At 40.9% G+C, this 72,089-nt stretch overlaps 1 protein-coding gene across 1 annotated transcript; it reads left to right on the top strand.

The window, feature by feature from the left end:
• The first annotated feature begins 11,176 nt into the window (after window positions 1-11,176).
• Window positions 11,177-58,206, top strand: LOC140481636 (insulin receptor substrate 2-like). The gene is made up of 2 exons (XM_072578147.1): window positions 11,177-14,523; window positions 56,278-58,206. Exons 1-2 carry the CDS (start codon window positions 11,334-11,336, stop codon window positions 56,280-56,282), a joined length of 3,195 nt encoding a protein of 1,064 aa, XP_072434248.1. The 5' UTR covers window positions 11,177-11,333; the 3' UTR covers window positions 56,283-58,206.
• Window positions 58,207-72,089: the final 13,883 nt, after the last annotated feature.

Raw genomic sequence — 72,089 nt, forward strand, 5'->3', positions numbered from 1 at the left:
CACTGTGATATCCACGGCTTCCAGAATACACAGCAAAATTCAAAGCCATTTATAAAAGTCATGCAATAAGCTCTGCCACGATTAACTTTTTTTAATGTTCATTGTCTCCATGTGGAGATAGTAAGGGCTGCAGACACTGGAAAGTCAGAGTTGGTAACGTGTGGGGCTGGAAAAAGCACAGCAGGTCAAATAGCATCAGAGAAGCAGGAGATTGGGACCTTTCCTCATCTCCATGTACCCATTCCTTAAAAAAAAAGACATAGATCTCTCTTAAATTCAGTGAACTCAGATCCTAACAAGAGCCACCTTGTTGTGATCCCAACTCATGCTCCTACTCAATAAGTCAGATCCCAGGCCTACAACCTCAGATGTGGTGGGGGGTGGGGGGAGAGGGGGAAGGGATGTAATGACTTGAACCAAGTGGATCTCATTGACTACGAGGTCTTTGATTGGGTTTGTTAATCCAGCCAATCAGGGAACCCTTTTGACCAATATAACGAGGAGATTGGGCACAGTGGGGTGTAGAGTGTTTTATTTCCCCCTCTGACTCTATTTTGATTTAATCCCTGCCTTTCCTCTCACTTTTTCGATCACTTTGTTGAGCAGGGCACTGCTTGTCACTGGCCACTTGGCTACTGTTTCTTTTCTTCCTGGTGGTGGAATATAAATAAAGATTTACACACTTGCTCTTCACTGTGTCCTACACCTGCACACACACACTTGGGTGCTGGGGAAAAATAAGCACTACCGCTATTTGACGGTAGTGTGAAGGCTATTAAAAAATAGGAAATTGGAATCTCCTCAGTTGAGGACTGATTCCAGTATAAATAGGTGATGTTACCTGAAGAACATTATCTTCTGCTTTTGGTTGCATGTCAGACCCACGCTCCTGATCTTTGGGCAGCCGGTGCAGAGGGGGGAGGTAGGTCAGAGGGTCTCCTGGTGGGTCTGCTTCTGGGCCTGTTCAGGCTGGCCATAAACAGGTCTAGGCAGCAGCCTGTGGTCATTATGGCCGATTGCCTGACCCTCTTCCGCGGCTATGTCTGAGCCCGGGTGTCCCCAGAGAAGGACCACACGTTGTCCACCAACACCCTGAAAGTTTTCAGGGAGAGGTGGGCACCATGGGACATGGAGTGCTTTATTTCGTCCTTCCAATTCTATGCAACTAATTTAAAATTCAAATTGTTAAACAATCAACATCTATAAATCACACACCTTTCACCACATTGAAATTTTAAATTTCTGTCAGATTTAATGAGAATAGCCATTTCTATATTTATATATCCCGTTTGATATATAAAGACATTTTGTATTACAAATAATTCACCATTGAAATTAAAGACTAAACTGACAATCACACAAAATCAGAATCAATCACACAACATTGTTTAAGATTAAATTATTTCTCTGGCAAGAGTTCAACTGTTGAAATGTGCAAACTGTGTTATGAAGAACTTGGAATGCGCATCTGAGTTGCATGTTTCAAAATTAAGTATCTTGTACAATCATCAAATTATGGATGTGTTTTGTAGCTTAACACATTTCTAAAAGTTTTCTTCATTATCGATGGATTGTGAGGGTATAGAAATATATGAAAGAAAATGTTCATGAGAATTTAAATAATATTCATACAAAGAGAACAAATGTCATAGAGTCATAGAGATGTACAGCATGGAAACAGACCCTTTGCCAGCACCCGGCCCATATCCCTCCAAACCCTTCCTATTCATATACCCATCCAATTGCCTCTTAAATGTTGCAATTGTACCAGCCTCCACCACATCTTCTGGCAGCTCATTCCATACACGTACCACCCTCTGTGTAAAAACGTTGCCCCTTAGGTCTCTTTTATATCTTTCCCCTCTCACCCTAAACCTATGCCCTCTAGTTCTGGAAGGTGTAGCATACCTGAGTGCAATGCATACATGTCTGTTTAGTAAACATTATTTTTGGGGATTTTAGGGATCTTACTGTACTGCTTTCTCTGTTGAAAATCAAGTCCAATGACTTGGGTTGATAAACAGTACACCAAATTCTGTTAGCATCGTATGGTATTTCAGGATTTTCAGTTGTGTTTTGGGATTTGAATTATGTGGCTCTGAACATTTTTTCTGTGAAACCCACAAATAAATATTTTTCATTCTAAACTATCAGTCTGAATAAAATAGATCAAAAGCAACCACCTGGGGGCAGTATTCACAGCTCTACGTCAGATTACTCTGATCATTCCCTTTGTACATATTTTCTAACCAACCTGTTTGGTGATGTCATTACACATCTCTGGAACAGGTGGGACTTGAACCCAGACCTCCTGGCTCAGAGATAGGCACATTTACGTCTGTACCATAAGAGTCACACAAACAACACCCTTATTTACACACAACCAATCACACAGCGATCAGCCATCGTTCCTTTTTTAAGAATGTAAGAAATCCAATTTCATGCTCAATTTCAGAACTCATGCATCTTTTATAAAATGTAGATGGCAACACAACGAATCTAGTAGACCTTTTTGAAAGGATAGTTGCCTCAATGGCTTAAGGGATAAGTAAAATATCGTCTTAAGTGCTCGAAAGTTTTCACATTTACACAAGCTGTTAACTGGCACAATGTGATGGATTATAATGCAGTTACTACAGAGTGGAGAATAATCCACTTATATTTGTGATAACACAAATACCAGAACTCTTCAGATAAAGGATGGAAAGTCCCACTATTGAAATTTGGCCTTGGAGCTGAAGCCAACTTATAAACCGAATCAATTTGTGTTTGTCCACTCAGCCAAAGATGCTTTCAGTCTCACCTTTGAACAATGAAGTTTCTATAAACCAAATGCATTATTAATAAAATAAAACTTTCTGCACTAAATTAAAATTATGGATTTTTGTAATGTAGAAAATGTAGAACATGGAGATGACTATTGGTTTAAAATAAGAAAAATAATGTTTATGACATAGTTTAAGAATGTTGCATTGGACTCTTAAAGCTTTTAGAGTTTTCATTGCTATAATATTCGGTTGTATTACCGAATTACAAACAATCCATACTGTGTTATTTCATCAGTTTGCTCATCATCACTTGACCTCATCTTACCAACACCCTCAGAGCTTGCAACAAGAACAAAACTAATAAGAATAGATTTGATAAAAAAAACACGCTAGTTCTTCCAAGAGAAAACTTCAGTCTTGAGATCTTGTCTGTATGAGATTTGTGGTACAGAAGTCCATGCTGTATTATTGGCATCTGTCTTGCAGCTATCTACAGTAGATATGTTTACTTATCTCAGCAGCACACTGTCTATCGATTTGTCTGCACTGAGAGATACAAGCATTGTCAGAGCAAGTCTATGCTTCAACAGACTTTGAACATCATTCTGGGAATGAAGAGCAGTAAGTCTATCTACCAAACTGAACATCCATACAACAATAGCCCAGTCCAGGTAAAAACAATGACTGCAGATGCTGGAAACCAGATTCTGGAGTAGAGTGGTGCTGGAAAAGCAGAGCAGTTCAGGCAGCATCCGGAGAGCAGGAAAATCAACTTTTCGGACAAAAACCCTTCATCAGGAATAGTCCAGTCTACTCTGTTTCATATATGACAGTCTTGGACTGCATGCCACAAAGATTAACCTCTTTCACCTCATATAGCAGAACAGAACATCAGGACTGAGGTGCTTTGTCAAACTGAGATGTCACACTTCTGGTCCAAATTGAGACAGTCACAAGTGAACTAGGCTGGTCAGGTAACCTCAACATCTGATACTTGTTTAACAAAGCAAAGCTTCAGTGGAAAGACTGAGTGAGGGATGCAGTAAAAAGACAGCTTCAAGAATTCACTCGTTTTGATTTTGCTTGTCCAGGATCATTGCATCTGGCACACCCAAAAAAATTAAAATGGTGCAGTTTCCTTCAAAACGAGAGAGAAAATGTAAGAAGAAAATCCAGAGCTGAAAACATACTCTAAACTCAATCAGCTGCAGGGTCCTATCCTACTTGCAGCAGGACATTCTGACAGCAAATTGGCTGTAGCGTAACCACCAAAACACCAAACACTCCAGATGATAAGCAGATCCATCTTCAGCCTGAAGAATGAATAGGGCAGGATGTGAAAAACAATTAGTGTGCTGGAAATCTGGAAATTCGTTAGTTCTATGATTTGATATTTGGGCCTAACAATGAATTAAATTAATTTTAACTCAATTTGAAGCTATGTATTTATTCACAACATGGTCCATGACCTTAAACCATCAGAACTTGCAAAGCAGAGTCTTTTCTAATGTAGAGTCAAGATTAGATTGGAGTAGTGCTGGAAAAGCATAGCAGGTCAGGCAGCATCGGAGGAGCAGGGAAATTGATGTTTTGGGCCAAAGCCCTTTATCAGGAAGGGCTGATGAAGAGCTTTGGCCCGAAACATCGATTTTCCTGCTCTTCGGATGCTGCCTGACTTGCTGTGCTTTTCCAGCGCTATTCCAATCTTGACTCTAATATCCAGCATCTGCAGTCCCCACTTTTGCCTCATTTCTAACGTAGTTGGTCACCAAATAAATGAATGACAGAGCTGTTAGAGAGTACAGGAAGGCCAATCAGCCCATCATGCCTGCCTTGACTGTCCAAATCAGAGTTATTACTGTCATTTTCCTGCCTTTTCCCTGTGACCCTGAGAATTGTTTGTATTCAAATGACATTTCAGTATCCTCTTGATGCCTGAATTAAACCTATCTCCACCATACTTCTTCAAGGCACGGTATTTCAGACCCTAACTACTTGTTGTGTGAGAAAGCATTTTCCCACCTCACTTTTGCTTACTTTATAAATTACTTGGAATCTCTGCGTACTTGTTCTTGGTCATTTTAAGAAATGGGAACAGTTCCTTCTTGTCTATTCTGTCCACACCATGCACGATGTTGAAAATATCTCTTCTTAGCCAACTTCTTTCCAAGAAAAAAAACACCCCAATTGCTCCCAACTGTCATATTAACCGAAGTTTCTCATCCCTGGAGCTATTCTCATAACCCTTTTCTGCACTCTCTCCAATGTGTTCAAATTTGTATTGAAATTGTAATGCCCTAACTGGATGTAATGTCCCTGCTGGGGTCTGACTAATGTCCGAGACTGGTTTAGCATTACATCCATCCACCTTGATTAAAAAAATGATAAAACTGCCAATGTTGGAAATCAGAAACAAGAACAGAAATTGCTGGAAAAGCCCTGCAGGTCTGGCAGCATCTGAGAAAAGAAATCAATGTTAATGTTTCAGGTCCAGTGAGGACGGGTCTGAAGAAAGGTCACTGGATCTGAAACGTTAACTCTGATTTCTCTCAACAGATGCTGCCAGACCTGCTGAGCTTTTCCAGCAATTTCTGTTTTTGTTTGGATGGGATAAATAGACAAAGTATTTTCCTGGGGTCAGGGAGTCCAAAACTAGAGAGCATAGTTTAGGGTGAGAGGGGAAAGATATAAAAGAGTTTTCACACAGAGGGTGGTACGTGTATGGAATGAGCTGCCAGGGGATGTGGTGGAGGCTGGTACATTTGCAACATTTAAGAGGCATTTGGTTGGGTATATGAATAGGAAGGGTTTGGAGGGATATGGGCCGGCTGCTGGCAGGTGGGACTCGATTAGGTTGGGATATCTGGTCAGCATGGACAGGTTGGACCGAAGGGTCTGTTTCCATGCTGTACATTTCTATGACTCTATGACTCTTGAACTGTTTGGCTCTACCAATAAAGTCCAAGATAATGAGCCTGTTCTCCGATCTTTAATGACCTCTACACATCTACACCTAGTTCTCTCTGCTCCTGCACAACCCCATCGCCTCACACTGAACTTCATCTGTCTCCTCCCTGCCCATCCCTTCAGCTTGACCATGCCCTTTTGGAGTTTTGCACTTTGCTCCAAACCTGACAGCTCTGACTTTGCTCAAGAATCTATTGTGGGGCAAATTATCAAGTAACCTTCACAGGTCGATGGCCACCATGTGAACGGCATATTGTTGAAATTGTAGCAATGTCGGTGTCAATCCTTAAAACAATCTGGAGAAAACAATGACATTTCATAATGGAAAAGAATCAGTATTGGAACAACTGATCAGTTATTTAAAAAAACACAAACGAAGCATGTAAACAAAATATTATTCTAGAGATGTTAATTGACTTATCACCTGAAACAATTGTTATTCATATTGTGGATTTGACCATTTACATGTGTGATATAATTAACTAGAAAGGATGATCTGTTATTTGTAATTCAGTTAAGACTTGTGTGTTTCAGCAATCTTCAGAACGGAACTGAAGGTTATAACAAAAATAGCGAACGCTTGTTAACATAATGCTGTTTTAAGGTCATGCACACTGACCCCAAATCTCACCCAGTGAAGCAAAGAACGATTAGCTACGTAAGAAATTCGAAAAAAAAGTGCATCCGCAATCGCTCTGAAGACTTAATTCAATTTAAACCTGAAATCACGAAACCGGCAATGGAAAAATACAGTAATGAATCACTCGGTTTTGCTGAGGTCTGTGCAGATTAGCATTAAACGCGTACGCCAGAGTTTTCACACAAAACACTAGCAGTAAACATGGATAAGGAAAGTATCAAATAATTGTTTTCAATTTCTCTTTGAAATCGGGCCGTTCAATTACAAATTAACCATGCTCTCTGTGAGTCTAACTAGATAGAGGATTGCGATAATAGTTCTGGTCTGGGGACAGGAATCTGCTCCAAGCTAAAAGCTTGCCAGCTGGTAAACAACCTGCAAAACCACTCGCTTCCCAAAGTCAACGGCGTCAATAACTTTACTCCAACGCCTCAGAGCTGAGGTGAACTCCTCCCCCTCTCCACGTTTGAAACAACAAGCCCCTGTCTTTAGCTCATGCGAGGGGGCGGTCATGTCTTATACCGTGATTTAATCACCATTATATAATTTATTCAGTGTGTAGGCAGGTATAACAACAACAAAACACAATAAAAAAATAAGCCCTCTATGGAATATGTGAACAACTCGAATATGAAATGCTGCTGTTTCCTTGCTGCAGAGTCGTGTTGCCAGTGAGTCAGCGGCTGACTGAGTTGACCCCAGTGAGCTACAAAACTGCAGCTTCCAATGTGGGAGCTGCTGAGCATCATAGCTACCTGTCACGGGGTTCACACACACACACACACACAGACGTATAATCTTCACAATTACACAGACAGGTATACGCGCACACATATACTAAAATGTGGGGCAAATGATCAAATAACCTTCACAGGTCGCTGGCCACCATGTGAACGGCATATTGTTGAAATTATTGCAATGTCGGTGTCAATCCTTAAAACAATCTGGAGAAAACAATGACATTCCATAATGGAAAAGAATCAATAATTGAACAATTAATCAGTAATTTTTAAGAATAAACGAAGCATGTATATAAAATACTATTCTAGGGGAGATGTTAATTGACTCACACATACACACGGCACATTATATCTCTACACACACACATTGATTTTCGAGAATAGGCAAGTTGTAACTGCGTTCCCAGTTTCACTCCAGGAGGTTTACTCGGGCTGAGATGAAAGTGTACCGCCAGCGTCCTGCTCTGCGCTTGCAGCTATGGTAACGCTATTGATCGTCAGCTCAGCCTGACGCATTGGTGATAAACAAGGAACTCCCTGTCTCCCAAAGGCAGCTCACTTTAAAGGCGGTCCACCTTCCCCTGCCAGGCCGGCCAACTCTCTCACTCAGCCACCTTGATAGCCCTGCCTTCACGCAGAGCCCGAAGACTAAAACATACCGAAAGAAATTGAACTGGCGACTGGATTTTGGGGGACACGGAAATATTTATCTGTTGTTAAATAATTGAATGATGTTCTTTAGTGAATTTGTTCGTTGAAATGAACTGGTTATATGAACAAAAATAAACAACTGGGGACTTTTACCAGCTCCAGGTGGAGGACATGGCTAACTCCAGGATCTCACTGGGATGCTGCTGACTGATCTCGCACTGGGGACTTTAGTCCCATTCCGCCGACACTCCTCCTTCCCCAATCTTGCTTTCCTTTCGCCTTTTCTCGTCTACCGCACTTTCAAGACTCCCCCCTCGCCAGCGAACCCCCCCCCCCCCCCCCCCCACCACTTAATCTCAGGTCCATGGTGATACTTGTTTTTCTTTCCTAACGTTTCTACAAAAGTGGAAGGTTCACCTGAAGTGGCAGCCTCCTATCTCAAGGCTGATGTACGCCATGGTGATCAACTCTATAAAGCTCAGAAACCCCACTGTAACACAGCAGGGTCTGCTGCATTTCGGACCCAGGCAGACAGCGGCCTAACTACTCAATCTACTGATGTTCTTCTGCAGTTTGGTTCCCTTTAAAATTTGCCCTTGGCGGGTGAACATTCGCTTTTGAGAAGAAAATTGTCAAGACTCACTGCCCCATAGACCTCAATTCCCTTTCAAGCTGGTAAAAACAATGACTGCAGATGCTGGAAACCAGATTCTGGATTAGTGGTGTCTTCCAGCACCACTACTCCAGAATCTCAATTCCCTTCAAGTTAATCAATATTTATAAATATTGTTCCTATAATTTCTAAATCGGAGTTAGCCTGTTGTTCGCTTTTAGCCGTGCGTTCTTGTGTGGGAGGTGATCAGTTCAGCCTGAGGTTTCTTGAGAAGTCACACCCACATCCCTAAAGACTCATTTATAGTTCAAAAGACACACCGGTGACAATGACTGTGTACATCCCTTCCCCCCTCTACATTATACTTTTTTACATCTTGGAATAATCCCACATCCTGGGCTCATGAGCAGCTCATTAACATATTAAGGTGTTTTTGGTTTATCGGTATTATCAAATTGGTGGCTGCATTTTGCAGTAATGAATGGGATTAGTATTTCCAAGGAATGTGGTTACACATACTGGAACTTGCAGCTTGTTAGTTTGTAAATACTGTTTATGTAAATACTTCAAATGGGACATAAATGGCTGGGACAAATTTAACTGGATAGATGCATACCTATCATGTGGCCTGATTGGCTCAAAGCCTCTTGACTAGTTTTTCAAGTCACTTCACTATCTTTGTGTTTCATTTCTTGTTTCTTCAAGTTCAGATCCAAAGACATGTGGGTAGCCAAATATGGTCAATTTCTGACAATTGCTTCTTACAAACAGCAATCCTATTCACCTTCTTAAATACCTTTTGGAAATCCAAATAAATAGCTTGCAATTATTGGTTCTCTTTTATCTATTTTCCTCATTATATCTTCAAAGAACACTAGTAAATTTGACAAATGTGATTTAATCATTCATAAAATCATGTTGTTGCTGCTTGATTATTATGATAGTCTAAGTGTCCTGCTATGACTGAATCAATTAATTTCAGTATTTTCCTACTTAGGAGTTAAACTAGCTAACCTATCATTTCCTGCTTTCTTGAATTTACATATTTGGTTATCCATACTGCTGGTTTCCAGAATCTAGAATCTACCTTTAAGTCTTTTGGATTCATGTCATTATGCCCAGGAAACTGGTCATTTCTCAGCCTCAATAGTTTTCCTGGTACTTCCTCTCTAGTAACGATTGTTCAAGTTCCTCTCTCCCCATTTGCCCCTTGATTTTCAATTTATACAGTGATCCTTTTGTTATTTTCTCCACGGAAGCCAGCAACAAAATACAATATTTGTGCAAAGTCCACTTCTACTCTTTCTTTCCCTCTTTTACTTGCCTCTTCTCTTCTCTCCTCGCCAACTCTCTCTTACTCTTCACTCCTTCCTCTAGCCTGTTCTGTTCCCTTCCTTTCATCACTTCCCCACCACTCCTCCCTCTGTCTGTCCTTTTATTGATCACACTCTCCTCTCCATACGCTTCCTCAACCTTGGACCACCATAACTTCCCCTCCTATTGTATCGTCCTCTCCCTTTTTGCCTCCATTCCTCCTCTCACTCCCAACTATCTCTTTTACTCCATCCCTCCTTCTTTTCCTCCTCACACATTTTCCTTCCGGCTTTGCTTGTCCCCCACTCTCTCCTTGCTCTCTTCCTCCTTGTTTTCCATTCCCCTCCTACATCACTTCCACACTTTTTCTTAACTTCGCTATTATTCCCTGTTCTCCCACTCTGCTCTATCCCCCATCCTCTCTCCCACTCTCCTCTATCCCTTTCCTATATTTCAACTTTTCCCTCTCTCCTCCACTATTCTGCCCCCTCACTCTTTCCCCTCCCCACTCTTGCATTCACATTCATCCTCTTTACCCACCTTCCCTTGCCTCATTTTGCTCCTCTATTCCCTATTTCATCTATTCTAATTCATGTTCCCTTTCTCTGTCAGTATCTCCTTTCTCCTCTCCTTCTCCCTCTTCCTTTTCCCCTCCCTTTCTCCATTTCACCCCTTCCTTCTTTTTCCCTTTCCCATTTCTTCCTTTCCCTCCTGTACTTCCCCTCCCTCCTTTTCCCTTTCCCTGTCCTCCTCTTTCCCCTCCCCTTGTTTGCCCCTTGTCTTTCTCATTTCTTCCTCCTCTCCTCTTGCCTACTCTGCTCCTTTTCCACCCTCCCCTCATTTACCCCTCTTCCCCCTCCCTCCTTTTCCCCTTCCCTTGTTACCCCCTTGTCTCTCATTTCCTCCTCCTCTCCCCACTCCCCTCCAACCCCTTCCTTTCACACCCCAGCCCTTCCCTTTACCTCCCTGCCTCCTCTCCTCTCTTCCCGTTTCCTCCTCCTCTCCCCTCCCTTCACCTCTTCTCTCCCCCATTCCTCTCCTCTCCTTTCCACCTCCTCCCCATTTCCCCCTTCCCTCTCCTCCCTTCCTTTCCACCTCCTCCCCATTTCCCCCTTCCCTCCCCTCCTTTCCACCTCCTCCCCATTTCCCCCTTCCCTTCCACCTCCTTTCCCCCTTCCCTTCTTTCCACCCCATTTCCCCCTTCCCTCCCCTCCTTTCCACTTCCTCCCATTTCCCCCTCCCCTCCTTTCCACCTCCTCCCCATTTCCCCCTCCCCTCCTTTCCCCCCTTCCCCTCTTCCCCTCCTTTCCCTCCTTTCCCCTCCTTTCCCCCCTTTCCCCATCTTTCCCCCTCTTTCCCTCCTTTCCCCCCTTCCTTTTTCCTCCCTCGCCAGTATTTCTCTGTGGCTGTTCCCTGTACCTTCCCTGCTTTTCTTGCGCGGTGCCGTGTGTGTGTGTGTGCGCGGGGAGGGAGGTCACATGTTGTTTTGCTGTGCAGCCAGTCAATGTGTGTGTGTGTGTGTTATTTACAGCTCCCACTTCCACTCTGGTACCGGCAGAGAGAGAGAGAGAGAGAGACAGGAGCAGAGAAAACAGAGAGGAGCAGAAACCTGCAGCGGCTGGTGTAGTTGGGGGGAAAAGATGGCCAGTCCTCCCGTGTTAAAGGCGGGCGTGGGGGGCCATCTCTGTTTCCCCAAAGTGAAGAAATGCGGCTACTTGAAGAAACAGAAACACGGGCACAAGAGGTTCTTCGTGCTGAGGGAGCGGAGCGGCGACTGCCCGGCTCGGCTGGAGTATTACGACAACGAGAAGAAGTGGAGGAACAAGTCGGCAGCGAAGAGAGTGATCCCTTTGGAAAGCTGCCTGAACATCAACAAGAGAGCAGACGCCAAACACAAATACCTCATCGCCCTCTACACCAAGGACGAGTATTTGGCGGTGGCGGCTGACAGTGAGCAGGAACAGGAAAGTTGGTTCCACGCCCTCACTGAGCTGCTGAACCAGGACCAGCTCCTACAGCACGACCAGGTGGGCTATGGTCTGCTCACTCCCGCCTCTGCCCTCTACAAGGAAGTGTGGCAGGTCAACCTGAAGCCCAAAGGCTTGGGGCAAGCGAAGAACCTCACCGGCTTTTACATGCTGTGCCTTTCCAGTAAGAGCATGGGCTTTGTGAAGCTCAATTCCCAGGTCCCCTCTGTCAACCTGCAGCTCATGAACATCCGCCGCTGTGGGCACTCCGAGAATTTCTTCTTCATGGAGGTGGGTAGGTCAGCGTCGACGGGGCCCGGCGAGCTCTGGATGCAGGTCGACGACTCGGTGGTGGCGCAGCACATCCACGAGACCATCCTGGAGGCCATGAAGGCGATGAAGGAGCTGTGCGAGTTCCGGCCCCGCAGCAAGAGCCAGTCCTCGGGCTCCAACCCCATCACCGTGCCCACCAGGCGGCACCTGAACAACCTGCCGCCCAGCCAGACCGGCCTCCAGAGAAGGTCGAGGACTGACAGCGTCAACGCCCCACTGACGGCCAATAAGATCACCTCGTGCCGCATGAGGACCGCCAGTGAGGGCGACAGTACCATGTGCCGGCCCGAGTCAATGACCAGAAGCCCCATCAGTCCCAGCATGGTGAGAACACACTTTAGCCGTTCCAGTACCATGTCCAGGAACTCCAGAGTGATCCCTCACAGTTCTCTTCACCACAGTCGGTCAATGTCTATGCCAATGTCCCATTCACCCCCATCAGCCACCAGTCCAGTGAGTCTGTCCTCGAGCAGCGGGCATGGATCTGCTTCAGACACCATTCCTAGACCATCCAGTGGCAGTGCATCTGTTTCAGGTTCCCCGAGCGACGGTGGCTTTATTTCCTTTGACGAGTACGGTTCCAGCCCGGGCGATTTAAGACATTATGTGGGAAACCGAAGTAACACACCCGAGTCCCTCACTGAAACACCACCTGTTCGAGAAGGCAGTGAATTGTATGGATATATGTTAATGGAAAGACACAGTGCTGGCCACTTTAACGCTGGCTGTTATCAGACAGCTAGGGATGAAAGTGCAGAACTGGAGAAGAGCTACAGGAAGAGAACTTACTCTTTAACAACTCCATGCCGTCAGAAAGCCACATCACAGGTTTCTTCAGTTTCATTAGATGAATATACTCTAATGAAAGCTACCTGCATGGGGAGCTCTGGACGCCTGTCACACACTGCCTCCCCCAAAGTAGCCTACAATCCTTACCCAGAAGATTACTGCGACATTGAAATAGGGTCCCAAAGGAGCTCTGGCTCCACTAACCTTGGTGATGACGGTTATATGCCAATGACTCCTGGAGTAGCACCGGCACCTAACAAAAGTGATGACTACATGCCAATGAGCCCGAAAAGTATTTCTGCCCCAAAACAAATCATTAATCCCCGATCACATTCTCAAGTGAATGCAAATGGATACAAGAACATTTCTCCGACTGGCAGCTGCTCGCCTGACCCAAGTGGATACATGAGAATGTGGTGTGGGTCAAAGTTATCTGTTGAAAGCTCTGATGGAAAGTTTAATCATGATGAATATATGAACATGTCTCCTATTGACTGTTGTGCATCAGTGACTCCTCCAGACTACTTTTTCAACCCTGTAGGTGATGATGTTCCCAAACCCAGCTACTCCTTCCACTCATTACCCCGATCTTACAAACCCCAGTGTCAGAAAAATGGTGAAAATGATCATTATGTTTTGATGAATTCGCCAGGCAGTGTTATTCTTGAAGAACCAGCATTTAATGCGAAGTCTGGCACACCTTGTGCAGTCAGTCATGCTTCTCGTTCGCCAGGGAGGCAAAGTCAGACAGATAGTTTAGTGTCCAGAGGAAGAGCGATGAGACCCACGAGATTGTCACTGGACAAGTTGAGAGCCAGCACATTACCAAGTACAAATGAGCATCCTTTACCCCCAGAACCAAAGAGCCCAGGAGAATATATTAATATTGATTTCAACAAGTTTGTGTACTCCCCACCTGCTGTGTCATTACAAAGTTCCTTATCTTCCAAGGAATGCGGTAATGCTCAAAGGAAGTCAGCAGTGTCTGACTACATGAACCTCGATCTCAACTCTCAGTCACCAAAGAGTGGAGTTGTTCCTTGCGGCTCCTTTGATTCAGTCTCTGGATCGTCAGTTGTGTGCTCCAGCATCAACCACCCAGCTGACATTTACCTTAAAGGTCAGGTTGGGACATCTTGTCTCCCTAACCCTTTGGAAGACGAGACTGATTATACAGATATGACTTTTGGAATGGCTACAACAGCTCCACTATCCGTTTCACCAAAACATGAAAGTATCCAAGTGGCAAGCCCCACCACTGGTGTGAAAAGACTATCCCTGATTGATCAGATGCCTCCGGTTGAGGTTTTCATGCTTCCGAGTCTGCCACTCGATCCCAATCGAGGGGCAAAAGTAATCCGCGCCGATCCCCAGGGGCGAAGGCGTCATAGCTCAGAAACGTTCTCTTCCACCACAACGGTCACACCTGTTTCGCCTTCATTTGCTCACGATCCCAAGAGACACAGTTCTGCTTCATTTGAGAATGTTTCTCTCAGAAAGAATGATGAAGCAGAAGAGGAACAAGGAAGCCCAATGTGTCGCAAAACCTCCACTGGTTTCCAGAACGGGCTGAACTACATTGCCTTAGATTTAATGGATGATGATTTGACGAGATGCGAGAAGCTAATACGATGTCGATCAACTCCTCAAGCCAAAGGAAGTATTAATGGTTCAGATGCCAGCACATATGCCAGAATAGACTTTGTATCAAAGAATTTGGACCGGGCTGCTGCTGTGGAAGGTTTGTCAACTATCTATGTTTATCTTTTTAAGATTTTTGTTCAGTTCTAAGCATGTATTGCTGTATGTTTGAATGTGCGAGTAACCAGTGTTGTTGCTCTTTTATGGATAGGCAGTTTGAATTCGCAGGCATTCACAATGATTTTTCAAATATGAAACTTGGCAGGTAGGTGGGAAAGTACTTTAGAGGCATTTGGTTATTCCTCTGCCATTTTACTTAGAATTGAATGCACGTCTGCACTTCACTCCACTCCACCCCCCAAAATAAGCCATCTGCACTTTTTATTGCTGAACTGCCTGGAAGCTGTTGATAATTGCAGTTACCTCTTGAAGGTGGGGAGACAAACAGTGTACTTTGTGTTATGTCAAACACTGAAAGTGAAGCATTCATGTAAAACCCTCGCTGTTATAAGTTCCACTCCTTACAGATTTTCAATATTCCTTTTCCTTTGGTTTACTTAAAGGCAAAATGTTGTAGCATTGCCCATTAAACATCAAGCTCTTTTTAAATTAAATGTTCATGTCCAGCTTGTTACAATTAGAGTGGCATTGCCTGTTGCTTTTTACATTGTGTAAACTACCTTATCAGATGACAGAGTTCAAGACGAAGGGACATGAAAGAAAAATCAGAGATGGAATACTTATTTTGGATTTAACCAACCAAATTAATCTTTGTTTAGAATTTAAGCACAGCTGCAATCAAAAGCAAAGGGAAAGGCAAGGGAGCAGGAGTGGAGGTTGGTGTTTGTGTTGTAGAGAGGAGGAGGAATCTCTTCAGTGATCTGTTTAATCGTGAAATCAATATTAAGAGCAGTCATGGTGATTGAAAGTGCAGCATATAGAAAATACAGTTAAAATAATGCAAAGTTTGAACTCCAGTGTTGGAGTTCTTATGTGATGAATGCTCCTGTGAATATTTTATTGAGAATTTATATTTGTGCTTCAGGATCTGAAGCACAAATTTAAACACAAGTGGAAGCAATCAGTTTATCTCTCATTACAGTCTTGATTTTCATTTGCTTTGGGATTTTCAGTTCTGCTGGTTAGTCAAACTGAAACCAAAAGCTGAGTAGCAGCTGTCTTTTTGGGTTTAGTTTGACACAGGGAAGCTACTACAGTGATAGCTGGGTTTCACAGCAGTTCTACATCTGTGCTAGGGAAGAACTGAAACAGATTTTAGATGTTTGGACGCATAGTTGTGCTGGTAATTAAGTAGAAATGTGTCGAGATAGAAGTTGTAAATGTCTCAGTATTACGGTACCAGGATATTCCACATGTTTATATAATATCATGGTTCATATGCTTTTTGTTCCTATGTATGACTTAAGCAGTAAGTTATTTCAGAACATATGATTTGTGAGATTAACTACTGTGTATGTCTCTGACTTCTGCTGAAATCTGAGCCAGGTACTTTAGTCATTTCGATGGAAAAACACACAATCTCTGATGAATACATTTTTTGAAAGCAGTTTCATTTGGTTAATAGTAGTACTGTGAGCATTTCTGATCAGGCTGTGTTCACATTCAGTCCTGTGGAACACTAGTGACATTATTGTCATAAAATACAAAGTGAAATGCTTTTTGGTTTGTTTGCAGACTAGTTGGCACAGGTATTAGATGAAAAGAAAATCACTTTTAACAAGCTGAGGCTTGTTCAAAATGATGTCAGTATGTTATTGTAAGATTCCTATAACACGTTTAATCAGGAAATTGTGTTATTTTATACAGTGGTTGAATTGATCTGTGTGTCTGATTAGTCACTGGACTGATCTGTTGCAAAATTGGATCAGCACCACTGAACAAAAAGACACCACATTCTGTTCATTCATGTTAAATAGCACGTTTGGATGCCAAAAAGGCACTGAAAAATGTAGCTTGTTTGTAACTGGTAGTCTAGTACTACTAGCTGCCAGCCTGTCTGTGATTTATTTACTTTATTAGCTGCTTTTGCTAGGGGCAACGGGAGAGCTGTTCATTTCTGTACGTGGCACTAGTTGGCGTGTTTCTCTAAAGTCATGGAATTGTATACAGTGAGAAATTGCCTCATTTTAGGGAGATTAATCTGAGAAATAGATTGCAGCGTGAGCATCGATGGATAGGAATCTGAGCCACTTTCTGCATCTAAGGCTCTTTTGTTGGTCTGTTAATCTGCTAAGAACAAAATGTACAAAGCACACAAAGTGTGTGCACACGTTCCAGGGCAGAGTGCTTAATAATTTGTTTACCAAAGATTCCTGAGAGCATCCGTAAAGTACTAAAGACGAAAGATGGTAACCGGATGAGTATTCTGAAGAAAATTTCAGTTGGCTTTATTTAAATGCCCAATTGTATTAAAGAAGGAGAATGAACTCTTTCCCCCGACACGTTCAAGAGGAACAATAATTTGACAAAGGTTAAAAAAGAACCTTCTTTGCTTTGCTCTTATATATCTCCTGCTCCCCCACCTTTGTCTTTAGCTGCCACACTCTGCAATTCTGTCATGAAAAGCTTGACTCATTTTTCTCCTTTTAATAACATGATTAAAACCCTTTTTTTGACTTACTGTTTGATCACTCCCCTAAAATCTGCTTTAGCTCAGTGTTCATTCTTTCACTCCACTTCTCTGAAGCACATGTTCGGACTTTTTTCTATGTTAATAACATTTGATGTTAGTGAAAGGGATTTTTAAAATCTCTGTTTTAAATTCCTACACTTTTTGATTACAATTTAACACCGGTTTTAGCTTTATTTGTGATGAGAAAATAACTTTCAGAGAGTATTCATTTTTGGTCTAGCAGCACTTTTAAGATTAGATTAAATTCCCTACAGTGTGGAAGCAGGCCCTTCGGCCCAACCAGTCCACACCGACCCTCCAAAGAGTAACCCACCTACACCCATTTCCCTCTGACTAAAGCAACTAACACTATGGACGATTTTAGCATGGCCAATTCACCTGACCTGCACATCTTTGGACTGTGGGAGGAAACCGGAGCAAACCCACACAGACACAGGGAGAACGTGCAAACTCCACACGGTCACCCAAGGCCGGAATCGAACCTGGGACCCTGGTGCTGTGAGGCAGCAGTGCTAATCATTGAGCCAAAATGCCATAGTCCAAGTATAAGAAAAATGGATGTTTTTAGCATTGAAACAGTTTACTGTAGACAAATGAATCTTAGCATAGGTTGTATAAACATGACAATCTAATAACACTCAGCAACAGGAGTAGGCCATTTAGCCCCAATGAGCCTCTCTGCTATTCAATCTGATCATGGCTGACCAAACACTACAATGCCTTTCACCCATCTCTGTTATGGCACTGGTGATTAGAAATACATCAGTCTCTCCCTTAACCTCACTCAAACACTGAGCCTCCAGTGGTACAGAATTCTGAAGATTCCAAACCCTCTGAGTAAAAAGAAAAACCTCCTGTTCTCAGACTTAAGTGACATCCCCCTTATTTTTAAATTGTGACTCTGACGCTAGACTTCCCAATTGGGCCAAACATCTAATCCACAGCTACCCTGTCTATCCTTTTAAGTGTCATTACAAGTTTCAGTGTGGTGGGCTTCGGGCTGTATTTAGACCAAGTGCTGGTGTGGGTCTGCTGCAAGCTTTTGCACTGTCCCCAAAATGAACCTAAGTTAATAATCTCCTTTGGTTTGATTGCATGAAGTGTACATTTTGTGTGATGTTAAATGTCATTTAGAAAATGTTCATGACCCCTGATACAGTCTTCAGAATGCCTAAATATGAACATCTTGAGAGCTTCAGCTCCTGATGGGAGAAAGTGAGGACTTCGGATGCTAGAGTTCAAGAGTCGAGAGTGTGGCGCTGGAAAAACTCAGCCGGTTAGGCAGCATCTGAAGAGCAGCTGAATTGACATTTCGGACATAAGCCCTTCATCAAGAAATTATGTCCAAAACATCAATTCACAGATGCTGCCTGACCTGTTGTGTTTTTTCAGCACCACATTCTCGACTTCAGATCCTGATACCAACATTTGGAGCCATTAGAACACTTTTAGTCACACAGGCACAGGGCTGGCTTTGAAACAGGACCTGTTGAGCAACATACACTAGTCATTGTCTGGATTGAATCTTATTCAGGACACCAGCTGCAATATCACTTCAGAATTCTGATACCAAATAGGACAATTCATTTGGGCCTGCCCAAGGTATTTGGAAGCATGTATGAAGCAGAAGGGCTCTTGTAGTACAGTGGTAGTGACACTAGTCTGGGCCAAAGCTGCTCCAGAGCTCTTTCATAGGACATCTCAACAGATTGATTAAAAAATATCTGTACTTCAGCAGATTCACAGAAAACCCATCCACACTCAAAATTGAAGGAACCTGACCCAAAACAGATCAGAGCTTTGTTCATTTGTTTATTTAAAAGAAACACTGGTCGGTGAAGGAGAATAGAGAAGGTCGGTACAGTCACAGGGTCAAATGTAATGCTCATAAAGGCCTGTTCCTAGCTAAGCCAATGGTATCAACTTCAAAATTACTATATATATTTTCTCATAGGATATAAAACAATTCATCCTTCAACCACTAACCCAGGCTAAACTAGTGTGGATCTTAATCCAGCTATTGGAATGTCCCCCTAATGAGGCCCCTTGTATTCGATGCTTAAATATCTCCAGATTCTTGAATTCCAGGATTCACAAAGAAATTAATATCATTAGTGATAATTGTCTCTACGGCTACAGAATACTTTTAATGTTTCTGTTTTACTCCAGCGTCTCCCCTTCTTCCTATATAAACAATTCACTGAATTTAATTATTTTAAAATTAGTTTAAAAGAAAGTTCAAAACATTCTCCTCAATCTTTTTGCTGTACACTTTCCTGCTGCTTCAGAAAAATGTGGTTTTCCCTGATATCTCAGTAATGGTTCACTGGCCTGGTACTGGGATAGATGAAGGAGCATTGCACTGGTTGGAATGCCCCAGGGCGGGGATTGCTTGCCACAGCTCCTACTCCTGAACAATATCGAGTTACCCCAGCCCTGCTTGGAAAATTGCCAGTGCATGGGTGTCAGATGAGGACAGAGTTGAAACTCACTGGGTGATACCCTCAATCATGTTTCTCGTGCACACTGTGTCCTGGCTCCACACGCAGCAGAGCAATCCTCTGATTCTGCTATCCAAGTGACCTTTACTGTCCTTCAGCACAAAGGGAGCAGCAAGCCATTCAAATCTCTATTGTCAAGCAGCCAATTTGAGGGAGAAAATGTATGGAAATTGTGGTTGGCAAACCTTTAGCTGAAGAAGAAAAACAAGTGACATAAAATGTTTTGAAAGGCATTATTGTGTCATATCTTTTACATACTTCCAAACAATTGGCAAAATGGCTTCTTAATAAAAGCTGTATCAGTTTATGTTAAAAATGTTTACCTCATACCTTGCTGGGATGTCCCAAAGTGCTTCACTACTAGTGAATTACTCTACAACAATGATGGTAGGAAAATAATAGAATGCTAAACCAATAAATAGAACTTTTATAGACAATGTCTCTGTGTAGTTCATGATTAGTACTTCTGAACTTTTGGGCCTTCAGGAACTTAAGAATATAATAATACTTTCGCAGGGCTTATCCTCAGTGGCTCTGAACATTGCAGGAGATTGCATTGTGAAGCCAGAATGCAGGTTTTCCCACTCTGCTCAATCTATGATTGCCTGTGTTAATATGAGCGCAAACAGAGTGGTTTCCATTGTTGGGATTGTGGAGTATTTATTCCAGGTTACTCCAGTGAGCCTCCAAATTGCTGTTCATTTGCAATACAGTACAACCTCGATTATCCAAATGAGACTGGCAGAGAGTATTGTTTTTGGACAACTGATTGTTCGGATAATGTTTTTACAGGACCTTGAGATCCTGTTCAGATCATCCGAAATTTGGATTATTGACGTTTGGATAACTGAGGTTGTTCTGTATTGGGAACAGGTCAGCTGCCTATCTTATATTCGTGGACGTGATGGGACCAAACAGCTTCCTTTATTTCTGGTACTGTCATATACTGGCTTCACATATCAGTTGCTTTTGTCTTCATTTTTTAAAAAATGTATACATTCATCGGATGTTGGCATTGCTGGTTGTCCATCACAAAGTGGTGGAGGGCTGCCTTGAACCACTGCAGTTCATTTGATGTGGGTATACTCAGCGTGTAGGAGGGAGTTCCTTGATTTTGACCCAATAATAGTGAAGGAACAGCGATTATATTTCCAAGTCAGGATGGCGAGTGGCTTGGAGGGGAACGTGCAGGTGATATCTGCTGACCTTGTCCTTCCAAATGGTTGTGGGTTTGGGAGGTGCTGTGTCAGGAGCCTTGTTGAGCATCTGCAGCACGTCTTGCACATTGTATGTACTGCTGCTGCTGCTGAGCATTGGTGGTAAAGGGAGTGAATGTTTGGACATTGTACCAATGAAGCAGGCTGGATTAGTGGTGCTGGAAGAGCACAGCAGTTCAGGCAGCATCCAGCGAGCAGCGAAATCGACGTTTCGGGCAAAAGCCCTTCATCAGGAATAAAGGCTGCTTTGTCCTTTGTTTGCATTGTCACCACAGAACTTGCTTTACCCTGCAATGATAGTCCACCTGAACCAAACTGAAGCCTGATGTAACAAGCTGGTTAAAGCCAGTTCGGAGCACGCACTTTTCTCTTGCCACTCAGCTTTCCAGAAGCAGAGGTTACACATCGCCATGATGATCCATGTGTGCACAGTTAGGGAGCACTGGTGAACTGTGAGATCAACTCTCAGAGGCTCAGCACTTGACCAGTCGATCACAATCTGTGTGTTGGAGACCAAGGCTATATGGCCCGTCAAACTGGATTTAAAAGAATCAGAAGTGAATAACTGGGGAGAAGGCAATATCTATCTTTCTTATGCGAATGACCGAAATGTTGGCTAGTTGGACGGTTTTACTTTGGCTGTAGTCTGCATCTTCATCCTAAGCATGCATTAAGCCTGAGTGGTTAAAGCTGAGGATGTCATTCTGAAAGACCAGTTTACTAGTCTTGGCTACCTGTGAGTCCAAGTTCTGCTTACTGTGATGTACCCTGTAGCTTGTGTTGATTTCATTTACTTATGTAGTTAATTGCACGGACAGTATTAAATAATTGGTGCAAAAATTCTAATTGGAATCCTTTTACCTCTGGCATTTTTCTGATGGAAATTAAATTTGTCTTTTAATCTAGGTCATTAGTGTGATATTATAAGTGCCTTGTCATTAGTAACAGCAGAGCTCCTTGATAAATAGTTAGTAATTTGGTAGACAGCTATAAATATGGCTTGCTAAGAAGCTTCACTCTTTTAATGAGACATTGTCCTAGTTTAACTATTGAACTCAACGTGATTCTGATCAATTTAATAGCATGATCAGCTCTTCTCTCCTCTTACCAAACTTCAGTGGGAGGAGGCATCTGTTACTCTGTTCCTGCTATAACACTATCAGACAGAATTGGTAACAGTGAGCCTTGGTTTACCCTGTTCATTTCACACAAATGCTGCACAAAAGGTCCTCATTATGAGTATCATAGAATCAGGACTGGTGGAAAATGTAAAATCCCAAAGAACTGTGGATTATGTAAATCAGAAACAAAAACAGAAATTGCTGGAAAAGCTCAACAGCTCTGGCAGCATCTGTGGAGAGAAATCAGAGTTAAGGTTTCGGGTCAAGTGACCCTTTCTCAGTTCTGAAGGTGGAAATTGTGCTTCTTTAGAATTTTGGGATATTTTCTCCCCATAAATCTAGTTGGTCACGAGGAAACCAGCTAGGCTGCAGTTTGAAAGGAACACACCATTATATCATGAGTTTATGTTGAATAGCATCTTATCTAAGAGCTGCATTACAATTAGTCAATCAAGTAATTTTTTTCCAACAAAAAAAATTATGTTTTCCTGTTTCAGTCAGTTCTTAGGTTTGTAATTGTGATGTATGTAACTTGAACAAAACATTATAGATGTTTAACATAAACCTAATAGAAGAAGAGGCAAAAAAAAATTAAAGGTAATGCTGAGATGAACCTGCAGTATACTTTCAGCATGGTGTTTTTGCTTTTATTACGTAAACATCTGTTACATTTTTCCTTCCGTATACCATTCATTATTGCATCAGGCAACCATTAATTGGAATTTACTTTCTTGAAAGTTGTGCATGTACCTTGAAATGCTTGTGTGTTTCGAGGGTGTTTAGTGTTTAAAAGCTGCAGTTGGTTTCAGGTCTTAACTGACTGTGGACTGTGATTAAAATACTTCACAAAAACAAGTGAGTCAGCTGCTTGCCAGTTGTCAGGTACTCTGTTTCCTGACTGGAATGCAGACTGTTAGTCCAAAGGTTGAGTTGCTCACTTGTTTTTTTGACCTACACAGTTAGGCAAAGGGTGCTTTTGAAATGGGAAGGCTTTCATTCTGGAGGTTGGTACCTCTGACCAAAACCTTACTCTCTCTCCCATAAATACCACTGACCAAAACCCTATTCTCTCTCCCATAAATACCATTGACGAAAACCTTACTCTCTCTCCCATAAATACCATTGACCAAAACCTTATTCTGTGTCCTGTATATACCATTTCTGTAACTTAAACATTCCTGTCAAAGGGTAGGGGATGACTTGCTTGATTTTGTTTTCCTTTCAAGCAGATTGCTTACTAGATTCATCCTAATTTCATTTTCAATTTAATTTGAAACCGGGGACAAAGAAGTTTTTCTTGGTGAATTGTGCCTGCAATGATCGCTTTAAAATAAAGTCTTGGAATTGATTTCAATGTTTCTGCATTTTAACAGAGTATGACAAAAAAAGGACTTTTGAAAACAAAGCATTTTTATCAATCCAATTGCATGTTCTGATCATTCAGACTTCTATAATATGCAGTTACTCAATCAAAATTTTTACTTTTCCCTGCTGTGGAATTTTCACGCACACTACATGACTTCAGCCTAGACTATCAAGGGAGTGATGTATCACAAAATGCTTGTCTTTTGAATGAACTGTTAACAACTCCTGTTTTGAATACTTGCTGAAGATGTTTTCCATTTTCAATTTGTCGCTGTTTCTGCTGTGGGTCTAACCCATTCAGACATTTAAAAGTGTAAACCTAAACTTAACTATATTAATCAGCAAAGTGGTGCGGTTGGTGTTATGTTAGGATCGATTGATTTACCTGATGATGTTTCACAATTGCACAGTGAGTTATCCAATTCAGAAGGAAATAGGCAAGAGGTTAACAAGTGAATTAATGTTAATCAGGAAAAGAGGTCAATGTGTTCCAGAGGCATGTGGAAGTTATCTAACACAGATAAATTAAGCAATTGGTTAATTTCCCCCTCCCACCCCTCTGTTTGGTGTGATATGGTAGCATTTAAGATCATGGGACAGTGTGAGATTGTGATGGTACAGGATTTTACATCCTTGTAATGTTCCTTCCCACCTCACCATATCATTTTAATTTCCCCCACTTCAACCAAGGAAGGCTGCCTATCCCTAAGGAGCAGGGAGCTAATTTAAATAGCAGTGTTCCATCTGCTTCAGTTCCTTAAAGCCTTGAGTAAAATGTGGCCCTCGGGTCTTTTGTTGTCTTTTGTCCTAGACTATTAATGTAGTTTGATGGTAAGTGACTACAGTGTCTTTACTGTGACACAAGAGCTGTATTTATGGAAAAACAGTGTTGTGTTTACTTGCAGAGCGGGCAATAAACAGAATCTAAGTGGTGAACATGCAAGCATTCAGCTCTAGTCATATACTAGTGAGTTCTTCCTCCCTGGACAATACTGACCTAAAGTTTGGTGCAAAAGAGCCATAGCACACAGACAAAGTCATGGTAGAATTATACTGTAGCCAGCCGTCGAGTTCAGCAGCTGCAGTAGAGGTGCTATCCAGGCCCAGTTCAGATGTGCTGCCTGACTGTAATTAGAATTGAGCCTCCCGTTGCATGCTTGCATAGTCGGAGCTCTGCCCCCAGCCGTTTATAAATGTTTAAAGGCCCCATGGTCAAGGGCTTCTGGCCTGTGTAAACATACAACTTCAGAAGTGCTCAGGGGGTCAAGAGCTCTGCCAGTGTGTTTTCCAAAAGAGTTCTGTCATAATACTGGATGCATAAAGCTTTTCAATGATGCTAAGTTACAATATTAATGCAGGATTAAGTCAAATAAGGGCACTTTATTCACCTTTAACTGGATTTTATAAAACACTTTACATGGCTTTAGTTATGTTTCAGTATAGAAAGGTAGGTTCCAAATGCGCAGTTTAGACTTTCATTTCATAATGACTAGTTTTCTTGTGTAAATTCTAAATAAAAGTTATTTGTGTTGTTAACACTTGTATGTTTTGATGCTTCTGAGTATTTATTTACCTGTACCATCAGGGTTTTACAAGAATAGTGTATTTGTGTAACTGCAGGGCACATGTTTTAAAAAAACACGAGAAGATTTGGAGGAGTCAGATAAATTCATGAACATGAAAATGAGTGGAAACAGAATTGTCTGTGCTAAGCTTTTGTTTAATTGGAGCCAATTGTGTTTTAAAAGGGAATTTAGTAGTTGATTGAAAAATGAATGTCAAGAGGTATGAGAACCTAATGGAAAATCAAGATAAACTTTGAGAAATAAGCAATGAATTACTGTATGGGATTTTATGCCATAATTTGAAATTAAGTGATTTCCACAAAAAAAAAGTATATTAGTATTATTAACTAGAAGAAAATGTTTATTTTATCTATTCATCCCAAATGCAATACAAATTGCTCTCCGGCTTTATTGATAACGGAATGAAAAGTTTTGTGTCGAATAATGTTTGGGAAATTCCACATCTGCTCTGTTTGTTACCCGTAGTGTACAGCTTTAAACTTGAGTTACACCACGTAGCAAAAGCAAAACCTGTTTTTTCTCTTTGGAATTGTTTTCTAATTATAAACAAAGATTTAAAGTACTGCTTCAGGACTTGGCTCACTCTAGTCTCTGAACTGTATGATTTGACAGTCAAACCGGGCTACATGCTAAAGTCAGTCAATGCAGCATCATCTTTCAGATGGTTTTTTCATACCAAGACTCTATCAGGTGTATGAGGTAGACCCAGTGCCACTATTCAAAGGACAGTAAAAAGTTCTAGTCTCCTGGACAACATTTAAACTGTAAAACTATCATCTGTTTGTGTGCATATCGGCTTCCATGTTTGGCTTTGTAACAACAGTAAGACTTGTGTTTATGAAACATTGTAGGCCATCTGATTGTGAACACACATGGACACTGCATTAAAGCAGGACGCTTCAGAGTGGATTCACTACTGTGTGAATCAGCCCTGATTTTAGTTTTCTCTAAGCCATCAGCTAACTATCTGCTGTCATGTTGAAAGCATTTTTCTAACTTTTAATGAATGCACCCCAGTAGACACTCTTTGTGATAGTAATGGGGGTCACATCAAGAGGGTATCAGGCAGTAAGGGTTTGCGCCTTTTTTTAAACACCTCAGTTATAGATTAGTTCAGTTAGTTTTTTTTTGCTCTGTCTGCTAGAAACATACTTCATGGTTGCTAATTTAAAAAAGAAGTTTCTAAAGTGAAAAGTCTACAACCACTATCCTCAGTGGTTCTTTTTGCTGGCATCACTTCCTGTGGAACCCGGTAACTAGGAAGTGAACAATTAAGATGTCCAAACGAATCACTGAGAATTTTTTATCAGGGCTAATAAATCTTGTACTTGGTTTAACATTATCATCTACTTTATGTTCTGTCACTCATGTAGAGTCAGTCAGTCAATTTGTTTTTAATCAGTTGATTCCTTGTTTTCTGCTCTTGGTCCATTTATAGGTTACAAAGGCATTAGCTTTAAATTTTAATTCTACCCTAAACTGAGGTAGGATTCAGTGTTCATGAAAGTGCTATTTTCGTCGTATTAGTTTGCTAACTTGTGTGATCTCGTTCAAATTCCACTGGCTCATCTGCATTAACAAGATGAAGCCGATAATTTAAACACAAATTTCAATCTTTCCCCACCCAAAAAGAAATCCAAAAACTTTCAGGGATTCCTATGGATTTTCTGGAGATTTTCAACATCTCCAATTCATTTTCCCTCCTTGTCCAAAAAGCTCTGGCATTAGGATGAAGATTGTCTTGTACTATTCCTGCATGGATTTGGGGCATCTGTGAAGTCAGCCTTCCTGAAAATATCAGCTGTTTACTCGCTTTAAAGGATAATGGGCACTTGCCCTCTCAAGAATGAGATTTGTGCCATTCTACAAAAAGCAGTGAAGTTTTAAAAATTCTTTCTTGGAATGTGTGCAGTTCTGGTAAGACCAGCATTTGTTACTCTTGAACTGAGTGCCACCCATGGCCATTTTTAAAAATTCATTTGTGGGATGTGGGCGTTGCTGGCTGGCCAGCATATATTGCATGTCCTTTATTGTCCTTGAGAAGGTGGTGGTGAGCTACCTTCTCAAACCGTTTGTAGTTTACCTGCACATTTCACAGCGCAGTTAAGATTAACTCCATTGTTGTGAATCTGGTGTCACATGTCAGCCACGCCAGGTGAAGATGGCAGATTCTCTTCCCTAAAAGATATTAGTGAACCAAATAATTAACCATAATGGTCCTGGCACATGTGTCGACGTGGTCTATGATGTAAGGTATCTGCTACAGACTGTACCTGGACATACATGTGCTGCTGAGGTTGGGAGGTGGAGGGTATCTGCAGAATAGGCTTCCTTGTTTATTGCTTGCTCTGTCCTGTGACCACCTGCTCCTCTTCAGCCATGCCTGTGCCTTCCCGTCCCACAACCTACTGTTCCTCCTCCTCCATCACTGCTGAGGAAGGAGTGATCCACTTCCTTGCCCAGCTGCTAAGATGGCGGCTGGTACATGCACGCATGGGTCCAATGACATCACTTGACCACGATACTGTGTTCTCCCATGCACAAGCCTGTTGGTCCACCTGATGGTTGAAATTCATAATAAACATGCTCATTAGTCAACCTGATGAGTGTTTGAGACAATCGATGAAAGTTGAATGTAGCTTTCAATTTCAGACATTTTATTAATTGAACTTAAATTCCATTAACTGCGATTTGAATGCATCTTACCAGAGCTTAAGCCTGGGCCTTTTCACTACTTGTCCAGTGACATTGTTCTTACACTACTGTCTGTTTGATTTATAGTGGCTGAAAGTTGTGTGTTATTACAGAGTTTAAGAAGCTTAATTTGCCTTCCAAGGCAGAATTAACATGGTCCCTCTGATTATGCTTTCTCAATGTTGACTCGTAGGGCTGCATCTTTCCACTAAGAAAAGAATTTACTCTTTATAGAAGTGACACAGTAATAACAGTAAGATAGTAATCATCCAAATAAGAGCTGTGCTTCAACAATTAGCATTCTGTCACAATTTAGTGGTGCCTGTTTCTGACCAGCTGTTGAGAAGAATGCATGTGCATAATTTATTTATTACTTCCCCTTTTGAATATCAGTAAATGTGGCACAGCAATACCTGATTGATTTGAACAAACACTAATATCTAGATGGTATTGGTTTTAGATTATCTACAGTTCTTTCCAGTGGAAAATCCTTTTAAATCCAAGCTAAAACCTCACCAATAGAGGAGAAAAAAATTCTAATCAATCATGAATGCATTCCAGCTGCATAAACCATGTGCCTGTCCCACTGTTACCCTTTTCAGTTCTGTTGCCCTAATCTGTTGGATTGTCATTCTGTTGGTAACACAAAACACTTTTTTGTGGACAAATTAAAGCTGTGTGTATTTTTAATTTAAAAAAAACATAAAACTGCACAATCTACCATGGATAGATTTGAAATTGTCGATTTTCTTCTGAATTGAATGTTCAACATTGAAAGAACTGTCAATTCAGTTACTCTGGAAACCAGTATTTCTCTTAATTTCATGATGATGCATGTTGTTTCTCTTGATAGTTTTCCAGAAAGGCTGTGTGTGTGTGTGTGTGTGTGTGTGTCACAGTAACCAGTAACCTGGATGTGATACTTGGGTGGGGGGAGTGGGGACATTATACTTGCTTAAGCCTCTCCCAGGCATTGCTGGACTCCTTTCCTTCCGACCCTATTGTAGCATCATTTGTAAATGTACACACATGGCTTAAATGATCTGCATGGTTTCCCCCTCTCCTGATGTCCAATTAGAGAGAAGCTCTGGTTTCGGAGAGTAGCCACAGCCGTCTTGCGATTCCCGCCTACTTCATGAGCTGTGAGCTTGGCATATAAAGGAGAGGGGGTTCTAATTCATTTAGGAGATAACAGCCTTCACTGAGTGTTACAAAGAAGGAATAATGAATGAAACATGCAGCTATTTTTAGGGTTTGCGTCACTCCCATTAGGCAGACCATAAAAGGCTGAAGGGGAGAGGAAAATAGAAGTGTTACAGAGGCAGCCTTTTATTTTGTTGTTTAACAGAGGCACAACCTCTTCAGCATCTTGACAGAATAAACACAGAACATTTACTTCCCAGCAGATGGCAGTCCCAGGGTTGTGCACCTGCCATTACAAACACAGTACACGAGTAATCTACCCTCCATCACTGCTGACAATGGGGCTAATGATTTCAGGCCATCTGCCTTGCAATTCAAACAACACAGGAAAAATATTTGTCCTTCAGCTGAGACATAACAACATTTAGGAAGATGCAGTTAAGAGGAGGGCACATTAAGAAGGGAAACGTCTTACTACAAGACTGAACATTTCACCCTTTGATCTGTGCAGGCATTGTGCTTGTTTTTTTTTAAGAATCCATAATCAAATTTCTCATGGCGGCTGTATTTTGTTTTGTCCCCAGCAGTGTTTCCAGTAACACCAATGTAACCAAGTGCAGGCATTCCAATGTGTCTCTTAGTGTCGATGTGATTCCTGGTTATTTGCTGCTGGTTTTAGGGGGGTTGCCTTTTAGTCAGGTTAATTACCTACATTTAGGAGCATTTAGCGATTATGCGAAATGTTTTTAAGTCATAAGTTCAGAAGTGATGATGCAGCCAGGTCAGGATGTTCTTGCTGAAGATGCAACTATTCATTACGTTGAGTTAGCACTGTATTAGGAAAGATTACATGACGTGGAGATTAGACAAAGTTGAGCAGCCTGCTTTTGTTCTGTGATCAGTGAAGGGAAGTCTGGTGCTTTTGTGTTTGCCAAAACAACAGTGGGACTTGCCATGACCCAGAGATTTTTTGTGACGAGCAGGTCAGCTCAAAAGACATGCTTTGGTAATGGACGGCTTTTCCCTTCACACTGATAGATTCTGACAATTTGCCAAGCAATGCAAATAGAAGTAAGATTAAGGTCTAAGTATAGTAATCAGCTAACTCTGATTGACTGGCAACAGGATTACAGAATGTGTCACTGTTCTAAATGCATTGTCACACAGCGTAAGGCTATGTTTGTTTCTATGACAATACTTTAAAATAGGGAGAATGAGGGGGGCAGTACAAAATAAAGGGTATAATTCCAAAAGGGATACAGGAGCGGTGAAAGACACAGGGTACATGTTCATAAATCATTGAAAGCTAGACCATAAGAAATAGGAACTGGAGTAGGCCGTTCAACCCTTTGACCCTGCTCTGTCGTTCAGCAGGATCGTGGCTGATCTGACATGCCTCATGTCCACTTTCCTGAGTTTGCCCTGTAACCCTACTATCAAGGATCTACCTACTTCAGCCTTAAAGATGCACAGGGACTCCCAAGGAATTCCAAAGACTCTCAATCCTCTGAGAGAAGAAATCCCTCCTCATCTCAGTCTAAACTATTCTGACTCTATGCTATCTGGTCCTAAACTCTCCCAGGGCATTTATCCTGCGAGTATCTCATCCCAGATGGATAAAGGTTTGAATTATCCATTCCCCCTTCCTCAACGAGAACTCATTAGAGTAACAATGCCTAGGTTTAATACAATTGTATTTGCTGATCAATCTCTTAATTGTATTAAGCAATGACAGGTAATGGCATTTTCCTGCATCATTATCCCACGATAGTAGTCAAGCATTGCTAAATCCCTCATGCTGAGCCACTGGCTGAATGTAACCCTAGTTTATTTGTGTTGGGGCATTGTTTTTATTTGCGGTTCTGTTCCCATGGGATTTCAGATTCCCTCTCCTATTTCATACAGTCCCATTAGGGGGTTTTCCAGTTCTGTTAGGCCTCAGGAATCCTTCAGGGGATTCTCAAGCACCTTAAGAATCCTATATGATGCCTCCTGTATGGCTGTGTTGGATCCCCCAGTAGACAGAAGAAGTCAGGTCTAGAGCAGGACAAGTGGGATGGGTGGGAGCTTGGATCCAGAGCAAAAGAAAGGGGTGGTCAGTTCCAGAGTGGGGAGAGGGGACTGGGTAGAGACCAGGAAGCGAAATAGGGGGGTGGTCAGGCCCAGTAGTGCTCTGAAGGCATCAACTCTGGGGGAGGGGTTGGGGGGAGTGCGGGTAAGGGAAATTGAGAAGGTCCCAGGAATACTGGGGTGTATTGGATCCCAGGGACAGAGGTGAGGTATTGGATCAGGTTCTGTGACGTCTGGGGTGTAGTCAGTGGGGTAATTTGAATCATTAATCTGGAGTTGGACTTGGTATTTTAACACCTAACTTTTCAGAGTATCTATTTGCTTACTTGCAGTGGAACCCTCTGGATTCTCTGCATTTAAACGGATACTTCCCAACAATTCTAGGCTCCAGGGTATTGCCCAGTGGAATCTTCAATTTCCCAGGCAATTCCTCAGGAGTCTGCTATGCTCGGCATTCCACAGAGTCCTTGTGCACAACTCCTATCAGTGCTGCCAAAACAATAACCTAGCCATTGGAAAATCCAGGCTGATGTGGTTTCTGGTGATTATTCTCCAGATAACAATTTGCTAACAAAAACAATTATGATATTTACATTCCATCTGCTCATCTTTAACTTTTTACTATTTGCAACTCGCTATGTACTGTAGAATTTCTAACCATCAACATCAATGGTTAGAATTCTGTTGAGCTTAACTCTATAGTCCCCATACAACCAGTAACCTGTTTCTCTTAAGCCGATTAAAGGTCTTTGTTAAAATAGAAGAGTGCTGTGCTATAATTCAAATTTCATAGGAGAGTTTTGTTTCTGTCTAGTCTGTTTTAAGTGCTCTAGAATAGCGAAATAAAATTAGTCCACATTTTATTCTGTCTGTTCTCTACCTCCTAGGGAGATATCAGTATTGTCATTTGCAAATTAATTCTGCTTTAAATGACAGTACCTCCCTGCTTCCATTCATGTAGGTTTCAGAATGGCATGTTAATTTACGTTTTGACCAAAACAAAGAGCTTCTATATCAACTTATGAGAGCTAATTTAAAAGTATGTTAAGTGATACTAAAGCAGGTAGTCTCTCACAAACTGAAGCACTATTTTGTTTTCTCAAGATGAAAATATTGATTTTTAACTCAATGTTGAAGACCTTGTAGCACGTTTGTGATTTTCTGAGTCCAGTCAACTCTGACAGCAATGTGATAACTTTTGGTTGTTCGTACATTGCTAAGTCTTCATCAGTTACCGCAAACCAAAATAAAATTTTAAATATATGTTGAATATTTCCAATCCTCCCAGTCACATACTCATCTCTGTACTGCTGGCTTGGTGTTTGAGAATGAACACAAAACCTAATGTCCTTTCAATATAGAAGCCATTTTAGTTGAATCATAGAATTCCTACAGTGTGAAGACAGGCCATTTGGCCCAATAAGTCTACACCAACCCTCCGAAGAGTAACTCACCCAGACCCATTCCCCCCCCCCCTCACCCTATTACTCTACATTTATTCCTGACTGATGCACCTAACCTACACATCCTTGAACTGTATGGGCAATTTCACATGGCCAATTCACTTAACCCGCACATCTTTGGACTGTGGGAGAAAGCCCATGTGGACATGGGGAGAGGCTGGAGTTGAACCTGGGTCTCGGCACTGTGAGGCAGCAGTGCTAACCAGAGAGCCATCTTGCCACACAGGGAATTCTGTAAAGCACTGCAGTGTGATAAAGTTATGGATTGTTAAAATTTATTTTAGAAACAACGTCTTCAATTTAAACTTTATTAGCAATGTGTAAGTTTAATTAAATTGCACAGATGGGGATTTACATTCCTTCCTTGAAGTATATTTTATGTCTTCTGAGACTTTTAATAACCTATTGGAATTAACACTTGTTCTCTCCTGAATTAAACTTTTGTAAACAAATGATTACTTTTCATACTTGAGCTATATACAAGGCAGAGGAATTTAATAGTTGAATCCACAGGTGACTGATAACTCAGGAGAGTGAAAAATGCATTGGCAGAAAAATATCAGCATCCTGACATTCCAAAAAGACAGAGCGATGAATTTGGTTTGAAAGGTTCTACAACTTTTCCTGAGCTTCTCTGTCTTCCTCCCCTTCTTTAAGACCCTTCATTGAAAAGTATTTTACATCAATTTCTTGGTCACATCCTTTCAAATCTCCTTTATTTCTGACCCATATTAAAAGTTCCGATGTCAGTGCAAGACCTAGTCATCACTACGTTTCATTTTTCTACAGTTCCACAAGTCAGCTGTGCAGTGCTGATTAAAATTCTTTGGTAGTGGTAATATATGTTGTTATCCAAGAATTTGTCTTTCCCGACACTCATGTATGTTCGCTGGAGACTTTTTCATCTTGGCTTTTCTGCTAAAAGTTATGTTTAACCACTAAAACTGTGGGGTTCCTCTTAGCAATGCAGCTTTGGTTTATGTAGGGTAAAGAAATAGAAGCCACCTGTGGCAATTTGGAAGAACTGCTAACATTGATTAGATTAGATTCCCTAAAGTATGGAAATAAGCCCACACTCACCATCCGAAGAGTTACCCACCCAGACCCATTCCCCTATCCTATATTTCCCGCGGCCTAATGCACCTAACACTATGGGCAATTTAACATGGCCAGTTCACCTAACCTGCACACCTTTTGGATTGTGGGAGGAAACCAGAGCACCCCAAGGAAACCCACGCAGGCACAGGGAGAATGTGCAAACATCACACAGTCGCCCGAGGCAGGAATCAAACAGAGGTTCCTGGTGCTGTGAGTTAGCAGTGCTAACCACTGAGACATCGTGCCGCCTAAATTACTTGGATAATATTTTGATTTCATCGTGGAACATTCCGATTCAAATAGCTCCCACCCCCCTCTGCCCCCCCGCCCCCCCCCGCCCCGATTAGAGTCTGCCGTAGCCATCACTACAGAAATGATAATTTTCATAACTACAGCATTCCCCATCCTATTCATTATCCTATTATTTCTAGTAAGTTAACCACAAGAAACAGGAGTGGAAATGTTCCCCTGATTTTTTTTTAAACTCACAGGAATTTATAGGAGCTCTAGGAAGCTCCAGGAATTCTGAGAGGATTAGCAACTCTAATGTCTGAGTAGACTCGAGCTAGTTCCTAGTGGTTGTGACAATGAAATCCACAACTGCCCTTGTGATATCAGACCTTTCAGTAGGGTTACTGGACTGCTTAGCAAGAAACTGTTCCTGCTCATCGAAGAAACAAGAACTGGGGGCATGGGTTCAAAGTGTTCTGCAAAAGAAGGAAATGTGAGAAAATCATCTTCACACAGCAAGTAGTTAGATGTTGGTAGGGACTCCGTGTAAGTGTAGTAGAGGCAATTTTAATTGAGTATTCAAGAAAGCATTAGACAATTACTGAAATAGAAACAATGTGCAGGGGGAAATGCAAGATGTTGTTAATTAGTCCAAATGCTCAGAATGATGTGCCAAATAGCCTCCCTTGCACTATGACAATTCTGTGATTTGCAATTAAGACGGAGAGTTGTTTGTCAATTCTTAACCCGGTGACACCAAAGCCAGAGACATTACTCTGATCAGCATCTTGGTGAATATTGGCCAGAATAATGAACGATTTGATGCTGTTCTTATTGCCATGGTATTGTTTCCATTGATCTGAACAGGCAGGCAGGATCTTGGGCAAATCTATTATCGAAAGACAGGAATGTTTGATAATGAAGCGCTCCCTCAATACTGCACTAAAGCATCATCATGGATTACATTCTTCAACTTTGGAAGGGAGCTTGAATCTGCAACTTCAGTTTGAGCAAGACTCCTTTGAGCCAAATTAGTTTCAAAACATTTTAATATCTTTTATTTCGTATGAATGGTTTACTTTAATCTTGGCCATAAGAGTCATAAATGTTTGGTGGATTCTCAGCACAACCCCAATATAGGAGCTGACTGACTTTTCATTGTTTTGTTAGTGGCTAATGAGCTTAGTGTTATGAACATCACTGTGTAGTTATGGCTTTAAACTCGATAACTGAACTACTGATTGGCAAGAACAGTTTTACTGTATAATAATACATATGACTTCTAACTATTTCTGGTCAAGTAACAGATGGCAAAAGTGTCAGTAAGGTATGATTATAAATTGATATATCAATGCTTATTTCATTTGTGTTAAATTAGAAAAGGTTTATTGATATTTGGTTGGATTTAAAAATAAATTATTGGCTCAAATCTTCTAGTTCCTAGATCATTGGAGACCAGACTTGTAACCCCTGATGCTTCACTGAAATCCTGACCTCCCTAGGAATTGCCCAAGGAGTTTGAATTTCCAATGGGCATGTTTCCTGATTCCGATGACCGTCACCTTAAAATATCCTACTGAGCTACAGTTGGTGATTTTTGCAGAGCCCCACTGTATTTGCCTTGCATTATCCAGAGAATGTTAGACAGACCACAAAATCCTGGATACCTACACAACTGACCCCTTTGTGAGCCCCCCACTTCCTGAGTTTTCCCTGGCCCAACATGACTGCTCCACCAAATCAACCTGACCATCCTAACCAGTCAATTAACCCCTGAACCCCCTCAATTAACTCCTTACCTGCCTACTGCCACGTCTGACCAGACCTGACTAGTCCTCACCAGACTATTGACAGGACAGCTTCCCCTGACCAAAACTGACCACAAACTGATGCATCTTATGCCCTATACCTAGCTTTCTAATAGCCACCCTCTAACTCTACCGAGTTAGCTGAAGCCCTTCTGACTTGCCTTGCCGAACCTGCCCATTCATCCATTCACTAATGTTCATTCATATTGGACATGTAAACTAACTTAACAGCAGCTACTGCCATTTTTTAAAAAAAGGGACCTATCCTGTCTTTCATCTGATGCTGTGGTCGGACTGTGTGCTTCAAATTTCTGTCGAAGGTGGCCTGGAATACCAGGCTAGAAATGCAGAGTTGCATTTGAGCAAAAGTGTAATCTAACGATCATCGCTAGTTTGCAGAAGATGCAAGCCCAAAGTTTGGTGGCGGTAGGGATGTTGGTATGTTTCAATGGACTGACTTCTGACCCTCCCGTTTGCAGCAGAGATGATCTAACATTACACACTGTGTTGCTCCCCAAGTATTTGTTTGTATTGGGATTAGAATTTTTCTTTAAAGAAACCTTGTCAATGGATTTTTGCATTTTTGTATAAAGGATGGTGATGGGATTTGCACTGTAAAACCTAGTCGCTTGATTTGCAAAGTCTTCTGAACTCCTGTATTTATCATGAATGACAGGATTTATTGCAAAATAAGTCAATTTATTTCGATAATGTATTTTTATGTTGAACTGTTTTAATTAAGTTCTATTGTGCCAGAGCCGATTTATATTTTGCCTTGGTCTTTTGAATAGCTAGTTGAATTTAGTTGGGTCAAGGACAGTTTAATGATAAAACTGTAATGGAGAAGGAGACGATGATTTGAACCTTATTCTAGCTGCATAGACAAAGAAATAAAAGGACAATAACCAGCCCTTAACGTCATGTGTGTGGAATGTAAACAAGGTTGAGGCATGTGACAGGAGCCAGTGCTGTGATCATTGAATACCTTCATCGAATGCAATCAGTGAGTCATTGGCAAGCAAATTTGGATTAGATTTGTTTCAGAGTATTCTATCCTGGAAATATACGAAGTTCCTTTAAAAATCTGCAATGGATTTTTGAAAGAAAATTTATCAACAATTACAAATGAGTATACAAATTGCTGCCACTATCCCCTCTAAATGTGGGAAACGCAGGATCAGCTTGCTCTAATATGAAGAGGAAAATCACCTTCCAGTCTGACGAGGAGAGTCTTTTGTAATTAATATGGTACAGTTTATTGCTTGTTAGCGACTAGTTATAAGTCACATTGATCTGTTAGACATTTTAAATGAGAATTTGTAGAAGACCAGGTGAGTTCTCACTTCTTCCAGATCCTAAGCCTTCAGTCCATACATCTTTACGGGAGGTGGTATTTAAGGCACTCTTCAGTATTAACCCTTTCACATACACAACATGCAGCAGGTCATGTTGCCTTGGATGACTCTGAAACTCAAGTGAGTCAGATGGTCATAATGAAAAAGCAGTGCCCTCAAACTCTTCACTGTTTGGGAATCCTGAACAAACTGCTAGTTACTGAGCAACAAAATATTATAAATTGGTTTTGTTACCATGTTCAGTCTCAGCATTCTACTCATTGTTTACTGACGATTAGAAGGTTTCTTAATGGTGTGTGTGTGGTAATGTAATATGAAGTAAGATAATTTGTCAGACAAGACTTTAGCCTAACCCTAACCTGCCATTGTTTATCCCTGAGAAAGTGTTGATGTCTATTTGTACCACTGCAGTCCTAGTATAGGTACAACACCAGTGCTGTTAGGGAGGGAGTTCCAGGACTTTGAAACTGGTATTTGTAAAGGAACAGTGATATTGTTTGTGGCTTAGATCCAAACCTGAGAGCAGTGGTGTTCCATTCACCTGCACTCCTTGTTCATCCAGGTGTTGGAGATCCGGAGTTTGGGAGGTGCTACTGAAAGAATCTTTGAATTGTTGTCATACATCTTGTCTGCTTCCTCTTGCACTTCATAGTCTTGCCCTCCTTCTCAAGCAGGTTACAGTTCTTGGGTGTCTGAAAGGTTATAGGTACAAGGCTTAATTTGGTGTGGGCTAAAGCAAGAGTAATACTTACATCTGTAACTGCTTAAAAATCTGAAAAGACTGTGGGATCTGGGCAAGTGATGGATTAAGCAGGGACATTCTCCATTATTACAGCACCTGCTGATCTCGGCCACTATTGCAGCTGCTGTAATTTTACCAACACTAACTCTTTGTGGGCATGCAGATGTCTCTATCTTCTGTTGAGTTGCAGGGAGGATGTTCCCGATGATGGGTGTGTCCAGAACTAGGGGCCACAGTCTGAGGATTCAGGATAGACCATTCAGAGACGAGACATTTCTTCAACCAAAGAGCAGTGAGCCTGTGGAATTCATTACCACATGAAGTAGTTGATGCCAAGACATTGAATGTATTCAAGAGGTGGCTAGATATAGCACTTGTAGTGAATGGGACCAAAGGTTCTGGGGAGAAAACAGGATTAGGCTATTGAGTTGGACGATCAGCCATGGTCGTGAGGAATGGTGGAGCAGGCTCGAAGGGCTGAATGGCCTCCTCCTGCTCCTACATTCTCTGTTTCTATTTTGGTGATGTTGGTTATGACCCTGGAATAACCTGCCTACACCTGACCATTCTGAAATGCTTATTTGAGTAACAGGTTGACCCTCCATATTTAACAAAAGCTCCAAAGCGTTCTTTCAGGCCTGTATGCAGTGATAGTCCAGATTATTGATTCAAGTGCTTAAACTAATGGGTTCAAACCCAAGTTGTTTTTTGGCTTACCAGAGTAAGTGTTACCATTGGGTCAGACTGCACTTCCAAAAATATAGTGCATCACCCATTACCCTGGCTGTACTTTCGATTGATGCTGACTAGACCAACTTGCAACTTTAATGCAGTATACAAGGCATTCCTTTTCTTTCTTGTTTCTAAGGAGAAGGTAACAGAAAGGATACAGCTTTAAATCATTAAATCATACGTTTAAAGATGAACTTGCAATACTTCGTTCCTAAAGAGTTAACATCACAATAAGTAAAAATATGTTCCATAATTTTCATAAACAAGTTCAGTTACCCTTGTCTGATAAAGATAATGAATTTGAATCAAAATGGCAGATGGAGTTCCCCAAAGCTTTCAGTCAATCGCAATCCATTAGTGAAATAAAAAGCCAGCCAATTGGGACCTACCTATAATAGTTATTTCTCTAGAATTTAGGTTGTCCAATAACCAACATAAATAATAAATCTTTTGTTTGTTCCCAATGTGATTTGCACAGAATGACACCGGAAACAACTGCTCCATCCTGTTTTTCAGATTTGCACATAATGTCCTGTCAGATAAATTAACCAAAGTGAATGATGGGTAATGAACACCTAGATACGTGGCAGGAAATGCAGTCCATATTGAAAGGGATAAGGTGGATGGATGGTGCAGTGCAATGGTGGTGATTCATCTGCATTTAGTTTACTAATCCAACACTCACTGCCAGGTGAGAGAAAATGAGTTATTGATCCACATTTGCATATAAATTGACTCATTTTCTGTCATTATGTTGGAAGCTGCATTTTTTTGTTTGGCTGAGGTGGATTGTTAAAATGTGGGGCTGCACTGTTACTGTATAAAGAGGTAATGTATTGGCATGGAAAGAAGATTAACAGACCAGCAGGAAGCAGAGAATAAAGATAAATGGGTCTTTTCAAGCTGGTAGGATGTCACAAATAGTGTGCCACAGGAGTCAATGCTGGGACCTCAACTCTTTGCAATTTATAGCAATGGTTTGGATGAAGGGAGTGCGGGTCTGGAAGCTAAGTTTGTGGATGACATGACAATAGGTCGGAAAATGATTTGTGAAGAGGATGAAAGAGCCTTAACGTGATATAAATAGGTTAAGTGAGTGGACAAAGAGCTAGCAAATGGAGTACAATGTAGGAAAACGTTAAATTGTCCATTTTGGCAGAAACAAAACAAATAAATAAGCAAATTATGTACACAGTTACAGGTCACAGAGCTCTGAGGTCCAGAGAGATCTGAGTATGCCAGAGCATGAATGTTAGTATGCAGGTACAGCAAGTAATCAGGAAAACCAGTAAAATATTGTGTTATTGCAAGGGGAATTGAATGCAAGATTCTAGATTAGAGTGGTGCTTGAAAAGCACAGCAGTTCAGGTAGCATCCGAGGAGCAGGAACATCGATGTTTCAGGCAAAAGCCCTTCATCAAGAATAGAGGCAGAGTGCCTGCAGGGTACCCACCCTCCTCTCATTTATCTCTCCACCCTGCAGGCACCCTGCCTCTATTCTTGATGAAGGGCTTTTGCCTGAAACATCGATGTTCCTGCTCCTCGGATGTTGCCTGAACCGCTGTGCTTTTCCAGCACCACTTTAATCTAGAATCTGGTTTCCAGCATCTGCAGTCCTTGTTTTTACCGAATTGAATGCAAGGACAATTATGCTCCAGTTATACAGAGCATTGGCAAAACCACATTTGAAGTACTGTATATAGTACTGGTCACCATAGGGAAGGATGTTAGCACATTAGAAGCCGTTCAGAGAGGGTTGATTAGATGAATACCTGGAATGAGCAGTTTGCCTTATGAGGATAGTCTACACAGGCTAGGGCTGTAACCTCTGGCGTTTATGAATTATTGAAACATATAAGATCCTGAGGTGACTTGACCGGGTGGATGTTGAAAGGATGTTTCCAATTGTGGAAGAATCTAGAACGAGGGTGTCATAGTTTAAAATTAATGGGTCATCCATTTAAGACAAGAGATGAGGAAGTGTATTTTCTTTTAGGGTTAAGAGTCTTTGGAATTCTCTTCCACAAAAAGCAGTGGTTGTGGAATCTTTATGATGTGGAGGTACTGGTGTTGGCACTGGGGTGTACAAAATTAAAAATCACACAACACCAGGTTAGAGTCCAACAGGTTTACTTGGAAGCACTACCTTTCGGAGCGCTGCTCCTTCATCAGATGGTTGTCAATCTAATGCTTCCAAGCAAACCTGTTGGACTATAACCTGGTGTTGTGTGACTTTTAATGTGGCATCTTTAAATATTTTGAAGGCAGAGATAGATTGATTGATTCTTGATTACAAAAAGGGATAAAAGATTATCGGTAATTCACAGGAATGTAGACTTGAGGTCAAAATCAGATCAGCCGCAGTCATTAAATGACAGAGGCCACTCAAAGGACCTGTTCTTGTTCCTTGTTATTTGGGGCATGTAATCTTTGTAACTTCATTTAAGCACATGGGAACTTTCCGATCGTCTTGCTTTCACATTGTGATATAACAAAATAATAGTGTTTAAAATGTTTTTTTATCATTTCAAAGTAACATGGGTGTGTGGAAATTTTTAAAAGGATGCAGGTTAACTGTTTACGACCAGGTGTGTATTGTGAGTGCTGCTGGAAGTCAACTCTTAGATGTAGAAGCCCAAAATGGACTTAAAAATGAGTCAGTCAATCTCTCAAAAATTGTTAATTTTTTTTCATCTAATTATGGGGGTTGATTACTCTGGTTGACCCCCCACCCCCCACCCCCCCCAGCCCCAATTCCTTGAAAATGTTGGATGCTGGGTTCAGGGCTGGGATATCTGAAATCTGGACTCTGATACCTTTTGGCTACACTTTCTGTATCTGTATAAATCCAGGCCATAGTGTCCAATTTTAATTCTGTGTAAGTCCAGAGATGTTAATTAGGTTACATTCCAGTCCACAGTGTTAGATTCAGGCACATTTAGATCACACCAGAAATGCTTAGCAGGTTTCCTTTCCCTTGGAAAACTAGTGATTTAGTTAGATTTTTCCAATTATCAAATACCTCTCACCAGTTGTTGTCAGTTCTACTTTAATTCACTTCCACAATTTTCAGGGTAGCAAGTTCAGCTTCCTGTTGTAACTGTTATCCTGTAACTCCCTCACTGAAGTTAACAATGAAAATCAATTGGAATTTCACTTAGAGTCATAGAGAAGTGTACAGCATGGAAACGGACCCTTCGGTCCATGCCGACCAGATATCCCAACCCAATCTAGTCCTAACTGTCAGCACCCAGCCCATATCCCTCCAAACCCTTCCTATTCATATACCCATCCAGCTGCCTCTTAAATGTTGCAAATAGCCTGCACCACTTCCTCTGGCAGTAAATTCATACACGTACCACCCTCTGCGTCAAAAAGTTGCCCCTTAAGTCTTTTTTTATGTCTTTCCCCTCTCACCCTAAACCTATGCCCTCTAATTCTGGACTCCACGAACCCAGGGAAAAGACTTTGTCCATTTATGCTATCCATGCTCCTCATGTTTTTATAAACCTCTATAAGGTCACCCCTCAGCCTATTCAGCCTCTCCCAATAGCTCAAATCCTCCAACCCTGGCAACATCCTTGTAAATCTTTTCTGAACCCTTTCAAGTTTCACAACATCTTTTTGATAGGAAGGAGATCAGAACTGCATGCAATATTCCAACAGTGGCCTAACCAATGTCCTGTACAGCCACAACTTGACCTCCCAACACCTATACTCAGTACTCTGACCAATAAAGGAAAGCATACCAAATGCCTTGTTCACTATCCTAGCTATTTGCGACTCCTCTTATTATTATCAGAGGGGACTGAGGGCAATAGCTCACTTTCACTTGGAGAAGCTATTTCCAACATCTTGAGCATTGTGTTTGGATAATTCAGAGGTGCAGATAGATTTGTTTGGTATGCTTTAAATGACTAATACAAGGGGGAGGGGAGGGGGGGGGGGGGTGGAGGAGGAGTTCAAAGATGTGAAAGGAAAATTTTGATTTTTTGCACAGAGTGGTAGGAGTCTGGAATGTGTTGCCAGGGGTAGTCATGGAGGCAGATACGATAGGGGCATTTCAGGGATCTCTACATAAGCACAGGAATATGGAAGGAATTGAGGGTTATGGACCAAAGGCAGGCAGAAGGATTACTTTGTCGTCATGTTTGGGACAACACTATGGGCCGAAGGGCCCGTTCCTGTTCTGCACAGTTCTATGTTCTGTGCTTTAAGAGCTGAATAACTATTAACCTTGAAGTAGAGAGATCAGATCAATTTAGCTATCAATGCAGATTTGATGAATCTTATTTTTCACTGTTTGTAATGTAAGATATCATCTGCGGGTTTACCTTTGATACAAATATTCTTGAAGCATATTCTGTGGACATTAAGACATTTTAAAAAAAAGTCTGACCACTCTGGTAACGAGTATTCCACCAGACTTTCAAACGTTTTTGAAAATTGATCAACAAGCAGATTTGATCTGTTCTTCGCAAAATGAGGAAGTGCCTGTATTTACAATGTAGAGGGTACAGGAAACAAAGAAACATGAAAGCACTATATATATAAATATGCAGTTTGAGACAGATCATCAAAACTAATGGTAAATGGTAATTTTTCACTTAAGTCGAATTGAACCCAAGTAAGTTTTGCTGTATGTTTGCATATTTTACAGCATCTGAAAAGCATCCCAAAAGAAATTGCAAAAGAAACTTGAATATCTATATGGGGAAGTTGGCCTTGCTGTTGGATTTGGCTATAGTATATGACAATCCATCTGTTTTAAACCAATTTCCTCAAGTTTAGCAGCTCAGTATTGCATCACAGAGCTGAATACTTACTTCATGGTTTTTGTTGGTGACCAATCTGATGAGCCCTTGGGTGGTTAGAGATTAGAGTCAGAGAAACAAAGCCTGAAGGGAGGTGGTTGGACTGTTATCTCTAACATTAACATTAGTTCTAGTTTAACTTAATTTCTATTAGTAAAAGGAGGGACTGTAAATAAGCATTTTCTCATCCATTCTAGGATATTTCACAATGACTGAGGAAGATTATTACTACATCCTTCCAGTCAGAAACTGTTTTCTATTTCAGTTGGGTAATTAGGCAAGTCTCCGATTGCATCAGAATCCTCAAAAATAAAGGAAGTAGTTTTCCTTCTTGTACTTTTCTCAAGATGAATTATATCCTGTTTTTCTCTGACTTCAAACCTGCAATTTCCCTTCGGCTTATGTTGCTTTGACTCTAACTGCTTGTGCACTCATTCTTCCTTTACCTTTGGCTGTTTTTGAGTTGTTCAGAGCTCCACACGTTTTGAAACCTACGTAGCCAATTCTGTCTGTTCCATTGCCTCTTCTCTCTTTAAATCCCACCTCTAAACTTGCTTTATTTCTCCTTTAATACGCCATCCATGTTTTGTCTGATTTTTGCTTCCATCAAACACGTTGTATTTTGCATTAAAGGTGCTCTATTAACAGAAGGTATTTGAGAATTTAATCTTTTTCCATCAAACCTGTATCTTCATTCTCCTTTATTTTAGTCCTTTGGTTTCTTTTGAGATTGTTTTCCTATGAGCTTTGCCTAATATTTTTTTAAATATGCGGCTGTTTTACTTCCATTATTTGATTAAGCTCATTCTAGATCCTTTCCTTTAGTTTCGCTTTTTTCAGTTTCTAATTTCCTGATCATGATAGCCGCAATGTAAATTCATGCTTCCTATGAAAACCAACCTGTTAAAGAGATCTGCATTCTCCGCACGCAATTTTGCTGTCAAACTGCAGTACCTTCCCTACTTAGCTATCAAAAAATAAATAAAATCCAAGTATTATAGAAGAGGTCAGACAACCTAGGATGTACAAATAAAACAAAGAATTGAAGGTGCTGGAGATCTGAAACAAAACAGAAATTGCTGGACAAACTCATCAAGTCTGGCAGTATCCGAGGAAAGAAAGCAGAGTTAATGTTGCAATTCCAATAACTTTTCATCAGAACCTCCCACAGATGCTGCCAGACCTGCTGAGTTTCTCCATCAATTTCTGTTTTCCTGTGACTTACACGGTGGGCAAAATTCAATTTGTAAGTACGCTCAACCTGAGCACTTTGTTTGATTTTATGTTCAGCACCACGGGAGGTTGACAAATAATATAGTATATTTGTATATTGTGGACACTTGTTCTGTCTCACTTGCTTCCTGTACACTTCAGCTGTCACATGTCGGTGGACACCCGGACTTGTTGTGAGCAATTTCACACACGTTTTGATGGTGTAACAAATGTTCAAGTGCAACATAGCAACCTTGATAGTACAATGAAGAACTTAAAGCAAAGTATACTCAATGGCAGATAGTTATTACTAGCTGTAAAGATTTACTTTGATTCCTGGGGGAAAAAGAGCATGAATTTACATTGCAGCTTTCATGGTCATTGACCATCTCAAAACTCTTTATAGCCACAATATGGGAGTTTAATCGCGGTTACAAAGTTAGAAATGGTGGAGCCAAATTTCATGCAAACAGCAAAGTGATAATCACCAAATACTCAATTTTTTGCTAATGTTAAATAAATACTTCCCAGGTTTATTCTCTTGCTTTTCTTCAAAATAATGCCATAGTATCTTTGACATCCAGGCACAATGGTTAGCACTGCTGCCTCACAGTGCCAGAGACCTGGGTTCAATTCCTGCCTCAAGCGACTCTCTGTGTGGAGTTTGCACATTCTCCCCGTGTCTGCGTGGGTTTCCTCTGGGTGCTCTGGTTTCCTCCCACAATCCAAAAATGTGCAGGTTAGGTGAATTGGCCGTGCTAAATTGTCCGTAGTGTTAGGGGAATGGGTCCAGGTGGGTTGCGCTGCAGCAGGTCGGTGTGGACTTGTTGGGCCGAAGGGCCTGTTTCCACACTGTAAGTAATCTAATCTAATCCAAAAACAAAGGAGCCTTGGTTCAACCTTTCATCTAACAGCTTGACACTCCCCCAATACTGTATTGGAAAGATCAGCTTGATTTTTGTACTCAAGTCTGGTGACCCCCAAATCTGAAGGAGAGATATCATCAACTGAGCCATGACTGACACTCTAAATTTTATTTTATTTCATCTTCTGTGTCAATGCTTGAAAATTTTTTTTGGTTAAATTGTGATGCATTGTATTTAGTAGTTGGATGTGCTCTGGGCTTGCTCCACCATTTAGTCAGGACATGGCTGTTCTGGTCGTGTTCTTAGTTTCTTTTGCGTAACTCCTACCCTTGACCTCCTTGCCTATTAAAACTTGAACTCAGCCTTGAGTAAATTCAATGACCTAGCCTCTGCTATTTTGTGTTGAGGAGAAATCTACATTCGAAATGACCCTAGAGAAAGAAAGACTCATCGTCCCCTTCTATTGTTTTATTTCAAACCATGTCCACCAATTTTAGCCTCCTCCATTAAGAGGCATGGGTACGGGGCGGGACAGAACACCAGTGCTTCAACGAAGGCTCAGTGATGAAGTTCCCTTGTATGGTTTTGAAATGTCCGAAAACAAACCTTCCAGCTCAGCGAGCAAACTTACAATGTGAACCTCAACCTGAGCTACAAATCTTCTCAAAAATCGCAAACACTTCCTCTTTCTTCTCCAATCAGAGCATCCTCACCCAATTCCCCCCTCACACCTCTTGTTGCCAACCCCTCCCAACTTGCACTCAGCCTCAATAGGCTTAACACTTGACTGTCTAAGTTGTTCCAGTACAGCTACAACCTGGCATCTACTTGGAAATGTAGAAAATTGCCCAGATCTGTCTTTGTCTACACTAATTATTGATGTATGGGATGAACTGCCAGAGGAAGTGGTGGATGGTGGTACAATTACAACATCTAAAAGGCGTCTGGTTGGGTATATTAATAGGAAGGCTTTGGAGGGATATGGGCTAAGTGCTGATAAATGGGGCTAGATAAGGGACTACATCGGTCACCATGGATGAGTTGGATCAAAGGGTCTGTTTCTGTGCTGTACATCTCCATGAATCCATGAAACAGCCTCCCAGTAGTCACTTTATCAAATCTCCTCACAATCTTTTATGCTTCGGTGAGATCGCCTGTCCTTCGAGTTGGCATGGGCCCGAATTGTTCAACCTTTCTTTATAGGATAAGCCCTTCATGCAGGAGTGACCCTTACAGTTCTAGAAATTGAATCTCTTTCTGTGTTGTAAACATCGATGTGTGTGAACTAAGACTTTTCCAATTAAGCTGCTCATTCATCAGTTCCGCTTGATCACAAAAAAAAGCAAACTTTCTTCAACCAGCGGAGGAGAAATTCATTCCTACGCTGCTGTTTTAAACCGTGTTCCCCTTAGTGTGATGATTCCCCATGAGCAGGTCGCACTGCAGGCTGCTGAGGTTTCTCAAACCGTGCCTTTGGAGATTGCCTGTGAAGTTTCGTGCCCCTGGGAATCGACGGGAATCTGGGTAGTGCTTTGCAACTGAGCCTTTTCCCCAACATTTTGAGAACCGCTCTCACGTCCCCTCAGTACCCCAAGGAAATTCCCATTTTTGTTTGAATCTTAAAATTCACTCTCTGACTCATGAGAAATCACAGAATGTAGACCACTAGTTTGTTTGGTTTAGTAACAACCTTTTATACCTTTGTTGTCAAAGGCTTAAGTGAAGCGATTGTAAGCACTGCAAAATGAACTAGTTAGTGGTCAGAGTGGAAGTGAATGAGTCGATTGGTAAAGGCAAGGCAAACAAATGAGTTAGCTATCTGTTCATGGTGTGCAATGGAGATCTGACAGAAGTGAATGATGACCTATCAGCTGGGTAACAGTTGCACTAGCACTGCAATAGTCACCAAGAAAATGCATGAGTTTGCTTTCGTGCCTGTTGAAATGGTTTGTGTGTGAAATATTTGAGTGGTTGCTGGGCTATCTGCTACCAATTAATCCCATAAATAGCTCCCTCCCCATCTCCTGTTTTACGTGATCTTTCCTGAGGATCTGTTGTTTTAGTTGTGCAAATGCTTTTAATATGTAGTTTCTGCCATAAACATGCTTCTTGAATATTGTTGGTCAATTTCACTGCTCTCTGCTACTGGCAAATGCCATAAAGGACAAAAGAAGCACAATGTTCACCATGTATGCCTGATAGAATGCTCCAAAATTAAAAAAAAAGATGATGGACCATCTGAGCAAGTTACTGGCGCCTGTTAGCCCAATAGAATGTAGTGTTGAAAGAGCTTTGGGATATGATGAAAATTTAAAAATAAGCAGTAAACAAAATGTAAAATTCAATAATCATGGCCGACTAATATTTTCAATCTCCTTCCATGCAAATTAGTTTTCTGCTTTTCTGAGGTGTTGCGTAAAAGATGAATACATGCTTTGAATTAAATTATTTTTAATGCCACTGTCCCCTATTAATACTTCTAACTGGGATGTGGGAATAAAATTAATTGAACTTAATCACGTGTTAAATTAACATTTTGGTATTTTTCAAATTTGCCTTTTCACAATACTTACTGTCAACAAAATGCTGCAGCACTTGTCCAGTTTCTTTTGATAATCCCTTCTTCCATTATGCAAAGTTGTTCTACCCTGAAGTGGAATTCTATTAAATGTCCCTTCATAACATCTACTTTGTTATCTATTTACTGAGACTCACTTTTTTTTTAATAAGGAGGAGGGAAGAAGCATAGTGGGCAGGAGGATCGGAGGTGATTGGTTTTTAACTTAACATACTCCCTTCACAATCTATAACAGATGCCTTGCATTTCTGAACAGTAAGGCATAATACGTTTTAAAAACCTAAAATGTGCAAATAACTTTACAGTAGTCTTTCCCCATCTGATTTCCTTTCTCAGCATGATCCAAACAGTGACGGCGAGGCAGATTGTTTCAAAACCAAAAAAAGAACATAACTTGGGTGGATGTTAGTGACCTAATTTAAGTCCCAGGATGAAAATTGAAACCATGTAAGCTACGTTATAGAAATGGGTCACTATTATGTGTTAGAATTTTAAATTGTACCTGTTCAATACCTGAACAGAGCACTGAAACAATCATACTATTAATTTCTCCTTTTTGTCCCAGAGCCAAAGTACCAATACATTGGAATAGCATCAGAGTTTAAAATATTTATTTCATTACACACCGTGAAGAAAGTGATTTAAAAACATCTTATTTATGCTGGACTCCCAGGAATCAATAGTTAACTTGTAGACAATATGCAATGCTAACAAAATTTTAATAAATTGTTTACAGTGAAAGATTATGTTCTTAAATAAAATCGATGAAGATACAATAATGAGGTTTCCTGAGTCTGAAACATGTTCAAATTGTATCTCATTCTGAATTAGACTAACAAGTTGTTGTAATTGTGTAGCCATACAATTGTCACAGTTAATAGCTGTTGAACCTTCCTACCTTGTGACTAGTTGAGTACATCGGCTACACCGTTGAAGTGAAAACTTTTGGGAAGACCGATGTATTGGAAATGTTATTTCTGTTTCTTCCTTTTCACTTCCTTTCATTCCATGAACTGCTGCACAGATGAACAGTTGTGATGTTATATCATGGAAAGGCTTCTGCTGCTGTTCCTGCTGTTTTGAAAAGAGACCTCAAAATTGACCCCTTTAAGTACACCCCTGTAATCTCTTCTCTTATCTCTTTCTGCCGACTCTTTTCCCTTCAATTACCTTGAAAGATTCTGGATATCGTTTGAAGGACAGTGGTGTTGCTATTGATTTTTGAAGTACATTTCACCTCATCCTTCCTTCTGAATACAAGTTATGCATATTCCAATTTTCCATTTTTAAACAATAAATCAGTCAAGTCTTCAGTCAAAACTTGGTTAGTTTATTGTAATTCTATAATCGAGTTTATCAAACATCATTTTAACATGTTAGAAAAATGTTTCCACTATTTTACGGTGCACAGATTATGTGAAATTTATAAGAAACTCCTGTAATTCTGCTGTTGGAGAGGAAATTCAGCCAGTGTTTACTTTCACAATACTGTCTATGATAGATCATGATTTTGGAACTCAGTTTTAGTAAATATTTCAAATGGGTGCACTGAGTTTGTTTCTCAAGTTACGTAGAATTCTGATAGTGCGCACAGTTATTACACAGCATTGCTTAAGAGTCCCTAAACCAAGTCACTGTGACTACATGCAGACATTTTCTATTTACCAATTTATTGTCCCATCCTTGGAGGGCCTAATCTCATTTACTCAAATCCAGATTGGATTAGACTTTGGGCATGTTTCAATCATTATATTGCAACCAATACCAAGCCACTTACCAGCACAGGATATTATCACCAGCTGAAGTTTTTAGTTTAGCTGAAATTTCAACAGCTGATAGCAGTGACAGTTGTACTTTGGCTACACAATTAAAACAGCTTGCTCGTCAAATTCGGAATGAGATACAATTTGGAACATGTTAGAGACTTGGGAAACCTCATATTGATACCTTCATCAGTCTTATTTAAGAACATAATCTCTTATTGTAAGCAATTTATTATAATTTGCTGGCATTGCATATTGTCTACAAGTTAACCATTGTTTCTTGGAAGTTCAGTGTAAATAGATGTTTTTAAAATCACATTCTTTACACTGTGTGTTATAAAGTAACTATTTTAAATGCTGATGCTACCCCAATGCATTAGTAGATTGTTACTGGCACAAAATAAGGTAAGAAACCACGCAAATGGAGAAATCAATGGCATGGTTGCTAGCTCATCTAGCTAAGACTGTTCTTGGATAATTTGTGTGTGTTTTTGGTTAAACTCTTTTGATTGCTGTTAATTATTGCGCAACTTAATATCCAGCCAGTCAGAAAGTCTAGTCATAGACTCTTCATCCCTGGAAGATTGATTGAATGGTGTCTCTTATGGTGTCACTTGAGGTATGATTGTGAATGTTGCTGCCCCATCAGTTTGAGCTTGGGCCGGCTGACAGTCATGTGGCTACATGGTGGTTGTAACTGGACCTTAACGTGCATGAGAAGACGATGATTGTTGATGAGAATCAAAGATCTACTGAATCTATTTCATCAAGTTAAACAAAGCGCTGGGAATCCGAACCCAATAAGCACCATTTTACAACCAAACTTTGCTTGTTTTACCTCTTTGACCAATTATTTTCATACCACAACAGGCCAATGCTTAAACAGGGATAGAATTATGCTAATATATATTTAACAGCAACAACCTGTATTTATATAGTGCTTTGAATTCAGTAACTTTCCCAGTGCACTTCACAGGAATGTTATTTATCTCCAAAAGATGAGCTGTATTTTAAAAAAAAGAGGAGATGCCCAGAAGCTTTGTCAGAGGTAGGTTAAGGAGAATTTTCCAGTAGGAAGACAGGTATCAGGAAAATGATTTAGGGAGGCAATTCTAGAAATTGGAACCCCAGGAATGAAACATAGCCACTGGTTATGATGCGGTCGAGATTAAGGATGCTTAAGAGGCCAGTGCAGCATTAGCTGAGGCCAGAGGAGATTAGAGATTAGAGATTAGGGAGGTCAGGGCCATAGACAGATTGGAAAATAAAGGATAAAATTTTAAATGTGAAGTGCTTCTTTAAAGGGGGCCATTTCGTGTCAGCAAGCAGAGGGATCGTACGAACTTAGAGGCAAGCTAGGCCATGGCCAGAGAGTTTTGGATAACCTCAAATTTAAAGAAGATAGATCAAGGGATATCCAGGAATATCTGAATCTCGTAGCAACCAAGGCATGGATCGGGATTTCAGAACAGGTGAGCTGAGGCATGGATAAGATTTTAGGGAGGTGCAAGTCGGTGGTGTTAGTGGTGACATTGAATTGTGGTTGGAAGTTGAACGCTGCTACAAACACGACACCGAGATATTCAGTCAGTCTAGTTCAGCCTCAGACTGTTGACAGCAAGGAAGGAAAATTAGAATTAGGCATTTTTTGTCCCATGTACTCAAGTACAGGAGTACTGTGAAAAGTTTACAGCATTGCCTGTCACGGCACCATGTTAGGTACAAAATACATAAAGAAAAAAAGTTACATAACTATTCATAGTATAACGTAGAAATAAAGTTAGAAGGATAAACATTACAGTCGAATAAGCAGATTACAGAAAAGGGAAAAGACAATAATTTGCATCTTTTGTAGCTTTGCAATGGCCTAAAGTGCTTACACTTTAAAAGTATCAATTATGTAGATAAACATGATCAGCATGAAGAGAAATGAGCAGTTATTCTGTTTTTGTTGTAATGCTAGAGATATAGAAGTTAGTCAAGACTCTTGGAAAAGTACCATGCTCTTTCCCCATTATGGCAGAATATTTTATAGCCACCTAAGAAGCGAGGTGGGGTCTTGGTTTAACATCTCATTCAGATATTGCAGCTCTCTAACTTAATGCACTGGAGTATATACTGAGAGCGTGTGCTCAGGTCTGATGTGGTACATCTGACTCCAGATATACAAATGCTAACACTCAGTCAGTTTTATGTATACAGAAGTTACAACAGATGCTAACTAGTTGGACAATATTGGTTTCACAGTGTCACTGTACACAAATATACCTTAGCACCATAGCTGGTTCCTTTTGTGATGATGATAATCTGACTCGTATTTGTTTTGTGTTGGATATTAACATCCTAGAATGTAATGCCGAATCTCTTAGCAGTCATAGGAGTTTGCAAACATCCTGCTTTACTAGCCGATACTTACTGAACAATCCCTCCCAGCCATTGTTACTGAGAAGATTAAAGAACTATGCAACAAATACATTGGAAGTGATTTGGCAATGGGTGTATTATTCTCTGCTTTTGAATGAATTTCTGCAGAGGATAAGTAAGAGCCTAATTCATACAGGTCACATGTTGTGATCGATGTATCTTAACTGAATATACAAAACAGTGCTAGACAATAGCTTAGTCATGTAGTGAAACTACATTGGAAGGGTTTGCTGCAACGATGCAGCACATTAGTGAGACTTCCCTTAGAGTGCTGCACAGAGATTTGGTCACTATACCTAAGGAGAGATATGTTTGCATTGGATGTAATTCAGAGAAGGTTCACGGGGCTGATTCATGGTTTGAAGAGCTGGTCTTCTGAGGAAAGTTTGACCAGAATGGATCTATACTAGTTGGAGTTTAGAAGAACAAGCCCTGGTGTTATTAAAACATAAGGATTGACATGGTAGATGCTGAAAGGATGAATCCTCTAGTGGGGTAATCTAAAATAAGGGTCATCATTTAAAATTATGTTGCCTCATATTTAAGGTGAAGATGGGAGGGTTTGTTTAATCTCTTAGAAGCCTTTGAGATTCTTTTCCCTAGGGACGAGTAGAGACTGGGTCTTTAAACATATTCAAGATTGAGCTAGATAGATATTTATGATGTGGAGGTGCCGGTGTTGGACTGGGGTGAGCAAAGTTAAAAATAACACAACACCAGGTTATAGTACAACAGGTTTATTTGGAAGCTTTCAGTGTGCTGCTCCTTCATCAGGTAACTAGTGGGGCAGGATCATAAGACACAGAATTTATAGCAAAAGATCACAGTGTCATGCGATTAAAGAATATAGTGAACAAATATAACTAGATTAGATTCCTTACAGTGTGGAGACAGGCCATTTGGCGCAACAAGTCCACACCAACCCTCTAAAGTAACCCACCCAGACCTATTTCCCTCTGACTAATGCATCTAACACTATGGGCAATTTAGCATGGCCAATTCACCTGACCTGCACATCTTTGGACTGTGGGAGGAAACCCACACAGACACTGGGAGAATATGCAAACTCCACACAGGCAGTCACCTGAGGCTGGAATTGAACCTGGTCCCTGGCACTGTGAGGCAGTAATGTTAACCACTGAGCTACCATGCTGCCACCCCAACAAGGCAAATGAATGTTGACCAACAAGGGAGTTGAGGCCACAATCCAATCAGTCATGATGATCTTACTGAATGGGGGAAGCAGGTTCAGTGAACCTACATTTATACCTTATGATCTAAATGTAGTTAGTAGCTGATCATTTAAATGACTGGACTGTCAACAAGTTTGCTCATCATCTTCAGAGAAGGGAAATCACCTTGATCTGGTCTGAACTACATGTGATCAATGTTACAGTATGTAGTTGACCATAAACACCCTCTCAAGTAGATGACATACGTCTGGTCAACTAGCCTTGTGAGAAACGCGAAATGAAAAATATGAGTTGTGTGCCTCACACTCATGATACTCTATTCTTCAAAAACAAAAGAACGTGTTAGCTAGGGACCTCCTGCGAAGTGACCATTTGCTGCACACTATCATTCTATCATTATAGTGATGCACTCAGAGGGCTAAATTTTACAGTGCAGATGGGGGCGAGTCTCTCTCCACTTGGCCAGCACATCCTCCGCCATTTTACAGCAGGCCAGGGCCTAAGATCGTGCCTGGTCATTAAATTCTCTGACCGCATCCAGCTGCTGGCTGTTGCTGGCACCTGGCGAGATGGAGGGCTGTGTAATCTGACAGCGTGGATTGGGCAGCCAGTGAACCAGAGGCCAATGTTTTACTTTCAACAGTTGTTACTCTCATTCCGAAGGCTCGCTGGGCCCGAAACATTAACTCTGCTTTCCCTGTCCACACATCCTGCCAGAACTTTTCCAGCAATTTCTGAGTTTGTTTCTGTTTTTCTGCATTCCTGGTTCTTCACTGATAAGTTTTTACTTCGAACTGTCTTGAAAAAAATGTCATCAAGAATTTCAAATGCCAACCAAGTAAAAGTGTCAGCGAGACTTGGAATCGAATCTCCAGAAAAACGTTTGAATTAATTGTCCTGTGATCTTCGTGATAAGAAGTGTGGCTGGGCTGAAACAAAATCAGCTGTTAATACACCAACACTGTTCCATGATGCTGCTATAAACTAACTTCATCCCCTCAATGTTTATCTTGTGCTTCAAAACCCTCCTTTCAAGAGTTTGATTTTCAAGCAGCAGATTGTTCTGCATCTGATAATCATTATCTTTTGGAGTTCTTTTGTTAAAAATTCAATGGGATGCTGAAAAACAAAAGAAGCCTGTGTTCAGGATCCTGATAACTGCACTTTAGGAAATTGAAAAGAACTTGTGCCAACAGTAATATTTAGAGCACAGTATTCCCATTGTAAACACCCAATTCATACTTTCCAGAAACCTCTCTCACTGGTTAGGTCTGTTCTTATTCAGTTAGTTTAAAGGTCAGGCCTGAATCTTTTTGAGAATCAAATCTTCTGTTTTTAAGACTCAATTTTGTCTGTTAACTGTCAAGTAGAAAATTGCAGAGGTTTAATAACAAAAAGTTGAAATTGTAAAGCTGCGTATCTTAACAGCACAAATTATAAAGCCATGTTGAAGGATTAGACATAGTTACTCCATTTTAAAACTCCAGTCAGCCGTAGCTTCTTTTTTCAAAACTAAATAAATATACATTCAAAAATAGGACAGAGGTATTGCAGGTTGTATTTGAAGTTGCAATGTAATCAAAGCATAGACCTGCAGACTATTAACAAGCTCTGCTAATTTAACTTTCTTCCCAGAACCATGAAATTAAAACACACTGCATCTACAATGTTCTTCACGTTCTGTAAACCACCCACTTGCATTGTTTTCTGAATTCCTTGCCTTAATCCTTAAACGTATGTTTTGCTGCAGAAATAAACACGGCCTCGAAAGCAACATTTCCCATGTGAATTGTTACTGCACTTAGCTAACTAACCAAACAACTTTTGAGAGGGATTTCACAGATACAGGCTCAAGTGCTGGAAATAGCTGCAGCTTGTTATCTGAGCCTTCTGTCTATGTAAATAGTTTATTAAGTAAATAAAATAACTGCAAAGAACTAGTCTAAGCAAAATCAACATGTCAATGTCTATATTGCAAAGTTTACGTTGTTGAAATGAGAGACATATTGCTGAAGCATTTTTTGTACTAACTAGGATAAGTACAAAGAAATCTAAATTTTATGCAATCGTAACAATTTTTACAATAGGAGGAGTGGGTGCTCGTTGGTTTGCAAGTCGACTGTGATTGACTGAGGCACTACCATGGAGAAAGCAATGGGGAACTATAGGTTCTCCGTGAATCTGGATAACTTAACAAAGAAAATAAGAAAGAACACTTTTGTGTTATTTAAAAGGGAGGGAAGGAATGCCACTTCGAAAAGATCAAGTGTGAATGAGATAGGTTATGAACGAAACTGATTAACTTAAATATGTTGTCTGAGCTGAGATGTCACTCTTTTTTAAATAAAACCTTAAGTTATCTTGAGAATGTGACTTAAAGGTAGTTCTGACATTTACATATTAATGAACCAAAACCTGCAAACCCCCCGAAAAGATGAAAGACTTAAGAGCAATCTAGGTTTGTTCAATATATCGTTTCAGTTGCATGCATGACGCTATGATCTTTTGCTATAAATTCCGTGCCTTATGATCCTGCTCCGCAGCTACCTGAAGAAGGAGCAGTGCTCCGAAAGCTAGTGCTTCCAAATAAACCTGTTGCACTATAACCTGATGTTGTGTTATTTTTAATGAACTTAAATTGGATGTTGGTGCAGCCATCAGTGCAGGTCAGGCAGCATCCAAGGAGCAGGAGAATCGACTTTTCGGGCATGAGCCCTTCTTCAGGAATCCTTCTTCAGCCCTTCCTGAAGAAGGGCTCATGCCCAAAACGTCGATTCTCCTGCTCCTTGGATGCTGCCTGACCTGCTGCGCTTTTCCAGCAGTACATTTTCAGCTCTGATCTCCAGCATCTGCAGTCCTCACTTTCTCCTCGCAGCCATCAGTGCATTCAGGACTGTTCAGCAATAGACGTCCAATCGAAGTATTCTATCTAAACATAGATGAGGTAGTTTGGGTTCTGCGAGCATGAGCTGGGTGAGTGTGCTCTGTACTCCAGCTTTTGTGAACAGCTGGAGAAACATATTCTGCCAGAGTCACTGTGCTGGCCATCCTCTCCTGCAGTATAAATTCAGCGATGGTTTGAAATTTGGAATTCTTGAAGTTGTCCTGATGATTTCAAAGAAAGAAACTCATCTATTTTTAGATGATATTCAAGTTCTATGTTACGAAATGAATTGTAAGTTTATCATTTGTTTCAAGCAACGTTTTTGATTTCTGTTCTTTCAGACTGACGGACCCTTCATCTCTGGAACCTCACACAAGCGATGCTGCTCAGCAACACCTTTTGTGGAATGCTGCTCAAGTTTACCTTCTTTCCTCATTGTGAATGGGTAACCAATAATGCCTCGAGACTATTATAACACTGCAATGCACAGCGTACCTTCAAGGACAAGGAAGCTTTCTGCCTCATTAGTTTTTGCTATGGATATTGATCACCCTCATCCTTCTCTGGGTGGAGTGCACTGAAGCAGTACTTATTTAGCAGTATGTTAGTTGTTGCCAGTTAGGCCTGTCTTTCAGCTGAGATATGGCCAAATGTTAGTACCTTTAACTTTCCCAGTCTGGTAACACCTTGACCACATTACTTTTTTGCAATGTATCTCACACCAGGAACCGACTGAACTGGAATGTTACTGACCTGGTATAAATCCTACCTCGTTTAATGATTAAAGTCAGCCTTTCATGGGAGAAGGTGCACAAACTTTGCTTTATCGCTACTGAACTCCCGATACGCAAACCCTAGGCCTTAACATCTTGTTTAACATCTTGAATATAGTTAACTGTGTGATGAGCCAGAGTTTTGGGCTTGCCTTGTTCAAGAAAGATCCCATGTTGGTTAGTTTGAGCCTAACTTAAGATAAAACAAAATGGTCTTGTAAGAGGGAAATAAAGTGCAATTTCAGGACATTGGATTTGGATCAAAAGATCCATGAAAGACCCAGTAAGATGCAGCCAAGCACTTTCACTAAGACCAGGAAGGTAGCCTTCCACAAGTCAATATAGGGAAGAGAAATGTAATATTACAAATGCGGGCGATAGGATTTTCACATATTTTGAGCTGCATCAGAATGTAAATATTAAATGCAATTGAATGCAAAACATTATCAACTGTACAAATTATTTAAGACGTAACTTTGATTCCTTCAGAGGGGAGTCAGCAGGTTTTGTTTAAAAGATATATAGAGAATAATGTTCTTGCTATTTCTTAACCGTGAGTGCTTCTTATGTTGAATGCAGAACTTGGACTGATCAGTACTGCTTTTGGTGAATGTGGTTCCTCAAGACCTTTCTGCTAAGTTATTTATTAATACCAGAACAGCTGATGAAAGTGCCAGATATTTCTGAATGTAGACACAATTTTCTGCAATGCCAGTAATTGAAGTTACAGACCAGTGTGAAGGTCTCTGTATTGAGGTTGATTCCATTATAGTTATGCCTAATGGTGTGTGTAAATGTACTGTACAAAGAAAATCAGTACTGTGAGCATTGCTAATTTTTACATTACATAAAAATGGATTAAAGGTAATCTTGATAAAGTGGCCGAATCTACATTAAAAGCCACTTACAATCATGGCACTGAAAGAAAAAATGCTGACTACAAATTACATTAACTGAGACAACAGCAGAGTATGGAATGTACTGAGCTAAGTAACACTTGCCACTAAATAAGAATTTCATAACTTCACTGTATCAAAACATTTAACTGTATGCAATTTTTACATCCTTAGTTTACAGTTCAGAACGCAAATTAATATATAACTGTCTACGCTAGTTACAAAGATCACTAGAGTGTGCAGCAAAGTTTGCGATCTGTATATTTTGCCCCTTTCAGTTCAGTGCGTGTTTTTTTTTTGTCTTGATGCTGTTTAAACTCTAAATAATACAAAAGCAGTGTTTTCATGTTATTTTTTAGTTTTCAGATGTCAGGAAATACAACATTAAGTAATATTTCTTCTTGTGACCAGACAAGAGATAATTGTAACTTTAACATATCTTGCTGTGTCTTCCGTTGTATATATTGTATATAACATTGAATGTAATGCTGCCGGAAGATGAATAATTGATTTAGAATAGTATATTGTACTATATCTGTATTGATCTTGAATGCTGTCTCAATAGCCATATGCAATAAAATAGCCTACAATATTTATGAAAGCAGTTGTTGTTCAGATTTCAATGCATAAGTGTACTTCACATACAAAGACACGTACACCCCTTTATCCAGTGTTCACACTGACAAAGCACGTGCGTTGATTGCACTTAACATTCACAGTGAGAATCCACCTCCCGAGACAAGGTAGTGCTGGAAAACTAAACATATGCTACTTGAGACTGAGTGGGCTCTGTAACTAAACTGTCAATGATGTTGTTGATGACCCTCAGCAGCTAACAGTGCACTTCCAAAGTTATTGCTCAACCAGCCACTCATGTTTCCAAAGGCTCAATCGGGATTGCAGTCTTCTGATATTGTAGGTCCATAACTTTACCCTTTAGGCATTATGGATGATGGTAGCTGCTGGTTATCAATAATATATTCAAACTGTGCAAGATGAATGCCAAATCTTTGAATACAGTTAACTTTGCCCTGTTTCCTGTTGCTATCTCCTTAGATATCTTTATCTTTAAATGCATAAGTTTCATGTACGTCTTTCTTCTTTGACTTGCATTTCTCCTTTGTTGTCACTTTTCCTATCTTTTATCCTGTAAATAATTATTTTGTTCTCTTAGAATATTCTATCATTGTGCTCCACAGTAGTTTGTTTAATCATAAAATCCCTGCAGTGTGGAAGAATGCATATCAGCCCATACCAACCTTCCAAAGAGCATCCCAACCAGACCCACTCCCTACCCTATCCCTGTAACTCTGTGTTTCCCATGGCTAACCCACCTAGCCTGCACATCCCTGGACACTATGGGGCAGTTTAGCACAGTCAATCCACCTAACCTACATATCTTTGGACTGTGGGAGGAAACTGGAGCACCTGGAGGAAACCCACACAGACCTAGGGAGAATGTGCAAACTTCTTACGGTCGCCCAAGAGTGCAATTGGACCTGGGTCCCTGGTGTTGAGGCAGCAGTGCTAACCATCAAGCCGCCAAATGTTTAATGTTTTTTTTTGTTTTAAGCAGTGACTTGTTTTTTACTTTATTTTTATTGAAGAAGTTTAGATAAATTACTACCAAAAGAAAACAACCATACAAGTTTCCACTTGTGCCTCGATAACTATTATTCCTTAAGGGCAAATTGCTTATCACCACTCCGTGTTGCCTACACCGGACGCTTAATGCAATGTGAAGTGGCTTTGTGAAATTCACAATTTGAAAATTGCTGTTCAGCAGGGAAAACAAAATTAGCCCCACAGAGGTGTGTAATAACATCTCCGGCAGGTCGGTTAGAAAAATATTACCATCACAACATGGATTACAACAGTTCAAGGACAGTTTGTGTCCTTATCTGAACCCTGGCATTCTTACAGTCCACATATCAAACACTCAATTTGAAAAGAAATGCTAACTAGCTACTCGGCCCTGCACAATATAGTTCAGAAGGATTCCTACAACTTCAAAATGTGACCAAAAAAACTGGAACTTAAAAAGATTGTGTTTAGTTTAATTTCATGTCCTCACATTCTGTGTCCTCCTCTTCATGACCTATGTACCAAACGTTACTCTATTAACATATAATATACCTCATAACCAAACCAAATTTTAATTTCTATCAATGAAAATGGATCATTTTTCAAAAAACATCTTCCTACATTCCAATCAGAATGTCTGGACTCCACATGAAGTGCCACATGTTTGTTTCCATGTCCCTTCCATTTAACTATCTATTACAACATATTTTTAAACTCCTTGAATAGGACAGTTTTCAAGCTCATCCAGGGTGGGAAATAAAAACTGTTGGAACTGTCAGTGCTTCCAGAAGTCAGCAGGTCCCCATGAACATCCAGCTTTAATATGTACATGTCCTCATCTGGTGGGGATGTTTTGTAGGCCAGTTGGTTTGGCCATTTATTATGTTAAGTGCTTACAATCTACTTCAATTCACCAGTTTGTATCTAACCTTCCACATGTTGTTTGGAATATGCTTTGCAAAACAAGGCGAGAGACCAGTAAGAATTAACAAATTGAGAAAATGACAGGAAGAAAGACTTTAAAACTGAAATCTAACAGCATCTAGTTAAATGCTTTTACACACAAGATTTATTGAGTGACAAAAACAGAGGGTGCTGGAAAATCTCAGCAGGTCTGGCAGCATCTGTGGAGAGAAATCAGCGTTAATGTTTCAGGTCAAGTGAACTCTCCACAGATGCTGCCAGACCTGCTGAGCTTTTCCAGCAATTTCTGTTTTTGTTTCTGATTTATGCATCCGCAGTTCTTTCAGTTTCTATTCTGACTGAGTGCTTTCAACTTATTAATGATTTCCAAAACTTTGAAGGTTATTTTTACCACATTGTAACTTTCGCCAAAAGGATTTGAGTGGCAGCAGCAGTAATCTCCTCAACTACCTGTTGCTCCACAGAACTATAGGAATGACTGCAGTTATGTACCTCAAGAAATATCTTGTTGGCTGGACAGCAATCTCAAGAGAGTCTGACTTTCTAGTCCGATAGTTGTTGACCTCTGCAGCCTTTTGAAAGAAGGTGGCAATGATCGTCAAAGTTACAACAGAATTTACTTTCTTCACCTCTAGTTCCTTTCAGTGACCTACTTAGTGAATCTTTGCTGTTTCTCTCAATCAATTGCTATAAGTGAAACTTATGGGCATAAGTGCTCTGTTTTGCAAGGTCATCACTTCTGCGTGCTATTGCGGATGAGGGAAGCAGAATGGGAGGGCTCACAGATTTGCTGGTCTTGCTAGGCTCCAACAGAGACTTGTAGATTGCACACGTCATAATCAAAAGGTGTCACTGATTATTGGAGTGTTTATATCAACTTAAAGGGATTCCAATATTCAGCTCATCTGTAACCACCATCATGTCAATACAAGCAGCCAGAGATAATGACAGGATGCAGGCATGGTGCATGAGTCAAATATCCCACAGATGTTTACCTATCAGAACAGAAACAACAGACAACTGTTTGAAGACACGTGTTAGCCTTGAAAGCCATGCCTGATGTCACTATTAGAGACCTATTTCAGATAACCAGGAGAAGTCCAGCAGGAATCACATCAGTACATGGGCTGTCATTGAAGGCACAAACCAGGAACTGAAGATATGCTTTAGATGCCTCTACACATCCAGGGGAGCCTAGTTTGCAACAAGCAGGGTTTCCAGAGTATTAGTGGTCTTGCTGAAGATCATAAACAGTTTGCATCTTTGTTGGAAGAGAAAGGGTGACCAATGGAACAGCATGAGGTGGTAGGTGCTCCATGAGGTGCACACTAAACTGGCAGGGATGTTTGGGCTGGGCTGATTCAGGTATGTACCAGTCAGTTGATCTAAGGCAGTGCAGCCAAAGAGACACCAATTCTGAAACCATTGTGTTCTACCCCAAACCCTCAGAACCAAACAATACTTTTCACTGTATCTCAAGACATGTGACAATAATCAATAAATCAAATCAAAATCAGTCCCACAGTAAACAATACATCCCTTGCCTATTTCTGGTCTTTAAGCCTTTCCGTAGCATTCTTCACTAGGTCCAAGTTGACTTGGCAGATCACGGGCAAAAGTGGGGACAACGGGTCAATGGAACTTAGAAATAGGCCTTATGACTCAAACATGAAAGGGATAGGTGATATTTCTCCAAAGTGATGACTCTTGTGCAACTGCAAATCTTTACTCTTTCTCTTTACTGGTGCTCCTCTGTGCTGCAGTCAGTGTTACTTCTACGGAGCTAGAGATGCTCTGAATGTTTAAGTGCTCTTGTTCTGAGAACACCTCTAGGACACCTGGACCAACCAACCCAACCACCCTGTGGCTCAACACTTCAACTCCCCTCCCACTCCACCAAGGACATGCAGGTCCTTGGACTCCTCCATCGCCAGACCATAGCAACATGACGGCTGGAGGAAGAGTGCCTCATCTTCCGCCTAGGAACCCTCCAACCACAAGGGATGAACTCAGATTTCTCTAGTTTCCTCATTTCCCCTCCCCCCACCTTGTCTCAGTCCCAACCCTCAAACTCAGCACCACCTTCCTCACCTGTAGTCTTCTTCCTGACCTCTCCGTCCCCACCCCCACTCCGGCCTATCACCCTCACCTTAACTTCCTTCCACCTATCACATTTCCAACGCCCATCCCCCAAGTCCCTCCTCCCTACCTTTTATCTTAGCCTGCTGGACACACTTTCCTCATTCCTGAAGAAGGGCTCATGCCCGAAACGTTGATTCTCCTGCTCCTTGGATGCTGCCTTACCTGCTGCGCTTTTCCAGCAACACATTTTCAGCATTGTGTTATGATAAAGCAAACAACTAAACATAAGGCCTTGAGTAGTGTTGTAGAACAGTGAGACCAAGGAGTTCAGGTACATAATTCTTTGAAGTTTGCATCACATATAGAGAGGGTGGTTAAGGAGGCGTTTACCTCACTTGCTTTCATTGCTCAGATCTTTGAGTATAAGAGTTGGGACGTTATGTTCAGGTTGTACAGGATGTTGGTGAGGCTTTTTCTGGAGTACTGTGTTCACTTCTGGTTGCCCTGTTATAGGAAGGATGTTACTAAGCTGGAGAGGGTTCAGAAGAGATTTACCAGGATGTTGCCAGGAATGGAGGGTTTGAGTTATGGGGAGAGGCTGTATAGGCTGGGATGTTTTCACTGGAGTGTAGGAGGTTGAAAGATGGCTTTATAGAGGTTTATAAAATAATCAGGGGTAGAGATAAGGTGACTGGCAGGTGTCATTTTCCTAGGGTGGGGTATTTTAAGACTAAGGAGCTTATTTTTCAGATGAGAGGAGAAAGGCAACTTTTTTTTACACAGAGAGTGGTTCGTGTGTGGCATGAACTTCCAGAGGATCCGGGTACAGTTACAATGTTTAAAATACATTTGGATACGTACGTAAATAAGAAATGTTTGGAGAGACATGTGCCAAGTGCAGGCAGGTGGGACTAGTTTTCTTTGGAATTATAGTCAGCATGGACTGGTTGGGCTGAAGGGTTTGTTTCTGTGCTGTATGAAACTATGACTCCTTAAGAGGCATAATTTAAGCAGGCAAAGAAATGACTAAGAATGATAATTTGGCAATGATGGTTAGCTGTGTTGCAATAGGATGAAAGTTAAATGTATGCAGATATATAAATCTGTAAAACAGATATATTCCGTCAGGCACTGACAAACATCATGGGTGATAAGAGAGGTGATGTGGGTTTTCGGGGTCACATCTTAAGCTTCTCAAAAGTCAAATTTATGACACTTTTAGATCAGAAATGTTGGAGCTTTGTTGCTTGATATCTGATTGTAGTAAAGTAGTAAAGATTGGGGCACTCCGGATATAATATATTAACAAAACAATGTAAATCCTAACTCTTTAAGAATAATACCATAAAATAACAACAAGAGTAGAAAGAAATATATTAACTATTCTACTAGAAGCAACTGTCTTTTACGTTCATGTTTCTCAAATGAAAATTAATTTTGCCCTGGATTATGGTCTCTCCAAGTTGTCCCATCATCAACAATAAATTGACTTTTCTGTACTTACTGATTAAATAGCACTCTTTTCACCAAGAGTGTAACATTTGAGCCCTCTAGTCTCAGACACTTGAGCAAGGACTGGAAGATTATTGCCAGAACCTCCCTCATTTAAGAATGAAGAATGGGAGTAGGCAACTCAGCCCCTCAATGCCACTTCACCACTTAATATGATCATGGTTATTAATACCCTTTCATTCCTCAGTAAACTAGCTTGCATCTCATCCAGATCAGATAATTTTTCTATTTGAGCATTAACTTATCATTCTGCCCTTTATCTCTCCTTTTCGGTCACCAGTTGGCCCTACCTTTCCTTTAGGTGAAAGTGAGGACTGCAGATGCTGGAGATCAGTGTCCAGAGTCGATGCTAGAAAAGCACGGCAAGCTAAGCAGCATCCGAGGAGCAGGAGGGTCGATGTTCCAGGCAAAAGCCTTTCATCAGGAATGAAGCTGGGAGCCTCTGGGGTGGAGAGATAAATGGGAGGGGGCTGGGGGAAGGTAGCTGAGAGTGCAATAGGTGGATGGAGGTGGGGTAATGGTGATAGGTCGGAGAGGAGGGAGGGGCGGATAGGTGGGAAGGAAGATGGACAGGTTGAACAGGTCATGAGGATGGTGCTGAGGTGGATGGTTGGAACTGGTTCACCAGTTTCCTCATTTCTCCTCCCCCCACCTTATCCCAATTCCAACCTTCCAACTCAGCTCCGTCCTCGTGACCTGCCCCACCTGTCAATCTTCCTTTCCACCTATCTGCTCCACCCTTCTCTCTGACCTATCACCTTTATCCGGCACATCCATCCACCTATTGCACTCTCAGCTAACTTCTCCCTAGCCCCACTCCCCCTCCCATTTATCTCTCCACCCCCGAAGCTCTCAGCCTCATTCCTGATTAAGAACTCCAGCCCAAAATGTCAACCCTCGTGCTCCTTGGATGCTGCCTGACCTACCTTTACTTTGACAAGCCTTGGATTATTAATCTAAAGATTTCAGTATTCCTTTTATGATATGCACTAAGATTTCTCAGGAACTCTTTTCGCTTTTCTCATTTTCTTTAATCCCATTCCAGCTCAAGAACATGCAGGAAAAGCAAAAGTGGTGAAGAGACTGAAATAAAATCTGGATATAAAGAGACAAAAGACAGACAGAGAGCAGAAGAAAGTTAGCCATAAGACCATAAGACCATAAGACATAGGAGTGGAAGTAAGGCCATTCGGTCCATCGAGTCCACTCCGCCATTCAATCATGGCTGATGGACATTTCAACTCCACTACAAGGGGAACTGGTGGGTTAGATAATAAAATATAGAAAGCTCAAAGGTGAATGCAAAGGAAAATAGATGTGATTTGGAGATGCCGGTGTTGGACTGGGGTGCACAAAGTCAAAAATCACACAGCACCAGGTTATTAGGCCAACAGGTTTATTTGGAAGCACTAGCTTTCAAAGCGCTGCTCCTTCACGTGGTTGTGAAGTATAAGGTTGTAAGACACAAAATTTACAGCAGAAGTTTACAGTGTAATGCAACTGAAAATATATATTGAAAAAGACCTGGATTGTTTGTGAAGTCTCTCATCTTTTCGAATGACCATGTTGGTTTCAGTTCTTTCATATGTAAAATCCAACACTTATTTTTAAAAAAAAGTTACATTCTCAAGTGAACTTTAACAATAGGTGCCATGTCATCTCGGATAATGCATTGAAAATGTGAGGTGCCCTGTGTGAGGCTCTGTGCCCCAATGATTCTATTGCTAAAAAAGGGATTTACAGAATCTTACAAGTAGATGCAGATTCAATGTTTTAATTTTTGAACCAGAAGTAATGTCTTATTATTTGAAAAAAAATGGAAAAAGAAAAGTAAGTCAGAATATGACTGAAAATCAGAGCCCGATTTCCCCTGTCTCATGAACAAGTGCAAGTTAGATGCTATTGGAATCAATCAACGATACCAATGCATTTCTTACCAACCTGTCCATAATATGCTGACAGCTCTTGGGAGGACCATCAGACTGGGGTCTTGTGGTATCACTTCTGCTGAATCACAATTTTAACTGCCATTACAATCCTCATAGCAGCAATTTCCCAGTGTTTTTCAGTATTGGAATCAGAAGATCTGGCAGATAAAGCAGTTTGGAAATTAGATGCCTACTTAACCACTAATGTGACAAGAAAATCCATACATATACAATGCTTAATTTATTCCAGGGTGGATTCATATTCAATTTTTTTTCTAGTTTTCAAGTGTTGCTGGAACTCCTTATTGAGGCATTGTCAAACAATCGCCTCATTCCACAATTTCTGTCGAATGCCAATCAGACTTTTGTAAGACATGGATATTATTGCTTTGGCAGGATACCTATTGCTTTCTTAGTGCATTTTGATTGTGCTCAACGATGAATCTTTAAACAAAAGTGTGTTTGAATATTTTCTAATTGGACTTTCAGCTTTTGTGCTTTTACACATTTATAAATTGTAAAGCAAGAGCTACAACATGCAAAGTGAAAACAAAACAAGCTACAAGTAAGGAAAAAAGGAAAGAGGGAGAAACAAAGATAAAAAAGACAGAGCACTATAAGTATCAAGCAACTTCAGAATGCATTTATTTGTGTTTGCCTGCTTTCCCAAGTTGCCCCCTCACTGCCCTATATTTACTGGGTATACCTCATTCTGTTTTTCACCTGTTGTAGCCGTCCAGTCTGTGGGAACACTTAAGGACGATTGGTGAATTTTGTCAAAACGTTCTTAGAATTCCTACAGTGTAGAATGAGGCCATTCAGCCCATCAAGTCTGCACCAACCCTCTGAAGACCATCCCACCCATCAAGCCCCCTTATTTCCCATAGCTAATCATCCTAACCTACGCATCCCTGATCATTATAGATAATTTAGTTTGGCCACTCCACCTAGCGTGCACATCTTTGGACTGTGGGAGGAAACCAGAGCACCTGGAGGGAACCCATGCAGAGATGGGGACAATGTGGGAACTTCCAACAGACAGACACCCAAGGCTGGAACCAAACCTGGGACCCTGGTGCTGTGAGGCAGCAGTGCTAACCACTCAGCTATTGTGCTGCCTTTTTAACCTTTCATTCCTCAGTAAATCAGCTTGCATCCCTTTGAGACCAGATAGGTTTTCTATTTGAGCATTGAACTATCATTCTGCCTTTTAACACTTATCACATTAAAAATGGTGCAGGTGACTTAGAACCTACTGAGAAAAATAAAACCCATCATGCTGAGATAAATAGCCAAGATGTGGAGTTTTAAATTGAGGGATAGAATCTCATCTTGTATAATGGATCATTTTGCCAATACAAAGCAGAATACTAAAACTCACTCCAATACTCAAGGGATTGGAAGACCCGGCTTGAGATACGTATTGTTTCAATAGTTCACAGGATGTGAGGACGACTGCCATGTTCAATATTGATTGCCTATTCCTAATTTCCCTTTCAGTAGATAGTGGTGAACAGCTTGAGTGGTATAATAACATCCCCAGTGCTATTAGGGAGGGAGTTCCAGGATTTTGAATGCAACGGTGAAGGAATGATGCAACTAGTTCCAAATCAAGTTGGTGTGTGATTTGGAGAATAACTTGGTAGTTGTGTTCCCTGCTGCCATTGTCCTTCCAGATGGTGAGGCCAAAGATTTGGAAAATGCTGGCTTGGTGAGTTGCTGCAGTGCATTTGCAGGTGCCCCATGTTGCTGCCAGTGTACATTGGTGCTGAAGGGAGTAGATGTCCATATTGGTGGATGATGTCCCAATTGAGCAGGTATCGTAGTGCTGGATGATGTTAAGATTTCTTTTTTGAGTGTTGCTGAGGCTACAGCCATCCAGGCCAGTATTCTGATCTGTGCCTTTAGACAGTGAGTTGTTTTTTGTCCGGAGTTGACTTATTGTTTGCAGAATTCCCAGCCTCTGATCTTCTCTTACATTCACAGTATTTATATGATGGATCCTGTTCAGTTTCTGCTCAATGGTAACTCCCAGGATTTTAATAGTGGGGATTCATGGATGGTAATGATCTTGAATGTCAAGAGAGATAGACACTTCCTGGCTATTGGATGGCACAAATGTTACTTGCTACTTTTCAGCCCAAGCCTGGATATTTTTCCTGTCTTACTACACAATGGACATGAATTCTCCAGTATCTAAGGAGTCATGAATGATGCTGAACATTGTTCAATCATCAGCCATCGTTTGACCTCATGAGGGACAGAAAATAATTGAAACAGCTTTAAGAATATTGGATCAAGGATACTTGCTTGAAGAACTCCTGCAATAATGTCCCTGCACTAAGATGATTAAACTCCACAACCATTATCCAGTCTGCTGGAGACAGGAACGCTCAAAAAGTTGAAGGGCATCTGAACCTGAAGCCTGCGAGTTTATGGATGAAGTGAGAGTAAGTGGGTCTGAAGTAATCAGCAGTTTATTAAATCAAGCACAGACATGATGAGCTGAATGGTCTATTTCTGAGGTGCAACATTTCTGTAGTTCTAGGACACTCAGTTGAGTTCTGTCAGGGCCACTTAGTTTAGATTCCCTTCAGTATAGAAACAGACCCTTCATCCCAACAAATCCACACCACCCCTCCAAAGAGTAACCCACCCAGACCCATTCCCCTACCCTATATTTACCCCTGACTAACACACCTAACACTCTGGCCAATTCACCTAACCTGCACATACTTGGATTGTTGGAGGAAACCGGAGCACCTGGAGGAAACCCAAGCAGACACAGGGACAATGTGCAAGCTCTACACCGACAGTCGCCCGAGGTGGGACTCAAACCCAGGCCCCTGGTGCTGTGAGGCAGCAGTGCTAACCACTGAGCCACTGTGCTACCCTGAGTTCCTAACCTTATCACACAAACTTGGTCCAATATGTATAAAGGAGCTAAACTCAAGAAGGGAGGCAAGAGTAACTAGTCTTGACATCAAAACAGCATTTGACTAAGTATGGTATTGAGGAAACTGAGGCCAACAAGAATTAAAAGGAAAACTTTCCATTGGTTGGAGTCAAATCGAACCTGACAGCCTCATTGGCTTTCCCTTCAATCATCACCAAAACAATAGAAGGTATTGTCAATAGTGCTGTCAGGCAGATCATCAAGAAACGACATCAAGACATCATTTGACCAAGTGTGGCACTGAGCCAACTGAAGTTCACAGGAATCAGGATAAGCTCTCTCATGGATGGAGACATGCCTAGCTCAAAGGTGATATTCCAGATATCTACCATACTCTAGAATAAAGTGTTTTTCATCATGACTTGAGGCAAAAAGACTGCAGATGCTGGAATCCAAGGTAGACAAGCAGGAGGCTGGAAGAACACTGTAAGCCAGGCAGCATCAGAAGTGGGAGAAGTCAATGTTTTGGGTGTAACCCTTCTTTAGGCCTTAAGAAGTCCTAAAGAAAAGTTAAACACAAAATGTTGACTTCTCCAATTGACTTCCTGATGTCTTATCCAATCCTTATATCAATCATTTGTACTCCCTGATCATTGACCTCTCTGTCAGAAGAAAGAGTTTCCCTATGCACTCTAACTGAGCCCCTCATTATTTGGTACATTCCCTTTAAGATACCCTTCAATCTCCTCTGTTCTAAGAAAAATAACCCTAGCCCATCTTTTGTTATAGCTGCAATTTTCAAGTGTTTGAAAATTTTTGTAAATCTCTTCTGTACTCTAGAGCAATTGTACTCTAGACCAGAACTGTATGTAAAACTTCATCTGTGGTTTTAATTTTCCTGATAAGCCTGTCATATAAGACCTCATTAAATACCTTGAGATTTACACATGGTGTAATATCTTGATGAAGGGACCTGGCACTGTGTGGGTTTCCTTTGGGGCTCTGGTTTCCTCCTATAATTCAAAGACTTGTAGGTTAGATGGATCAACAATGCTAAATTGCCCATTGTGCCCAGGGATGTGTAGGCTTGGTGAGTTATACATGGGAAATGCAGGGTTACAAGGTAGGTTTGGAAGGGATGCTCTTTGGAGGGTTGGTGTGGACTTGATAGACCAAATGGCTTGCTTCCAAACTATAAAAATTCAATTAAGTTATTTAGACACAGCCTTCCAGTAACAAAACCATGTGGACTATGTCTGATTAATCCATACCTTTCTAAATAACAATGAAGCCTATCTCTCAATATTGATTCTAGTAATTTGTACATCAACCCACCTATAATTCTTCCTTCATGCTGTTTTTGAGTAATGGTACAATGTTTGAACTTCAGTCCTCTGGTACATTGCCTGTTTTAGTGAGAATTGGAAAATGAGCCTTCGAACATCCACTATTCCCTCCCTGGGTTCCTTTAACAATGTAGGATATTCATCTGGCCCTAGTGATTTAATTTACCTTCAAGGGGACCAATCCCTTCAGTACTTCCTTTCTCCTGTAAAACAATATCGCCTTCATACCAGACATGACAAAAGAACTCTTATTCTGTATCAAAGTGGAAAAAGGTCTTGTACTTTTTCTTGGCAATTACATGAAATCATGACCTCAAGGCAATATATTTTAGAAATAATTAGAATTATGTTAAATACTGTAGCAAACTGTAAGCGAGAGCCTGAACTCAGACAAGAATTCCAGCTTTTTGTTTAGATTTGTAGGTAAGCCAGGCAGTAGAAGCATGGTCTTAGGACTCACCACGTTCTACATACTAAATGTATAGAATGCATTAATACCTTGCATCAATGACATTTGGATCATTAGTTCAATGATTCTAGGCACAGACTGTATCATTGCAGCTTTGAATTTGATTTATACTTTCATAAGTGGTTTTTGAATTGAGTGCATAGCCGCAGCATGAGACAGATCACTTGATCTGTTATTCAACTATTTTAAGACATTTTTCTTTTCCAGGGTAATCTGAGGTAGATTAGGTATCCCTCAGGGATGAAAATAGGCTGTTTCTTGAGATTTTCAATACACATGGTGTAATATCTTGATGAAGGTATCCATTATCATGCAGGATGGTTTGGATATGCCTTATCTCAGCATCAGTCTTACAGTAAGCAGATGTCTAGCACAGAGTTGCTAATAAATTGATTTTGTAGCACGTGTAACTGTAGGAATCGGAGTGTGTATATTGACAGGTGAACATAGGCTTTGAGGGATAAAAGTTAAAAATCCATTGTCAGACTGATACATTGAGAAAAGGGAGATAATTTGATTGTTCCATTTCGATGGTAAATTTGAGCATGGAATGGAGTTTATTAAGTTATCTAACAAAAGCCTTTCCCTCTGTGGGTTCAAATATCGTAAACATGTCATCTATATGTTGGAAACATGAGGGTTAGTGGTCTTTCCATCGAAGGTCCTCTTCTCATGATAAGCAACACAGATGTTAGCAAGGGATCCAGGTGATCCCATGGCAACACACCTATTTTTGGAATCATAGTTTAATTAAAACTGAACTTAACTGAATAAGTAACTAAGTTCATGTGTTTGATGAAAACAGATTCAGACATGGGGTGGCACATCAAGATTGCCATGACAGTGAAAGTTGAAATGTCTTTTTAAGGTGTTACGTTGGCAAATAAGGTCGCGATGTTGAAAGAGCATGTGGGCATACGTTTGCTGTCAACACGTAGGTCTTATATGGTCATGAACATGAAGGAATGCTTTCCAGTGTATGTGGCCTGCTCATTTAGAACTGGTGTTAAAAGCTCACATGGGCCGCATGGTGGCACAGTCTCTGCCTCACAGCGCCAGACACCCGGGTTCAATTCCCGCCTCAGGCAACTGTCTATGTGGAGTTTGCACATTCTCCCCGTGTCTGCATGGGCACCATCCGGGTGCTCCGGTTTCCTTCCACAGTCCAAAAATGTGCAGGTTCAGTGAATTGGCCATGCTAAATTGCCCGTAGTGTTAGGTGAAGGGGTAAATGTAGGGGAATGGGTCTGGGCGGGTTGCTCTTTGGAGGGTCGGTGTGGTCTTGTTGGGCCGAAGGGCCTGTTTCCACACTGTAAGTATCTAATCATTGAACGAGCTCTAGTTGTTCAGAGGGAAAAGACATGAGGATGATGTTCCTCTCTGTAATGACCTAGACATTATACCGTAACAAATTAAGTCAAGAAAGACAACTGTATCAATGTGGCAGAAAACTCAAAAAGGGATCATGCTGTAAGGTTGAGTGAACTAGGAGTTGATGGGAAGGGTGAGGACAGTAACAAATTAAAAATACTATATATGAATGCACAAAGCATTAGAAATAAGATGGATGAGCTTGAGGCTCTTTTTGAAATTGGCAGATATGATATTGTGGGGATAACTGAGACGTGGCTTCAAGTGGACAGGGCCTGGGAAATGAATATTCAAGGCGACATGTGGTATTGTAATGACAGACTGACGGGCAGAGGGGGTGGGGTGGCCATGTTGGTCAGGGATGATATTCAG

The sequence above is a fragment of the Chiloscyllium punctatum genome, chromosome 9 (genome assembly GCF_047496795.1).
Source record: "Chiloscyllium punctatum isolate Juve2018m chromosome 9, sChiPun1.3, whole genome shotgun sequence".
In the NCBI taxonomy this organism is placed as follows: domain Eukaryota; kingdom Metazoa; phylum Chordata; class Chondrichthyes; order Orectolobiformes; family Hemiscylliidae; genus Chiloscyllium; species Chiloscyllium punctatum.

Bases quoted from the DNA above. Each gene is read 5' to 3' on its own strand.
- LOC140481636 (XM_072578147.1), top strand. From the start codon at position 11,334: ATGGCCAGTCCTCCCGTGTTAAAGGCGGGCGTGGGGGGCCATCTCTGT.